Source organism: Ipomoea nil, unplaced genomic scaffold (assembly GCF_001879475.1).
Source record: "Ipomoea nil cultivar Tokyo-kokei standard unplaced genomic scaffold, Asagao_1.1 scaffold1418, whole genome shotgun sequence".
Classification (NCBI taxonomy): domain Eukaryota; kingdom Viridiplantae; phylum Streptophyta; class Magnoliopsida; order Solanales; family Convolvulaceae; genus Ipomoea; species Ipomoea nil.
In genome coordinates this window covers 216,302-288,390 of record NW_017617846.1, presented here as the reverse complement: position 1 = coordinate 288,390, position 72,089 = coordinate 216,302, and the positions used below count along the sequence as shown (strand labels likewise).

Here is a 72,089-nt window from a genome sequence, read left to right as displayed (position 1 = left end):
CAACCTCTTAAAATTCCTGATCAAGCTTGGCAAAGCATTTCCATGGACTTCATTGAGGGTTTACCTAGTTCACAAGGGAAGGATGTCATTATGGTAGTGGTTGACAGGTTTACTAAGTACAGTCATTTCTTGGCACTATCTCACCCTTACACTGCTGAAAAGATAGCCGATATGTTCATGTAAAACATCTATAAACTCCATGGAATTCCCCAAGACATTGTAAGTGATAGGGATAAAGTTTTTGTTAGTAAATTCTGGAAATCTGTGTTTAAACAACTGCAGGTGAGTTTGAGTATGTCTTCTGCTTACCACCCTTAGACTGATAGACAAATAGAAAGGGTGAATAGATTTGTGGAAACTTACCTCAGGTGCATGGTTTTCCTTAAACCTAAGACTTGGGTCAAGTGGCTACATCTGGCTGAACATTGGTACAATACCAACTTTCATACCTCTCTATATTGTTCCCCTTTCCAGGCTCTATATGGATACTCGCCCCCTTCACTAACTTTCAATGTGCTCACAGAAGGGGAGGGTAGTGAATGGTTCAAAGAGAGGGCAACAATGATGGCTGTACTCAAGGAAAACCTCCAGAAGGCCCAAGCTAGAATGAAACAACAGACTGACAAGCATAGAAGTGAGAGAAGTTTTGAAGTGGGGGATTGGGTCTACCTTAAAATACAGCCCTACAAACAAGTCTCTGTGGCTGTTATGACCAATGTCAAGCTCAGTTCTAGGTTCTATGGGCCCTATGAGGTCATTGAGAATGTGGGAAATGTAGCATACAAACTAATAACATGTTTGGTAGTATGGTGGAATGGGAATGGTTACTAATAGTAGTGCTTGAAAATGAATAAGGGAATGAAACCCTTATTCTATTTGGGTATGAGTTTTTCAATTGATGGGGTATTCGAAACCCATAGTGGTGTTCTAAAAACCTATCAACCAAACAACAACAATCACTTTCATACCCATTCCTATAGGCAAAACCCACCAACCAAACACACCCTAAGGCTTCCTGCTGAAACCCTTATCCATCCAGTTTTTCATGTTTCACAGTTGAAGAAGAGAATTGGTGAGAGGGTTAATCCACAAGTTGAATTGCCTACAACTGACTCCGAGGGCACCATTCTTACATACCTAGTAGCAACATTAAACAAGAGGCTAGTCAAATGAAACAATAGAGCTGTGGTCCAGATCCTAGTCCAATGGGCAAATTTGCCTAAGGAAGCTGCCACTTGGGAAGATTACAAGCACATAACTAGTCAGTTTCCTACTTATGATCCTTGGGGACAAGGATCCACTGAAGGGGAAGGCAATGTCACAACTAGGGCAACTAGAATCGAAGAGAATTATGCTTAAGGAGGAGGTGAGACAATCGCAGAAGGGAGTTGCCAAAGGTGATGAAATAGGAGTAAAAACGACATCGTGTGACTTGTGGCAGTTGGTGACCGTTGAACTTAATCAAACGCCGTCGTTTCAGCGTTGGCAGTTAGGGCTGTTCTATTAAGTCATTAGACGACGTCGTTTGAGAGTCTTGCTGAGCTACAACCTAGAGTACAAAAATGTTGAGACCACCTTCCTGCCAACATAACAAACTTGTCTTATATAAATTAGGTTTTTATGATCTTTTGAATTATGTATGATGTAATATCTTAACTCTCTTTCCGAAACCCTAAATTTTCTTCCCTTCGTTTCCTCTCTATTCTCTGTTTTCTTCCTCTATTTTTATGTCAAGAGTCCAAGTGTGTGACAATTTCCTTTGCAGGAGTTCTGGTTTCTAGAATCGTAGAGAGAGGGCAGATGGGATGGGGGCGGAGAGATCAGGTTAGGTTTAGTATTTATATGGTCGGGTCTTGGGTCGGGTTTGGGTTCCAATATTGGGCTTGGGTTTTGGGTTGTGGGTTGTGTATAGGGCTGCTAACGAACCGAACATAAACGAACGAAGGTTGTTCGTGTTCATTTCTTAAGAATTTAGGGTGTTTGTGTTCGTGTTCGTTTGTTAAGGTTTTTGAAAATCCTGTTCGTGTTCGTTTGTTAAGCGTTCATTAGTGTTTGTTAACGTTCGCGAACACGTTCACGAACGTGTTCGTTTACATTAACGAACATGTTCGCGAACGTGTTTGTCAACGTTCACGAACGTGTTCGTTAATGTTAACAAACACGTTCACGAACATGTTGGTTTACGTTCATGAACATTTAATAACCAAACACCTGCACATGTTCATGATTACAATTCGTTCGTGAACAAGAAATAATCTATGTTCATGTTCCCAAACATTATTAAACGAACACTAAATGATCTTGTTCACGAAATTATTAAACGAACACAAACGAGCTTGTTCACAAACATTATTAAATGAACACAGCTTGTTCACGAACATTATTAAACAAACACAAACGAGCTTGTTCACGATCTCTTAGCAAACGAGCATACAACTGTTCAAGTTCTGTTCGTTTATTAACCGAGCTCTAATTTTTTGTTTGTTAATGGTTCGTTTACCTTAACAAACGAACATAAATGAACGCTTACCAAACACGAACACGAGTAGTTTGCCGAAAGCTCTGTTCGTTAACACCCCTAATTGTGTATTGGGTTATATACATACATACATACATACATACATACATACATACATACATACATATATATATATATATATATATATATATATATATATATATATATTAGAATTGATAGGAATGGATTGGGCTGCTGATTTTTGTATAAGACACTTATTTTGTATATATTTTGTTTAAGAAAATAATTTTTAAGAATTATATTTTGGAAGTTTAATTTATGTTATTAGAATTTAATAAAAAATGTAATTGAATTGAGTTACATTTTCTATATATAATATATTTATTAAAAAATTAATTTGTATTTATTTGTATTATGTTAGAATAGTTTGATTTTATTCAAATTTATTATTCATTGTTCAAATTAAAATTATCATATTACACTTAATTATAATTAAAATAACTTTAATACACTTAATTATAATTAAAATAAATTTAAAGATAAGATAATGTATAATAAAATATAATTTGAAACTCTTTGAAATGAGTAATCGACTTCAAATATTGAATGAAATCATCAATATAAATTTTTATTTTAATTAAAAATATTTGAATTCATAATTTTTCATAGCAAATGAACATAATTATTAAATAACAAAAATTTAAAAATGAATAAAATGCTCATATTTCTTTTTTATATGTAAAATTTAATAACATTAGTTTCTAATAATATATATTGTTATTACATGTTCAAATTTATATTTTCCAATGCAATTATTTATTTATTAATCTTTTATTTGTGTTTATAATATATTTTTCAGAAAGAATTATTGTTGTCTTATTTTTATACCGTGCATCGCACGGGTGGAATACTAGTAATATATCCACTAAAAATAGAATTACTCTTAGAAAAAAAATACTCTTTGATATGAAACACTTAACATTACTTAATTGATCTTAATACGTCAGGTCAAAAAGAATATTTTTAATCTCGAAATACTTACAACACGTTTGGTTCACGGAACGAATTTTGAGGTAATAGGAATGTTATTCCATAAGGAATGGAATAGGCAAGGAATAGAATAGGAACTGTATTCTATTGTTTGGTTCGCGGAAGGAATAGACTTTAGGAATTATATTACAATGTTTGGTTGGTTTAAGGAATAGAAATGAAATATGTTTTAAAAGACATAAATACCCTTATAAAAATATGTGGTGGTGTCGATGGTGGCGGGGGCGACGGCGGTGGTGCCGGTGCTGGTGGTGGTGGTGGTGGCGGTGGCGGCGATGGTGGTGGCGGCGGTGGTGGTGGTGGTAGCGGCGGTGGTGGCGGTGCTAGCGGCGGTGGTGGCGGTGGTGGCGGTGCTGGTGGTGCTGGTGGTGTTGGTGGGGTGGTGGTGCTGGTAGCGGTGGCAGCGGTGGTGGTGGTAGTGGCGGTGGCAGTGGGGTGGTGGTACTGGTGGCGGCGGCGGTGGTAGCGATGGTAGTGGTGGTGGTGGTGGTGGTGGTGGCGGCGATGGTGGTGTTGGTGGGGTGGTGGTGCTGGTGGGGGTGGGGGTAGTGGGGTGGTGGTGGTGGTGGTGGTGCTGGTGCTGGTGCTGGTGATGGTGGTGAAATAGGAAATAAATTTAATTGGGGGGTAAAATAGGAAGTAGAAATTTTAGGCTATTCCTGAAAACTCAGTAATAGCCTAATACCGGGGGGGGGGGGGGGGGGGTGGCTGGTAATAGCTATTACCTTATCTGGGGGAATAGGGTATTACCGGGAATATTATTTCCGGTAATAGAAACGGTTACCAAACAAAGGAATAGGCCTATTACTGGGAATGCTATGTCATTCTCGGCCTATTCCGTGAACCAAACGGGCCATTATAGTATTTACTCTTTTTTATTTTTTGGATGACGATGAAACCTGTAGTTACTACTTAAGGGTGTTCATTAGGTAAATTGAATAAATTTTGCCTTGTGGTCTAGCCAACAAAGAACTCCAAGAAAGTAAACCAACCTAGGTTTCTTATAGTTCATAGGCTCACATCAAGAAGACAAATAAATGATTCCTACATGAAGTTAAACTTAAAACTTTAAATTATTAAGCTAACAATCTGATCAATTTGACTGAAATTGCTTAACACTTATTAAAATGTAGGATTAGAGGTTGGGCTTAATCTAACACCATCACCCTATAAACCTCAGTTGTACTCCAATTGATTTTTAATTCACATATTATCCTCCTATTTACGTAGCGTCAAACTGAATTAAGAATAGAATTATTCACAACTAAACTAGGTTATCCAGTTATCCCATTCTTGTACTTAGATTCCCCTAGTGTCCTGTTGCCATAAAGCTAAGATTCTTAGTGCAATGTGTGATGATTTTTTAAATATATTAGATATTATAACTTGAACTTAATTAATCTTAATTCTGGTCTAAGTACCGCTGAAGAAGGTAAATCACTAACGATCCATTCACTCTCCAAGTTCCCATCTTTGTTTGTACACCTATATACAAAGGATCTTCACTTTCTCTAATCAATCAATGTCTCTTAATAACTTTAAAATATATCGAACCAACTGAGCTACCCTAGCGGGACATTTTGTAATGATTTGATTACCCTTCAACGAGCAGATTATGATCAAAAAGCCCATTCCTTCCCTTTCCCTTTCCTTTAAACCCTTTGGTGGTTGGCCTTTTTCTCTGTACACTCATAATCTCACCAGCCTTTCACACACACACAAAAGTGAAATCTGCTTCTTCATTAATTCTCTCTTCTTTTTTTTTCTCCCAAGAATCCTAGGATTTGGGGCAAGCTAAGGTTGGAGTTTGATGTGGTTGTTGTTGATCCAGTGGATGAAAAGATGAAATCTTTGAGCAGCATAGGGCTAGCTTTGAGTGTGATCTTTGGGTGTCTTTTGATTGCTCTTCTTGGAGAGTTATACTACCTGTTATGGTGGAAGAAGAGGATCACAAGAAGAGGGATTGAAGATGGGCCAGGCAAGGAAATTTTCTACTTTTTCTGTGGGAAAAAACCATCTTCTTCTTCTTCTCCATCTTCTTCTGCAAATTCTGCACTGAAACCCCAGGAGATTTGTTCCAGTATCACCCTTGTCCATGAACCTCAACCTCAGCTGCAGAGCCATGGGGATTCATGGCAAGAAAGCATGGAGGCTGAGCTGTTGAGACTCTCTGGTCCACCAAGGTTTCTGTTCACAATCAAGGAAGAAACAAATGAGGATTTGGAGTCATCAGAGGATGGGAAATCTAAGAGCAGAAAAGGGTCAAGAACCAGAAGCCTAAGTGATGTTCTTGAAACTCCATTCTTGACCCCCATTGCTTCTCCTCCATACTTCACCCCACCCCTCACTCCCCTCCTCAACCCTTTCTTTGAATCCACCACAGATTTTGAGTTCTGCAGGCCTTCTCCCCCTCCAACTTTCAAGTTCTTGAGAGATGCTGAGGAGAAGCTTCACAGAAGAAGCAGAATCTTGGAGGAAGCCCAGAGATTAGTCAAGAAAAAGGAAGCTTCTTCATCTTCTGTCCCAGACAAAGAAGCCCACATTTCACCCTCACCATTCCTTTCTGCTCAGCCCTCACCATTTTCAGCTAGAGATGAGGAGAATAATGGTTCGTTCATTACACTTATCTTCCCAAGAACCAGAGAGGAACAACATGGTAATAATCTCAGTGTTTCACACTACCCTTCAAGCTCTTCCCAAGTTCTTCCTTTGGCTACTTCCCCTCCAGCTCCACATTCACCATTATCAACCCTCAGACCCCTCCACACCAGATGAATCATTCCTTTCATCAGATTAGTGAGGACTGAATTTCTTGATTAGCTCTTTTCTAGTTCTATTTGGATTTTTTTTACTATCTGAGGGGTACACCGGGAGGATTACAAAAGACCACAATGAAATAAATCAGACTAGATTGTCCATAACTAATCAGCTCAAATCAAGATGGTTGATATTCGAATTCGTGATTTTGTGATTACAAATTTGTATCTTTAGCTATCTTAACTGAGATTATCTCGATTTCTCTTGCTCTTGACCATGGAGCAAATGGGAATTTTGATCAGGTAGGTGGGGTCGGTTTTTGGGGGTGTGGGGGGGGGGGGGGTTCAGAGGGGACAACATTCTATGCAGACTGCTAACTCTGCTAATGATGTCTTCTAAGCCAGTGGGGAAAGTAATGTGATACTTTGTTCTTATTCAATTCCCATGTCTCCATGGCTGTGCTGTACACCTGTAATCATCCCTGTAGATGATCAGAGCACTCACTGCTGCTGACTCAGAAATTATATTCCACCAAAAAAAAAACACAAATTCCTAAATCACATGAATTACTGTATTTGTTTTTCTTGCTATGAATGTGAATTATTAGTTTAGTCCATTTTAGTGTTTTTCACTTTGCTCTACCAATCTTGCCTCTGTAAAATTTCCATCCATTTTTAACTTTTCATGAAATTGCCTTCTTTTGTAATGAAAGTTTTAACCTCTCATTATCCATCAAAGTACAAACATACCCTCCTTTTATGATATATCCTATTATGTAATCAATCAACTTATTGCGGAGCAGTTAATTCACGGACAACAAATGAATATAAAAAGTTTTTGAGAAAATTAGACTTTTGGTTCTTGAATTATTAGTCCTTTGGAAATTTGGTCCTTGTCTATCAATTTGTGCAACTCTAGTCTCTTAATTGTCTACAATGTTGCACATTCAATTCCTGACATAATTAACAAACAGCAACCAAATTCTCAAACGGAGAACAATTTTGGGATAAAAATATCATTTCTTGTTATGCAACGTTAGAATGTAATAAATATATAGGATGGTGGCATCCTTTGAGGTCCTATCTAATGCGAATATGATTAGTCTCGACTTGTAAAGTCCTTTTATACTTGACTAGATGAGAAACTTATTGTTAGACAAAAAAGAATGTGCCCGCACGGACTTAGCTCAATAGTTCAGTAGGCAGTATTTAGGAGAAGAGACCAATGTTCGAATTTCGGTGGCAATAGTGTGGGGATTATGTCCAAAGTGGGCAAATGCCTTGTGTGCACCGGCATTTGGCTTTATTTGCTAAGCAATTGGATCAGCGTGATTTACATCCTCCTAAATGCTCTATCGGGTCAAGGTTGGAAATTCAACCTTTTGGGAGAAGAAAAAAAAAGATGAAGGAAGTAATTTTAAGATGGAGAAATAGAAGTTTTCATAAAATGGTAATTGTAAACAGAGTAAAAAAATGGGGAAGAAAATTATTCTTTTGACCAATTTAGTTTGACTATGTTTTTGGGTGTGATAATTCTGCAATCCACATTAATGACCAAAGTATGTTGTATAATCAATGTATCAATTATATTATATCATTCATTGAAACATGTACCATCCAATTAACTAATAAAGATTCCCACTTTTCAATCTTTGAATGAAATATACATTAATCATTCAATTCGCTTCTGTAACATGTTTGGTAGTGTTTTACCACATAGTAAAATAGATTTGGGATGTGACAAGAATGAATGAGGTTTAAGTGTCCTATCACATGGCGTTTGATTGTAAGGATAGAATTAAGGAAAAAGGAATTGTAATTCAGTTAGTTGTAAGGATAGAATTAAGGGAAAAAGAATTGTAATTCAGTGGGAAAATAATAATGTGGAATAAATTAAGAATTCGAATTACATTGTTTGGTAGGGATGAATTGAATTATTAAGAATGCAAAGGGAGGAAGTGACATAAAGACTAAAATACCCTTTTATAATAATAATAATAATAATAATAGAAAAAAAAAGGGTCAAATTGTCCCCCTAACTCAATCGGACAGTGCAATTGGGTCCCCTAACTAAAAAAAGCTCAATTATTCAGATACCATAAACCTGTAAAATTGTTCAATTAAGTCCAAAGTGACTTTGTTTAATATGTTAAGTCTTCACATGGTTGACACGTGTCTTTTTATAATATTTTTATTTTTATTTTTTATAAATTTTATTTATTAAAATATAAATTATATATAAAAAATAAAAAAATAAAAATAAAAAAACACAGCCACCGGCGAGACCTACTTTGCTGACGTTCTTCTCCAGCGTACAGTGAGCTACAAAGCATCTATGGTAGATCAATCATTATTGTGTGGACCATGGTCCATACGATGAGAATGGAAGAGATAATTCATTCAGTTACAGAATTATGATTACATTAATACACTCATAGAGAGAGAGCTATCTAATAGGCTAGAGACTAGATCACTAACAGAATGTTACATAATTAAATACATATTAATAACATAGTCTAATACTCCCCCTCAAGCACAAGGTAGGTGTGGAACCACATTGAGCTTGTCGCGAAAAGCAGTGAACCGCGCTACTGGAAGCGGTTTGGTGAAGATATCTGCTAGACGATCTTTGGTAGACACAAAATGAACTTGGAACTCGCCAGCCGAAACTTTGTCCCGGACAAAGTGGTAGTCAACCTCAACATGTTTGGTGCGAGCATGGAATACCGAATTTGCACACAGATAGGTAGCACCCAGATTATCACACCACAGTGTGGGTGGAGTGACAGGCCCTAAGCCAAGGTCCGTAACAAAGACACAACCCAGGTAACCTCAGCACACACATCCGCGAATCCCTTGTATTCTGCCTCAGTCGAAGAGCGCGCAAAGGTGCGTTGTTTCTGAGAGACCCAGGAAACAAGATTTTTACCAAAAAACACTGCGTAACCACTAGTGGACTTGCGATCAACTGGACAGCCAGCCCAGTCAGAGTCGGAGTAGGCATGAATGTCCGAGGACACTGACGTAGTGATGCGTAGACCGTATTCCAGGGTACCCTTAATGTAGCGAAGAACCCGCTTTAGTAGGCCCAGTGTTCGTCAGTAGGTGAGTGCATGAACTGACAGAGTCGGTTGACGGAATAAGACATATCTGGCCGAGTGATGGTGAGGTACTGAAGAGCCCCGGCTAGACGGCGGTATTGTGTCGGATTGTCGAAGGAATCAGTGGACTGACACACAGGCTGAGTCAAAGAGGCTGGGGTGGCTAGCGCCTTACAGTCACTCATGCCAGCTCGGTGAAGAATATCCCGCATATAACGCCACTGTGATAGAATCATACCATCCGGTATAGGAATGGTTTCTATGCCAAGGAAGAACGTAGGTTTCCCCAGGTCTCGGATTTTGAAGGCCGTCGCCAGTTGCCGCAGCAAGGAATCGACCAAGGCCGTGTCACTTCCAAGCATGATAATGTCGTCCACATACACGAGCAAAATACCCGGGAATCGGCAGCTGAGTAGTGGAACAGATAAACATCTGTTTTTGAAGCAACAAAACCTGTGAGAATTAAGAAATCATGTAAACGCTTGAACCAGGCCCGGGGTGCCTGCTTCAGCCCATATAGAGAACGCTGTAAGTAACAGACGTGATCAGGGGGGTCAGGATCCTCATGGCCTGGTGGGTGCCGCATATAGACCGTTTCAGCCAGGTGCCCGTTTAAAAAGGCATTGTGGACATCCAACTGTCGGAGTGTCTACCCACGGGAAATAGCTAATGCAAGTAACAGCCGAACCGTGGTCGGTTTAACAATCGGGCTAAACGTCTCAAAGAAATCCTCGCCAGCCACTTGATTGTAGCCTTTGGCAACTAGCCGGGCTTTGTAGCGTTCCACCGTGCCGTCGGCGTTCCGCTTGGTGCGAAAAACCCATTTGCATCCCACTATGTTCATGCCAGGAGTAGCGGGAACTAGCGTCCGTGTGTTGTTGTGTAGTAACGCGTTGAACTCTTGGTCCATTGCGTCTCGCCATTGTGGATGCCCCACTGCCTGAGAGTAGCAAGTTGGGTCATCGGTGGATGTCGTGAGGGCCTGAAATTGCTCCCCAGTCTCCTGTATCATAAGCCGGAGCCGCATAACATGAGCCCGCTCCTGAGGTTGGGCTCGACGCCCCCGTCTTTTGACTATGGGTGCTTGAGCCGGAGCTGGTTCTACAGTAGGGCAAGGGATGGTGACCGAAGATTCAACTGTGTCACCGTGATGCAAAACAGGATTGGACCCCCATGGCAAGCTGGGTACGGATTCTCGTGTCCCGGACTGCACGGGGCTCCTATATGCAAAAAGGAAGTGACTTTCATCGAAGCGGACATGGCGACAGATGTAAGTTTTCCCGGTGTTTAGGTCCATGCAGCGGTAACCCCTAAAGGACGGTGGGTAACCTAAGAAGACACATGGACTCGACCGATACTCGATTTTATGACGGTTGTAGGGACGAAGGTACGGGAACAAAGACACCCGAATACACGTAAGTATGTGTAAGTGGGTGGAGACTGATATAACCGGTAGTAATGTGTATCAAACTGGAGTGAGGAGGATGGTAATCGGTTTATAAGATAAGTTGCTGTTTCAAATGCGTGATCCCAATGTCGTTGTAGGACAGACGCTTGGGCCATCATGACCAGACCGGTCTTGACAATATGCCGATGCCGACGTTCTACACGCCCGTTTTGTTCATGCGTATAGGCACATGATTGCCTGTGCACGATTCCCAATGAGGTAAACAGTTTATGTAACTTTTGGTATTCCCCCCCCCCCCCAGATCAGACTGAATGGACTTGATAGAACGCGAAAACGTACGTTCTACCGTCGCCCGAAAAACATCAAATATTTTGTATATATCGGTTTTGAGTCGTAGAGGATAATACCAACAATAGCGGGTACAATCATCTACGAAGAGTACAAAGTAACGTGAGCCATCCGCGGAAAGACCAGGCGTGGGACCCCAAATATCGGTGTAAACAAGGTCTAAAATATTATTGCTAGATTTAGCTACCCTATCTAACGGGAATCGAGAGGATTTCCCGAGTTGACATGACGAACATAAACAGGGGGTTACATTTTTATTGAATTCAACCGGGCTTTCCCGTAAGACACGTTTAAGGGCTTGTTCGTGAGGATGACCGAGACGCTGATGCCAGATCGTGGAAGAGGCACGAGCAGAGACGAATGCATGATGTGAGTTCGGAACTGACAACGAATACAATCCCCCCGAGCTTGGACCTTTAAGAAGAACCACCTGTGTGGTGGAGTCCTTCACAACAAAAAAACTAGGATGAAATTCAAAATAGTAGTTATTATCTTTTGTAAAACGATTTACAGATAATAAAGAGACTGACAACCCAGGAACATGTAAGACACTAGATAATTTTAATGGTTTAGTGACCGAAGGAATAACTGCATGACCCACACGCGAGATTGTCAAACCTGTGCCATTACCCACTCTTAGAACATCATCACCGTGATATTCTTCGACTTGCGAGACCACGCCGGAATCCGTTGTAGCGTGCGTGGAAGCGCCCGTGTCCGGCAGCCAAGACGTCACTGCCGGTGTCGTGCCTCCGTCTCCAGCGACTACCATATGCGATGAAGGTGTCGGCTCGGAGTATCTCCAGTAGCAGAAAGCGACGGAGTGACCTTGCGACCTGCAGATCTGACAACGCAGACCGCCGCTCCGACCACGTCCACCGCGGCCTCCTCGCTGGTTGCCGCTGCGACCTCCTCCGCCGCGGGACTGACCACGGCCGCCACTGCCCTAATGCCGTCCACCTCGGCCGGCATATAACGCTGAGAGAACACCACTCGCCGTCGCCGGTTGATAGGCCGGGAAGTCATCCGAATGGATAAACTGCTACGCCTGCAAATAATCCGCTAGTTGCGGGATCATCACCAGCGTACCGGTGACAGCCAGGGAGGCTGCCATAGACCGAAACTCCGGTCGCAACCCCCGGAAAACATAGAGGTTCTGCTCCGTTAACGTCAGTGGCCGCCCGGCAAGTGCTAGATCCTCGACCAGATGCTGGGCACGCCCGAGATACTCCGGTGTAGAGCTATCTCCCTGTCGAAGCGATTGAAACTACCCCATGAGGTTGAGGCAGCGAACCTGCGAGGAAGAGCCGAGCGCCGTCTCCGCCGCGAGCCACACCGAACGGGAAGTTGTTTGACCGAGCGTGAGATACATTACCTCCTCCGAGATTGATGATATGAGCAAGGATAGGATGGAAGCATCCTGCTCAATCCACGCTTCGTACGCTGGATTCGGGGTGACAGACGCGTCGTCAGATTGCTCGTCGGCTGGGAGTTCGATCACCGGAAATGGACATGGCCGTGAGCCATCAATGAAGCCGAGCAACCTCTGTCCACGTAAAAAGGGAATGATTTGTGTTCTCTAGTATAGGTAGTTCCGATGGGTGAGTTTTAGTGACACAAAGTGGTGCGCACTAGGAAGGGAATTTGGGGTGGTGTTTGGGGAGGATGGTGGTGGTCGTGAGTGTACGTTCGGAACTCTGAGACATTGTCGAACGCAAGGATCAAATGAGATGAAGAGAGAGAAACGGGAAAACAATCGTCAGATTCCTACTGGCTAACTGATACCAGATGAGAATGGAAGAGATAATTCATTCAGTTACAGAATTATGATCACATTAATACACTCATAGAGAGAGAGCTATCTAATAGGCTAGAGACTAGATCACTAACAGAATGTTACATAATTAAATACATATTAATAACATAGTCTAGTACATACAAGTTGTGTGGACCATATTTTGTATACTATAAAATAATGTACATTCAGTACAAAAATAATGTATATTCAGCACAAAAATAATGTACCTTGTATTCAGAGGATGTACATTATTTTTGTACTGAATGTACATTATATTGTATAATATACATTCAGTAAAAAAATAATGTACATTTAGTATATTAAAAATGTACTTTTTGTTATGATCCACATAACACTGTGGGGACCAGGGTTGCAAAAATCCCGCCTAGGCACCGAGTAATCGACGCCTAGGCGCTAGGCGCCCCTAGGCCGTGGCGATTTCTCCCCTAGGCTCCCGCCTAGGAGCCCGGCTGCCTAGGCGCCCGCCTAGCGCCTAATTCCGCCGCCTAGCGCCTAACTCGGCCGATTACGCCGAGTTAACTCGTCAATTTCTGTCGATTTAGCCGAGTTAACCCGGCCGACTTAACCGATTACACCGAGTTAACTCGTCAATTTCTGTCGAGTTAGCTGAGTTAACCCGGCCGACTCGACCTTGCTAATTTTTTTCATTTATATGACACACACACACACACACACACACACACACACACACACACACACACACACACACACACACATATATATATATATATATATATATATATATATATATATATATATATCTATGTATGTATGTATGTATGTATGTATGTATAATATGACATATATGCACCTATGTATATATGTATGTTTTTTTTTAAAGCATGTATATATGTATGTATGTATGCATAATATGACATATATGCACCTACACACGTGCACTGTTTTTCATTTTTTCAGTTAGCCGCCTAGGCGGTCTAGGAGCTAGGCGCTACTCTACCGCCCGACTAGCGCCTAGCGCCTATTGCAACCATGGTGGGGACCATAGTCCACACAATAATTTGCCATGGTAGACGGGGTGGCTGGGACGAACTTGAACAGCTGATTCGGCGACCTCTTCTCGCCCCAGCGTTAATGGCCAGTTCTAGGCTTCTGGCGAACAACGGCGATGGATGGATCAAATCCCCGACGAACTGCCTCCAGCGTAGATGGCGACTAGTTCTCCGACCAGCAACATCAACTCCTACTAACGACCTCCCTCCCCGGCAGCTAAGCAGCAACGGCGAGCCACCAGCGGCAACAGATCGGCGGACTCCTCTCTCGTTCGTCGACCTACAGTACCCTCCGACGTAACAACTTCTTCCGACGAAGCTCTGTGGCAGTTGTTGGTGATCAGTGGCGTAGTAAGTGCTGGAGAAGAACACCGGCATAGGTGGTATCGCTTGTGTGTTTTTTGTTTTTTATTTTATATATAATATACTCCCTCAGTCCCGAAATGGATGTCTTATTTGCTTTTGGCACGGAGTTTAAGACAAACAAAAAAAGTGGACTCTCTTTCCAAATATGCCCTTGTTTATTTTTTGAACCTTCTTTTTTGCCATTGTCTTTTCAAACTTACACAGCCTGCTGCGTACTATTTATTTAATAATGATAATAGTAATAGTAATAGTAATAGTAATAGTAATAGTAATAGTAATAGTAATAGTAATAGTAATAGTAATAGTAATAGTAATAGTAATAGTAATAGTAATAGTAATAGTAATAGTAATAGTAATAATACATGAACTCAATACTTCTAAAATTTACCAAATCTGCATTCAACTATAAAAATATATTAAAAAAAAAAAAAAAAAAAAACAGAAATTGTGAAGCTTACAGATTTGATCTAAAAGACTACTGTCATTGATCTATAGATGTCGACCGCCCATCCATTCAGAGAGTAATAAAATTTTGTCCAGAGCATATGTAGATGGCCACTATTAAAACCCATTAATTGCAAAAAGAAAAGAAGAAGAAGATGATGATGGAGGATGGGGATTTTGAAGAGTAAAATTCCTAAATAGAAGTGAGTAGAAGAAAGAAGAAAAATGTACAGAGTATTTGTTCTTCTTTTAACTAGGTAGTTGGCACATCTTTTGAGGTTTGATAGGTGTGGGCAGTAAATTGTGTGTAGTTGTGGTTAAAATTTAAAAGGGTAATGTTGTAAAAATACAAATATAATGATACTATTTTTGGAATGTGGACAACATTTTGGGACGGACAGAAAAGGAAAGTAAGACATGTAAAATAGGATGGAGGGAGTTTATTTTAATAAATAATAAATAAAATTTAATAAAAAAACAAAAATAATAAATAATTTAAAAAGACACGTATCAACCATGTGAAAATTTAACCTGTTAAACAAGTTACTTTGGACTTAATTGATCAATTTAACATGTTTAAGGGATCTGAATTGAGCTTTTTTTAGTTAGGGAACCAATTATATTGAACTATCCGGTCGACTTAGGGGACCAATTTGACTCTTTTTCCATAATAATAATAATAATAACTAAGGGCAAAAATGTCATTTTCATATCTATCTTTTTCCTTTCTATGGTATGTCGAATTGGAATTCATACGAGGAGGCATGAATTCCAATTCAACAAAATTTCATAGAATGGCAATTCCCTCCAACCAAACACTGTAATTTGGGTGTAGTCCAGATCCACCCGGTTCACTCCGAGAGGCACAAAAGCTGGCCCAAGGGAATCATCAACTTGTGGAAATCGAACCCGGGTTATCCCGAAATTCTCCCCCACAAATAGAGCTCATTTGCCACTTAGCTACCTTGTTGGGTTAAAATTCTATTGTTATTGCATTTCAATTACACCTAACCAAACACTCCATGAATGACTATTTTACGACAATTATGCCCTTGGCTTGTTAGTTAAATTATGGTTGACTCAAATATATTTTAATTATCAACTTTTAAAGATATATTATTTTAATTATTACTAGGCATCTATTACTAGACTAGAAGTGAAAATATTACTATAAAACAACGAGGAGTGAAATAAACTCTTTTGACTAGTTAGTCAAGTCTGAAACTCCCTATTGATCCTGAGCGAGCTAAACTTATAGAGGGGGAGATAAATATCATAATATGCTTTTATATTTTTATAAATTGGTGCAAAGTGTGTATATGCACAACGGAAGTCTTTTACTTGAATTGCAATGTTTGAAAATAAATAAGTGAAACAACACATCGAGTTTGATTCAATTTGAAAGCGGTTAAAGTTGTTTGGTATTGATTGCACAAATATAAGTACTGCAAGTAAGTGCATACAAATAAAGTAAAGATAAAAAATTTATAGTAATCCATTGATGAGGTAATGTGAGCCTAATTGTACATGTTTTTTGTGTTAGTTTAAATCTATTTGTGCGCTTAAGTTCATTAAATTGATACTTTAAATGTATGTTTCCCTGTTTTCTCATTAAGATATGGTTCTACTATACACTTGTTTTGAATGTTTTACGGTGTTTGTTAGTATTTTGGAACCATTGTAGATCAATTGCAAAGGCAAGGGGAAGTCATGGGACAAGTTTGGAGCCAAAATAGACTAAAGATGCTAAAACAGAGGATTTGACGCGTCGAGTTGGGAACTCGACGTGTCTAATATTTTCAGTGGCATTACTGTTCGAGATCAGCAAGACTCGACGCGTCGAGAATTTATAGCAACGTTTTGGAAATTCAGCGCCTTGACTCGACGCGTCGAGAAGTTCCAGAATGCGGTCGGAGAATTCAGAGTGAAGACTCGACGCGTCGAGAAGTCGGGCTGGGTCAGGTCTGTTTTGCACGAAAAATTTATATTTTGCCCCCGTTTGGCTTCCACTATAAAAAGCCCATCTTCCCTCAACCTTAGGGCATTAAGCTGCGTTTTGGAGACAAGAAAAGAGGAGATTAAGAGCTACAAGTTGCCTTGGGAAGAAAGAAGAAAAGCTAGGAAGGTTTGGGAAAATCTCTTGGTCTATTCTTTTACTCTCTTAGTTACTTGTAAACTCTCTTACATTATTGGAATGAATTCTAGTGTAACCATGTGTGGCTAAGTTTTCTTAGCGATTCTTGGGTGAAAGTGTTTATGAACCTATGTGCCTAGTTCTCAGATTCTTTAATATATTGACATTTGGGTTTTATAACTTGTGTTGCAATTGTGTTTTGTATTGTTGAAGCTAGTAGTTAATGACCAAAATTACTCGTTTCATAGCTATCTTTATGTCTTAACGGGAGTTAGGGTATAATTAAGAGCGCACACAATTGCACTTAACTGTTGCACCTTGGGAGATGGCTATTAGTTGAGAATTTATTATGAATGCTTGTTCTTACATTGTCGAGTGTTTATATCACGGGAGTGAATATTCACTTGTATTGTTTTTGGTTGGAGATTACGGGAGTAAATCTTTCCCTTGTTTGCATTCTCACTCCTTTAGACCCTGATTTAATATTGTTATTTAAATTGGCACTAGGTGATTAAACACTTGAATCCCAAAAATCTCATTATCTTTCTATTGTTTTCACAAACCCGGCTACTTTGCTCTTTAAATTAGTTTTATAATTAATCAAGAGTAAATATCCAAAATGGTCCCTCGACTATAGCTAAATTCACAAATTGGTCATCGACTTTCAATTTCAACCAATTAAGTCCTTAACTTTGCAATTTTGACACGATTTGGTCCTCCATCTATTTGACCGTTTGTTGACCGCGATCTTTGAGGATATATATGTAGTTTCACGTGCAAAGCTCAAGAGAACGCTCTTGGAGGTGACATCGTTGTTTTGGAGAGGGAAGTGCTTCTCCGCTTGCTACTTGGGGATCACGAGCCGATTCAGCTTAGAGAACGCTCTTGGAGGTGACAGCGCCGTTTTGGATGGGGGAAGTGCTTCTCCGCCTGCTGCTTGGGGATCCCGAGCCAGTTCAGCTTGCCTATATCGCTTGGAGTCACGGCTTTCTCGAAGAGCGACTTCAGGGACTTCGGCGATCTATCTATCAAAAGCTATAATCTCTCCGGCATGGGGTGCAGTGCCGGCAGTGGATTCAAATGTAACAGTGCGGTCTATAAATGCAACCGGAACCTTAAAAAATCGACGATGGACCATGAAATTACATATATATCCTAAAAAAGCACAGTCAACAAACGGTCAAATAAACAAAGGATCAAATTGTGTTAAAATTGCAAAGTTAAGGACTTAATTGGTTGAAATTAAAAATCAAGGACCAATTTGTGAATTTAGCTATAGTCGATGGACCATTTTGGGTATTTACTCATTAATCATGCATCCATGATTTTTTTAAAGACAAAATGTTAAATTTTAATATGTAAACAAACTAATTTAAATTTTATAAAGATATCTTTTTTAGTCTTTTTACATTTATCAGTTTATCAAAAAACTAATTTTACCACACTTTCAATCATAACAGCTAGCTTAACAAATCTTCAATTTTCAGTTCCAAGCTTATAGCTTTTCAGCTTCCAGCTCCTTTTCAGCTCTCAACTTTTCAGCTAGGTTTGCCAAAGAGAGCCATTAGATACTTAGAATTTTTATTAACTAAAGATGAGGTCAGCTGCAAATTCATTAGTGTCCATAAAAATAAAAAGTTTCCATTTTAAATTGTGTATATATAGTCAGTGCGGTCAAACTACTATAACAGAAATTCTAACTTATAAATTTGATTATTGACAATGTTCACTCCGTTGAGCCTATTGAGCAAATGTTCTCTCCGTTGAGCCTATTGAGCAAAGTCTTTTTAGTGTGATTTTTCTCCTTTTTTTTTTTTTTTTTTTTTTTTTTTTTTTTTCCTTTTTTTGGGTTCATAAGTTATTATACATGATTATAACTTACTTTACGTATACTCTCAAATAGTGATTATGAATTTATCTTATCACTTACAAAAAAAAGTTTCAAACTTTTCAATCTTTGAGTGAAATATACATTAATCATTATATAAACTTTTAAAATATCGTGTGTACTATTTCACCCACTAGTAAAAAAAAAAAAAAAAAAGATATGGCCGAAGATACTTTTTTTTTTTATTATAAGGAAGGGGGATATCTTACATATAAATACTATTGCCTCAACTAAGGTTCGAACCTTACACCTTCCACTTAGGAGAGCAATCTGATACCAGTGGACTACAAGCCACTTGGTTGGCTAAAGATACTTAAATGTACTACGAATGGTTGTACCATTTGTGCTAGGTAGTTATGGCCTTGGGTTATTATTACTAGATCAAAAGCGAAAATGTCATTATAGATGGTCTAAAAGTGAAACAAACTCTTTTAACTTGTTAAAATAATTTCTCACAACAATGTCACAGGTGCTTGGGAGGGGGTGGCAAGATAGTCCTGCAGCAAGATGTCCATATACCCGAGGGAGAACACGTAAGGTCGTAACACCTTTGGTCCCGAGTGCCCACAAGCTTAGTCAGGAAATTTGCTGCCTTTTTATGCTCTCTAAAAATTAAACATGTTCAATAATCCTCACATTCCAATCTCTCTCTACCCATTTATGACACTTTCCAATGATGTCCCGAACTGGTCCCGAGAATTCAGCCAACCTTAACCCAGTTCACCACCTTCCCTGAGTCACAACTTTTAACACGTAGATAAATTATTAAAAGTGCGAGAAATTTTCTATTTTACTAGAAAACATGAAAAAAGAAAGACCCTATTTGGTAACATATATAGCTTATCAGTCAATTTTAATCTATTTGATCACTATTAGTTATTTGACTTGATTAAATAATCAATGGTCCTATTTGATAACATAATTATATTATCAGTCAATTTTGACTTATTTGACAACTATTAGCCGTTTGATTTGGTTAAACAATCAATATGAGTGTTTGATTAATTAGCTTTTTGTAACTGCTCATTGTTCCAAAATGCTAAAATTTTAAAAACTGTTCAAAGCATCTTTTTCATCAGTTTTTTGAAAAAGTCATTTGACATGTAATCAACTATCAGCTAACCGGTAATTTACCAAACAATTTTCAACAATCAACTAATATTATCAACTAGTTAAGCCTACTAACCCAATCAGCTAACAGCTATTTATCAAACGCCCTCAATATGAGTGTTTGATTAATTAATTTTTTGTAACAGCTTATTGCTCTAAAATACTAAAATTCCAAAAAAATTGTTCAAAGCAATTTTTTCAATCATTTTTTTTGAGAAATTCATTTTACATGTTACCAAACAATTTTCTACAATCAGCTAACAACTATTTACCAAATACCCAAAAAAACAAATCTTGCTAGTAATTTTATGGTTCCGTGTTAAAATGAGTTAATACCCAAAATCATCCTCGACTATAGTGGTTTTTCTCAATTTCGTCCTAAATGACTTTGGTGACCTAATATCGTCCCAGACTTTTGTGTTTCGCTCAATTTAGTCCCAGACTTTTGTGTTTTTGCTCAATTTAGTCATTCATTTGTTATTCTGTCCATTTGGTGTTAAATAAATAGACAATTCAGTAATTTTAATATTGGCATCTCTTTACTCATAGACATGTGAACTGCGAAATCCTTTTTTTTTTTTTTACGAATTACTCTCAAAATTACTCCTAAAACTGCGAATATAAAATTTGATTTGCAGGTCCGGGAGTAATTCTGGGTGTAATTCGTACAAGAAAGAGGAATTTCGCACTTCACAAGTTGAAAGTAAAGAGAGATCAATATTGACATTACTGAATTGTCCCTTTATTTAACACCAATTTGACGGAATAACAAATGGAGGACTAAATTGAGCGAAACACAAAAGTCTGGGACGATATTAGGTCACCAAAGTCGTTTAGGACGAAATTGAGAAAAATCACTATAGTGGAGGACGATTTTGGGTATTAACTTGTGTTAAAATTATAATCTTGACTTGTTGCTCACTTGCTTGAGCAGTCGGGACGAAAAGTTAGGATGTCAATTTTCACCGAAAAATTTTTTTTAATTTGTGTCAGGCAATAATGATGCTGCTGGCATATATAGCTAAAGTCATAGCTAGTTTTTGGTTGTATTCAGTAATTTATTAGCATTATATTGTAAGAGTTGCAAGAAGAAAAGAAAGGCACAACAGAACAAGAGAGACTACAAGTAAGAAGTTGAATATGGAAAGGAATTTTTGATGTGATTTCTGGCGTTTAGAGGAAGGTAAAAACACTCACCCGTGATCCATTATCACATCTCCTCCACTTGCATTCTGCTGCAGGCCGACAACCATTATGGCAAGTGGTAAATTACATGGTAATTGCTTAATTTTGAAATAATAATGCCCTTTAGTTATATTTTTTAAATTTTGGTATTAAAAATTTCAAATTGAGATTAATTGTGACATTATTTGTGATTGAATTGTTGCTACTATTAGTTCAATTACAGTAATTCATGTCACAATTGAAAGTTATATTAATGCCTTTTAGTTTTTTCTCAATTTTGGCGTTATATTCACAATTAAATTGTTATTCAATTTTGAGCAAATATTAAGTATTGAATTTGCTACTTGAATTTTAATTTAATTTTAATGTGCATATTAAATTGCTTGAATTATTGCAATTTATTTAGTATTTATGAGTTAATAATATATTAATTTGCAAAAATCCAAACATGCTTTGTATATTTTTCAAATTATTTTATTATAATTGTACATTTAGAAAAGCATATATTAAGGTTGGATATAGCATATTATTAACTCATAGATTTTATGTTAAATATCGTTTAATTTTGGATCCTTAGGTTAATTTTGGACATTATAACCTATTAAGAGAGCTTGTTTGGTTTCTCATTTAATTTTGAGCATATTTTAGTCCTAATTTTTTACTTGGGACTTTAAAACCTATTTTGAACAAGCTATTTAGGACCTATCTTGGTCAGTATGGATCCTACTATTATTTGATTGATATTTTAATAATAATTGTAGCACATTCTTTTTATTTTTGATTATAACATGTTTATTTAGTTTCAATTATTACTAACTACCGTATTTTGTTAACGGTATTTATTGTTGGTGATAATATAATGTTTGGATCTATTTCCATATTAGAACATTTATCATTCATGTTATAATTAACTTGGGACATTAAGGTTTATGGGCCTGACTTAAGCAATTTTGTGCTATAATTATTATCATTGTCTGATTTTGAGTCATTAAGTATCTAAGGATTACAATTACCATTTGATGAGGTCATTAAGACTTATAATTATTATTTTGGCCATTAAGAATTATAACTATTATTTAAGTTAATTATGGTTTTTAATATATTAATAGTTTTAAGGGCCTTAACAATAATATTCTTTTTTCTTAATGGTAAGCAATGTACATAATTATGTTGCCTTTACATTATTGATAATTTGGTTATACCTTAATTTTAGTCTCCGACTCATTACAGTCTTGATTAATTATTATGTGGTAAATTGAGATTAGTATTTAGCATCCCTTAATTATAATTTTACATTTATTGTAATTATTATCAATTTACATTATTAATTAATGTTATTAAGTTTAGGAGCTAATCTCATTTATTACCTTTCATAATAATTATTAATTCATGGTAATCTACTATATTTGGTACATTGGTAAGATGACCCATGTCACTTCATTTTTTTTACCAATAAACTGTTGCGTACCATTGGGCGATTCAACTAAACTCTCCCTGAAGATGGGAGATTTTGGAGGCTTTCTTCGCTATCGCTGTTAGTGCTATCGATAGATGCAGTTTAAATCATTAAGGTACGCAAATCATTAATTACAGTTTATTATTATTGGTAACTACTGTTATAGCTGTTAACCATTTTGAACTAGTCACATTTTATCCTTAAGAATATGGAAACATTAAGATATGTATTACCATGTTTGTCATTATTAAAATGTTCAAATAGTGATTATAATGCTCCTTATTACTATTAATATTTTAATTAATGATAAAATTATTTTTTATGGTATTAAGACAAGAATTGTTTCCAAATTGATTTATGTGACATTTATTTTCGGACTTAAAGTTTTATTACATTTTAAAGTTACATCCAAAAATGTTTTAAAGGTTAACAGTTTTAACTATTGTTTTCCATATTTAGTCTCCAAATTAGATAATAATATTATTATGGCTATTTATTGTTTTTTGGTTTATTTGCAATTTTATGCCATTAATAATACTATTAATTGAATTTTGGAGAGTGATTTTTTTTAATCAATTCAGAATTTTGGAAAAAAACATATTTTCTAGGCAAATGACTATTGTCATTATTGTACATCTATCACATAATTTATTTAGCATTTGAATTATGATTTTAGATGTCATTGCCCACATTTAGTTAAGTATGGGTAATTGAATACACATTTGGTGTTTTTCATACTCTTTAAATTGTTTTATGCATTCAATCACATTAAGTGCATAATATTAAGTTTAATTATGTCATTAGAATTTGTGAGATTTTTATTTACGAATAAACATATACTATGACTTGATATTTGTGAATTTAGCCTGTTTCTCACAAAGTTGATTTTATGCAATTAAAACTTTTCCATGTGGGCTTATAGTTTTTAACCTTTCAAAGTATATATCTATTATATTATTATTCAAATTTTGGGTTTCTTTTGGTTAGAAGTCATACTTGTTTTGAATATTAATTGTATACTTGAGGTTATTGCTCATATTAAAATTGTTTTCATTTATGCAATTTATTTAGAATATATGGGTTTAATGTTTGATTTTATGCATACTTGTCCACCGCATAATATTATGTTTTTTTTTTAAATTATGCAATTTTACTATGCCTTTAGAAATGCATACTTTAGGATGGAATTATATTAGTTCCTTATTAAGTTGGACCTATGCATAAAACTTTAGTTGCGGTAGTGCCTGAATTTAAGCACGTTTTAGTCTGTTAATTTAGTTCATCAATTTAAAGCCTTATCCATAGGTGAATCTACAATCTTATAGATCTCCCAAACGGTTTTACTTCAAACATGAGAACACATGACTTAGGGAAGTTTCTTGGGGAGGAATACTAGTTCTATGGCCCTGGCTTAAAAGCCTTGTTGCTACTAGTCCCCTTGCGACGCTACTCTGTCTAAGGAGTTGGTATTTAACCGAGCTTCGTCTCGACCAACTTTCCTGGGAGTATACCTAATAATTGTCTATCATGTGTTGGTTTAATTTGTTTGTTAGGCTTTAAATTCCCCTTTTGCCAAGTGATTACAATTTCTAGATTAATTAAAGAGTAGCCACAGCATCTTTAATTTACTAAAAATTGTCTAAAGTTCAAATCACATAAAGATGGCAATGATAAATGCCTAGTGATCCTATAATTTTAATTAGTTGGGGAGTAGCCACAGCATCCTTAATCAGTTAAAATTATATATTGAGTTGTTGGGTCACATAAAATTTGATTAATGTCTAGTGATCTTATAATTCTAATTAGTTGGGGAGTAACCACAGCATCCTTAATCAGTTAAAATTATATATTGAGTTGTTAGGGTCACATAAAGTTTTAGACATATCAATTGTGATTAATTGTATGTAATATGATGGAATTTAGCCCACAGGCAATTTCGTTATATTTGTATGATTAATTAGGATGAAATACTGAACTATGATCATAATTTAGCCCACAGGCAATTATGTATCGGAATTTAGTTTAGTAGGTTTATCAGTGATGATAAGGAATAAAGATTCACCTCTATCATGAAGCTTAATTTTATGATGTAAACTTTAGGTCATATATCTTAATTTGCCCACAGGGATTAAGATAAGGAACATGATCTCTTAAGTGTTTTTTGGTCATAATGGTTGTAATGAATCTAATTGAATTAAAACTTCAGCCCACATGCAAGTTTTATGTTACTTGATTCTTCAACCCATTTGATAATTGTATGGTTGTAATGAATCTAATTGAATTAAAACTTTAGCCCACAGGCAAGTTTTATGTCACTTGATTCTTCAACTCATTTGCTAATTGTTTCATCATAAAATTTCAGTTGGATCTTATTGAGTAAAACTTTAGCCCACAGGCAAGTTTTATGTCACTAGATTCTTCTGGCCATTTAGTAATTGAGATAAAATACTATCATAAGTGTTTAATTGAATTTAATAGAATTAAAACTTTAGCTCACAGGCAAGTTTTATGTCAAATAAATTCATCAACCCATTAGATAATAACTTTATCCCAATTTCTTAGAATTTATAAATTTAGTTCAATTATAATTCTAAGTTTCATGGTTTGCATTGGCAAAACATGTATTTAGTCACTTCCCAAAATTTAGATACACCTTTTATTAATTATTTTCACGAAGCTTACTTGGTTATTTGGACTAACTATAGTAAGTTACGTGGTATGATATACCTCTTTTGGATTCCAATAATAAAATATATCTTCTGAGCCGAATTCCAACTTGGTTTTGGAAGGCGTATTTTATTATTTTAGTATGTCCAACTATGGTGGAGAATCATGTCCTCATTAATCATTCATTTAGTTGGACTATAATTGGAACCAAATATTGATTATTTAGTGTGCCCAACTAATGGTGGAGAATTATATCTTCATTATTTAGTTGGTCAAATCAATTATGAGTGTTATATCATTAATTTGGCTAAAGAATATCTTAATCAGTGGGAGTGATCATTTAGGAAAGATCATTAAGATACTCCACTAAAGTTGATGAATTTAGTTGTTTTCATACATTCCAAATTGGATTGTGCGTCTAGCAATAAGTGCAAAAGTTTCCACAAGTATTAATTTAGTCTTTTGTTCTTATAATTCATAAGTTCATTTCATTGAACGTTTGGTTGTACAATATATTTATGAAAATGTTGTAACAATATTAATGAATTTATTAGATCGAAAGCATTTAACTTGTGGTGCACTGCCAATTAATAAATTCTTTAGCGATTGATAGAGTCTTTAGTTTCTTCAAAATTGATCCTGGGCCATTTTTGGTTTGTAAGGCTCAAAACAATTTTGTAAGACATAATAAGACTCGTAATGTTCAATTAATTTCGAGGTGGACCTTGAGATTATTTGGGAAGTTGGTGTATGTTTAAGATTCCAAATTATTGACTTAGACCTTATGGTTTATGTCATTGGAATGTTTCTGTGACTTGACTATCTTTTGGGCTATCTTAATGAGTGGGAGTGACAGACGTGTCAACTCCAAGCTCTTAGCCGTTAGAGGTAGTGTTTATGTTAACTTATAAACAAGTCATAGAATATAGTTAGCATTATGCTAATATTAAGAGATCTCTACTTAAGGCATGCTTCTAAGATTTTGGAGATCATACAGTGAATTTGGATGGTTTCTTCCTTCAGTTGTGCACATAATATATTTTGAGAAACATCCATTAAGGGACTAAGAATAAACGTAGGGTTTGTTCATAAAGAACCTAAGTTAGAGAATTTAAATGCATGTGATCATAGTAGATACTACTCACTTGATTAGTAGATGACGTATTACTATAGTTCTTGTATTTTGTTCTTTAATGAAGGTTGTGCCGGTACTTGCACCAAGTGGGAGAATGTAAGTATTTTCCCTAAATACAATATATTATAATATATTGTATTATTGAGTGGCTGTGGTGCAAGTAGGAGATTGAGTCAATTAGTGACTTAATCTGTTATGCAACTCAGGATATTCAGTTAAGCTTTAACTGAATATCAGCCTATGTTGATGGCATGTAGGCTTCTAAGCAAAACAGTCCTCCCACAGCTCCCGAGTTCAGGACACGCACCATCACGTATTCGGGAGAGAAGTGGTAGACAAAACGACACTAACCTTTATTCTGCAGGTTTACCATCTCGTGGCAATACCAACGACTATGGCTGGGGATATTTGGGCGATCTTAAAGCTTCCGCTGTAACGAGGCAGGTTACTCGTTTACTACAGTTTGTGTTAGTCTTAATATTATTATCTAACAATATATATATATATATATATATATATATATATATATATATATATATATATATATATATATATATATATATATATATATATATATATATATATGCATCTTGAAGAATCATTTGGTCTGTTGGCAATACTTTTATAAAGGTTTTTCTTGGTGGTGGTGGGTAATGGAGATCGAGGATCAATGGTTGCCTGCTTGGGAATGCCATGCCCTTAGCTTGTTCACGTGCTGCAATTTATTATTAGTGAACGAGCTAGTGGAGTTGTTTATAAATGATTTGGTGTGGGGTCGAGTGTGTACATCTCGATAGACCAAACGATCTATGGCTACAAACTCAGTTAAAAAAAAAAAAAAAAAAAAAAAAAACATTGTCGCTGCCGCCTCTGACCAGCGACACCACCTCCTCTTCTCGCACCATATCCGATATTGTCTATCCAACCGCATTCCCGATAAATACCCTACAAACATATGTTCTGGAAGACGTACTCAACTTGTTCCCTTTCTCCGTGGTCAAAATCTCAGTGGATACGTTGATGGCACGTTACCGTATGTTTGACTTCATTTATTAAGGCCCTGAATGAGTGTTCCGTTGAAGCTGATCCTATTGCCGAAAATTTGGTTCGTCAGGATTCTTTTATTTTGTTCATGCTCCTATCGTCTTTGTCCGATGAAATTTTGTATGTTGCAGTAGGACATGCCATGTCCCCGGCCATATGGCAAACTTTTGAAGTCACCTTTGGGTCTTTTTCTCTGACACGATATCTGAGTCTCCATAATCCAATCATTATTGTGTGGACCATAATCCACACAAGTTGTATATATGTACCAATTTTGTATACTGTAAAATAATGTACCTTCAGTACAAAAATAATGTACATTGTATTAAGGGGATGTACATTATTTTTGTACTGAGTGTACATTATATTGTATAATGTACATATACAGTACAAAAATAATGTACATTTAATATATTAAAAATGTATTTTTTGTTATGGTCCATATAGGTCCACACAATAATTTGCCTCCATAATCAACAACCTTTGCGCTAGGGGATTCCACTACAAGTGAGTATCTTGTTGGCAAAGCTAGGACTTAATTGAACTTCTTGCAGAAGCTGGCCGACCAATTAGTTTGGATGAACAGAATCTCTATATATTCAAAGGCCTCCGCCCTAAGTACCCGCTAATGCGCGATGATCTCCTCATTGATCACTAAATAACCTGTAACAATTGATCAACTCAATGACTACCATTTTGTTCGTGACAAAATAGCATCAAATGAATTACAAGTAAATGTACTACATATCCACAAAAAGACCAATAGTCAAACCTCTTCACCAAGCCACTAATCACATCAACTTTAAATGATAGATGCAAGCTCGATAGGAATTAGGCTTTAACCCTTTAGCTTACCTTCCCGCTACTTTCTTTATCTCGCTTGCCCTTAGTCCGTCTAGTGCCTTTCGGTTGGGGACCAGCTCAATATTTGAGAACCTTAAGTTTGAGATGACATATTAGGACTCTATATTTTAGACATACGACACACTAGATTTCATTTTCTTCTCAGTGTATTATTGAGAATATATCATTTACCTCCTATCATGATTAAAACTCTTTGTATCTTATATATATATATATATATATATATATATATATATATATATATATATATTAATGTACTTTAAATATAATAGATTGATCAATAATAAGATCATTCATAAAACTATTGTTCTCCATCACATATGCCAATGTGCATGAGACCCATCACTTCATATATCAAGAAAGCATAGGAGTATATATTAAGATCCAATAAATTATATATATCAAATGAACACACAATCAAAATTAAACTTTACTAAATATATAACTTTTGTTAAAAGGAAAAATAGAATGGAGAAAAAAAGGGGAATCTCATATTCATTCTTTATACATTTTGTATAATGGTACATTATATATAGGGTACAAGATAATCTATACAATAAATTTCAGAAACCGTTTCAACCGTTACAAGAATAAATACTAATAATGTCCATTAATAATATATATTTGTAACACTCCTCTTGGACATTATTTGTCCACAACCTTGCCTCGTTAAAAACTTGCTAGGAAAACCCTGTGGAAAAAACCTAAACAAGAAAAGAGTACAAGGTATATCGATACAATAAATTACAGAAACCATTTCAACCGTTACAAAAATAAATACTAATAATGTCCATTAATAATATATATTTGTAACAACTTTTATAATTGTTTTTATTTTATCTATATTTGAGAAAATTATAATTAAAATCATCTTTTATAAAAAAGTTCAAATTTATGTCATCAAATTATGAGATATTTGGTGTTAGATTGTTAATGCATGATCATATGTGAGAAACAATATCAATAGAATATACTCCCTCCGTCCCGAATTAGATGTCTCATTTACTTTTTGCACGTTTTTTAATGAATTAAAGTAAATGTTATGCACTTTCCAATTATGCCCCTCACTTTTTCACTTTTGGAAATAAAAACAATAAAGAAAGCAAAAGCTAGAAGGGTAATTTGAAAAAAAGTGGAATGATAGTGATGTTCAATTTTGGAAAGTGGACAACATTTTGGGACAAACTAAAAAGGAAAGTAAGACACATAAAATGGGACAGAGGGAGTAGCATATAAGGCTAGCCCAATTAGACCGAATACACCACTAGTAGAAGCTAAAGAGCGGAAGTGACCCATGCCTAATCGTTATACCATGCTCCAGGTCCACAGTGCATTGTGGATCATGGTCCTAAGTGACGTAATTTTAGATTTTAATTTTGATAGAGACTGTTTCTTGTTCAGTTTACGTTATATATTTTATTTTTACTGTAAAGTATGTGTATGTGTGTTGTTTTATGCGTTTATATGTCTCATGTTATGTAATTATGTACCTTAAGCGTATGGATTATGTACCTGAACTAAAGTAAATATAAACCATGTGTATGTATCTTGTGTTATACGTTTATGTGTCTCATGTTATGCAATTATGTACCTTAAGCGTATGGATTATATCTGTATCTTAAATAGATTAGTAACTGTGTAACACACAACATATTGTGTGTCTTATTTTAAGAATTTGTGTTTTGTATTATGAAATTATGTGCCTAGACATATATTATCTACATAAATCAGATTTGAGAATAAGTAAATATATAACATGTATGTGTCTTGTGGTGTGAGTTTTTGTGTCTCGTGTTATGAAATCATGTACCTTAAGTGTATTGATTCTGTACTTATAATAAATTAACATTTGTGTTAAAACATGAGAAATATGAAACTACAAAATTTGTTAAAACTTAAATATCAAAATGATGTCATTTTGATCCAAGAGTTCATAATACTATGTAGAACTTGGTCCACGATATACATTGCCACCCATGCCTTTGGCTCATACTAAGCACCAATCAATCATGTGCATGCCAAACAAGGATTATGACTTGCATTTATTGCGTTTCGAGGATTATACAATTAACTGTGAGTTAATACTCAAAATGACCTTGATTATAGTGGTTTTTTTCAATTTCGTCCTAAAAAGCTTTGGTGACCTAATGTAGTCCCAGACTTTTGTGTTTTTGTTCAATTTAATCCTTCGTTTGTTATTCCATCAAATTGGTGTTATAAAAACAAAAAAAGATAATTCATTAATCTCAATATTCGCTTCTCTTTACTCTCAACCCTGCGAAGTGCGAAATCTCTTTTTCTTTTACGAATTACTCAAAGACCTACGAATCAAATTTTATATTCGTAAGTTTGAGAGTAATTCGTCAAAGAAAGAGATATTTCGCACTATGCATATCTAGGGGTAAAGAGATGCTAATATTGAAATTACTGAATTACCACTCTATTTAACATCAAATGGACGGAATAACAAACGAATGACTAAATTGAACAAAAATACAAAAGTCTAAGACTGTATTAAATCACCAAAATTGTTTAAGATTAAATTGACCATTATAGTCGATGACGATTTTTAATATTAACTCACCAATTACTATAAGGGAAGATTTGTACTTGATAATTGTATCATAAGCCCTAATGCTTAAATTCAACTCATTGTACGTAACTTGTAATAATTATAGCATAAATATTCCATAATTTATAAAAGGGAGGAATAATGTTCAAATTGGCTAGTGAACGTAACCTGAAAATGCAATTAGGCCACTGAACGAAAAAAAAAAATACAATTAGGTCACTGAACACTCCAAAAACGTGCAATTAGGTCACTGAACACTCTAAATGTATGCAATTTCACCGGATAGCAAGTTACCTGCTTACGTGGCCGCTGAGTTGGCATTTTTAATAAATTTTAATAATAAATTTAAAAATAAATAAATAAATAAAACGCCGGCCATCCCGTCGTTTTTTTTTTTTTTTTTTAAATTTGTTTTTAAATTTTATTATTAAAAATTATTAAAAATGTCAACTCAGCTGCCACGTAAGCAGGTAACATGCTAAAAGTGATGGTAACCTGCTATCAGGTGAAATTGCATACATTTGGAGTGTTCAGTGATCTAATTGTACCTTTTTTTTTTTCGTTCAGTGGCCTAATTGCATTTTCCGGTTACATTTAGTGGCCAATTTGAACCTTATTCATCTGGGTTGTTACTCTCATCAAGAGTAGGAATGGTAATGGGGCGAGGCAGGTGCGGGGATATATTCCCCGCCCTCGCACCCGCATTCCCAACCTACTCTCTGCTCCTATGTGGATAATAAAATTTTTACCTCATTTTCGCGGCAATTTATACCATACACCCCGGCGTATGACTCTACGTGCGCCCAGCTTCAATACGACACCGTATGACATTGGTAAGTAACCGTTTTTTTTTTTTATTTTTCCGTTGCCGCCGTTAAGTTTTAAGAAAAGGGAAGTAAGCGAGGGTTTCTAAAGTGATGGTTTCGAACATGTTTGTTGGATTTGTTGAATTAGAAACCAACACTGTAGGGACGACCATCTTAATCGAGCTGATCTTTGCGATTTGCTCTATATTTCGCAATTATTGGATTTAAGACATGGATGAATCGATTGCGCAGCAGCATGTGGCGGAGACAGAGCAATTAACTGATCCGGTTGGAGTGGCAGATACAGAGAATGTTAATCCAGGTTTTTATATTTGATTTCTCAGATTATTTTGTATTTTTTCGCTGTGTGATGAATATTATTGAATTTGCATGGGATACTGATTCGTTGAATTATATGAGAATTGGTATAGGAATTGGTGTTTTTGATTGTGTTTGTATTGGATGTGAGTATGGTCTGACTAGAAGGTATTAATTTAGGGATGTTTTATGTGCATTATATGGTTTGATTTGTGCATTTTTTTTATGCAATTGTGTAGATTTTATGATTCAATGACATAGTAAGATGGACTAAAAAGATATTTTATATATTTATGATTATATATATTGTGGTATGTGTTTATGTGTATTATAGTTACGGATTATGTACATTAATCGTAGGGGTACTTAAATTGTATGTGGTTTGCAGCTGATCAGGATTTGGTAGGGATGTCAGCGTGTTCGCTTGATGAAGCATATGACATGTATAATGACTATGCTTTTAGAGTAGGTTTTAGTGTGAGGAGGGGTAAGCAAAGATATACTTTGCTACAAAAACAATGAAGACGAAGATGTTTCATTGTTCGAAGGATGGATTTAAAAGGATTACAGGAAAATGGTGTTATTCTAAAATTGATGGTCGTACAGGTTGCGATGCATTTGTCCAATTCGATTTAGATGAGAATGGGATGTGGATTGCTTCGAAGCATGAGAAGTTGCATAATCACGAATTGGTTCCACCAAGCAAGAGTTACCTTCTAAGGTCACATAGGATGGTGTCTAGGAATCATATTTCTTATCTTACTGATTTGAAGAGTAGTGGTGTGTCTGTTGCAGATGGTGTAAGATTCCTTAAAACACAATCAGGGGGATCACCACTTGTTGGTTTTACGTGTAGGGATGCATATAACTCTTTATGTACCGATGCATTGAACAAATTGGATGGGACTGACTCAAACACACTGATTGAAATATTCAAACGAAGGTAGTCAAGTGAAAAGGATTTTTACTTTGATTTTGAGGTGGATTTGGAGTCAAGGTTTTGTAGTTTTTTTTGGAGGGATGGACGAATGAGGAGAGATTATGAATTGTTTGGGGACTTGTTAGTTCACGATACAACATATCGTACTAACAAATATGACATGATTTGTGGACCTTTTGTTGGCATGAATCACCATTGCATGAATGTCATGTTTGGATGCGGTTTTTTGATGAATGAGAAGACTGAGTCATTTGTATGGTTGTTTAAGTCATTTTTGAGATCTATGGATTACAAAAGTCCACAAAGTATAATGACTGATCAATGTGCTGCATGGCTGTTGCAATTGTTCAAGTTTTCCCAAGTTCACGGCATCGGCTATGTATATGGCATATTAGTGAGAACTCAAAGAAGCACATTAAAGGGTTAAGAAATCAAAAAGATTTCTTAGATATATTCAATTGTTTGCTGAAGTATACGGATACAGAGGCAGAGTTTGAATTTTACTGGACAAGGTATGTGTCTGATTTATGCTTCGTTATTTTTTTTTTATATTATTAGTTTATATTGGCTTATCATAGAATGATTATTTTTAGATTATATATTCCAGAATACAGAATTATTTTTTTGGATCAAGTTTATGTGTATTACTTTGATAGTTTATGTGTATTCACGTATAAGATTATGTACAATAGTAGGTTCTGTATGTGATATCCCGATATGTTTGTAGGTTTACTTTAATATATATATATATATATATATATATATATATATATATATATATATATATATATATATATACATATATACATATATACATATATATATATAGATATGTATATATATATATATATATATATATATATATATGTATATATATATATATATGTATATATATATATATGTATATATATATATATGTATATATATATATATATGTATATATATATATATATATATATATATATATATATATATATATATGGCATGTTATTTCAGGATGGTTACAACATAGAAATGTCACAATAATCATTGGATTGAAAAGCTTTATGGTGTAGAGAAAAATGGTGCCCTGCATTTAATAAAGATTATTTTTCGGGTGGGATTTTATCTTCTCAAAGGAGTGAGACCACAAACCACTCTATTTCTAGAAGGTTGTGTAAGACTTCTGGACTGTGTGATTTTTATAGCTCATTTGTTGGGGTTATATCAGAGTGGAGAAGTAGAGAGAATGGGGAAGATGTTCGATGTTCACAAGGTGTACCTACAATGGTGATGGATAATGTTAAGATTCTGTTGCATGCTAGGGAAATTTATACAATTGAGATATACTATTTGTTTGAAGAACAATTTTTGAAAGGTGGATCATGCTATCAAGAGTGTGTGATGTTGAAAGATGGTGTGTACAAATATCATGTTTGGAGGTTTGATGTTGATATTATTAGGCATGAAGTGAACTTTAACAATAGACAAATGGACATTGGATGTAGTTGCAAGTTGTTCACTGAATTGGGGATTTTGTGTTGTCATTGTTTACGCATTCTAAATGTGCATTGTGTTTCTGAAGTTCCTGAGAAATGTATTTTGAAGAGGTGGACTAAAAAAGTCGTTGAAGATGATAATTTTGATATAATGTCTAAAGTTGATAGTGATAATGTTGCATCTTCTGTTTGGCTATTAGAAATCATTAGGAAATTTCAGAGGCTTGCTGTTTACAGTCAAGAAAATATCGAAGGACGGAAGATTTGTGAAGAAGCAATTGCAGATGCAAAGAGAAGACTTGAAGCTGAATGTGATGGTAGTTATAAAGGATCCATCAACTAGGCGGATGAAAGGGTTGCGAAATAGGAGGGTGAGCAGTGTTATTTCAAAGATATATAACGAAGCAAGGGGACAGAAGCATCTTGCACATATGGTTGCTTCCAAAATAAAATCTGCTGTTCAGTCTCAAGTTGAGGATGATATTTCAAATATTGCTGGTAATGGATATCTTGTGCATCCAAGTTCTGGAGGTTCTAATTTTTGTCATGTTAGCACAATAACAACTATGGAGGATAATCAAAGCATATGTTAGTGTTAATCATCGTAGTTATATGTATTGGGTACAGAAGGATGTTGAATCATATAACTCAGCAGTAATAAAATAGACCTTTATTATGATGTGTGTTGTTTTACAAGTTTATGTGTATTCATTATATAGTTTATGTGTATTACTTCAAATGATTATGTACATTTTTATTTGTGTTCATTACTTTTATATATTTATGTACATTTTTTTTTTAGATTTGCAGTTATCAGTATAGGGAAATGATATGCTTGGTCCTATGTGTATTCTTTGCATGGATTATATTCAGTAGGGTGTTAGATTGTATAAATTAGCAGAAACAAAGATATTTCTCAGACTTTTTTTTATTAGTATGTGCACTGTTTTAAAATTTTATGTGTATTCATTATATAGTTTATGTGTATTACTTCATATGATTATGTACATTTTTATTTGTGTTCATTACTTTTATATATTTATATACATTTTTTTTAGATTTGCAGTTATCAGTACAGGGAAATGATATGCTTGGTCTTATGTGTATTCTTTGAATGGATTACATTCAGTAGGGTGTTGGATTGCATAACTTAGCAGAAACAAAGATATTTATCAGATCTTTTTTATTAGTATGTGTACTGTTTGAAACGTTTATGTGTATTCGTTATATGGTTTATGTGTATTACTTTATATGATTATGTACATTTTTTTAATAGTTTATAGTTTGTGTAGTCTTTGCATTGATTATGCACAAAACTATATTGCAATATGAATAATATAAAATATGAGTGAACATGAGCTTGGATTACCAAAAGGGTTTTATACATATTTCTGCTAATAGTCAATCAACTGAAACTTCCAAAATTGAACCAAAGTACAAGTAATGAAGTAAATATGAGCTTGGATTAGCAGAATTGATTTTTTACAGATTCTTGTTAATAGTTTCATTTTAATTTCTTGTAAATGTCTCTTGCTGATTGCCTGACTGTTTCCATGTATTCATTGTTTTTCCACATGAGTATGTTTGCTGGATACTTGGCTCTAAGTGACGTAATGAAAGCAGCCTACAATTAAAAAAAAAAAGATAGATGTTAAAATAAGAAGAAACAAGAGATAACATGTGTAATGTAGAACAATGTTGATTATTACTTACATCCTCATCTCCCCCCGTGAAACCAGTGTCCCACTTGTCTACTTCAGTCCCTTTGTAAGTCTCCATGTGGCGCATGCAATATACGCCACAATCTGTCGTGTTCTCGTCATCCTGCCATGGCATTTGAATGCACTCCACTTCAATAATCTTGACTTTCCTAGCAAGGGAGTTTTTCTTTGTTTGAGGTATCTGTAGAAAGCTGTTTTCTGCAGAATATAGTAATTGTAGTGTTTAATTAATTTGAGTAATGTAGATATTAAACTATAGGCTATAGATATTAAATATTAGTATTAGTATATCTTACCAATTTGGCTGGGCAGTTCTCATATCTGTTTTTACTTGGTATTCCTTCAGGCAATAGTTTGTTGTCAATGATATGAAGTTTTGATTTGGGGATGTTAAAGTACATTAAGTAGTAGTGATTGTGCCTCAAGAGTGTAAAGAAAACCTGAAATGAATAATTAAAAGGGATTTAACAAATTGTGTCAAATACAGAAGTAAATTCAATAATCTTAGAATTCACATACTTAGGTATATAGATTTTTTTTTTTTACTTACAAGACTTGCATCAGTTATGTCAATAGCAGTCCCCCTCAACTGGTAGTCAATATTTGTACAGAAGTCACCAACATTCATATTCCTAGCTTTTATCTCAACATTTTCAAGCGTCATCTGTAAAGAAGAGGTTGGGTGTCATATAGTACATTGTTTAAAAAAATGTTTAGTTCAAGACGTGTACTTACGTAAGCAGCCTCTGAGAAGAATATCCTCTTTGGCTGATCAAATGCTCTTTTCATATCAATCATGGTCAATCTGTGTGCCCAAATCTGCAGAATATTGGTAGCTAGTTGCCCACTTGCCAGTGTTGCAAAGTCCTCTCTTGTTGCAAACAGATCATGGGCAGAAAACAACATTTCACTAGAAATAAACAAAACAAATTGATATTACGTTTTGAAATCTTAAAATAATGCACAGGTATGGAATTAAAGTTCATAATGTAAAGTACTCTACTGTTGCATAATGTAAATGTATAATGTACATAATGTTATGAAGTAATACACATAATGTATAACCAGGATACACATAATTTTGAGTATAAGAATAGCGTTTATCTATGATGAGGTATAGCAATTGAAAACATTTATTATAACAAGTTATAGAAGAAATACATACAAAGAAGGGTATTATTCTTCATTTGGTGGCAGGAACGTATAGTCCGAGATCAGTTTTTCCCTGGCTGAAACATTTTTGAGCTTTGAAATGTTGCTTGTCCAGTACGGGGATCGACAGGCCAGAGGGAGCTTCTTGAATTTTCGGTGTGGCCTTTTCCAGACATTGACATCTTCAACCTCATCTTCAGACTCAGCCATGATGCTTTGTAGAGATAGAAAAGTAATTATTAACATGTTTTAACTTTTAAGCAGTAGGCATAATAGCATGATTAAACTAACTAATAAGGCTAAAAATGTACATAATATTATAGCAGAATACACATAAAATATTAAAGCAATATACATAACCACAATTGGTTCATGATTGATGAGATATTAAACTGAACTATAAATTTGTACATAATTACTAGATTAAATACACATAATGATATTGTTAAGTGATAAGTGAGTTTTACCTATCAAATTCAAGTTGGTCTGGAGTTTGTTGTTCCGGGGCTAGTAGTGATTGTGTTGACCCATCAGCTATGTCATCAACCAACTTCTCCAAGATTGTTGCAATTGGGGTCATTGGTGTTGTATTTTCGTCCATTGCTTGTGGTGGTGGTGTGTTGGGTGCTGCTGATGGTGTTGCTGCTGATGTTGGTGCAAATGCTGCTTGTGGTTTTGATGTTGGTGCGTGTGGAGGTGGTGTTGTTTCGGGTGGAGTTGCATTTGTTGTTGCTTCTTCAGGTATGTTTGGTGTAGTAGCATCAGGGCCAGTTGGCGTTAGCAGATGAAATGTGGGTGCAGGGATGTCAGTAGTCGACATGTTCTTTAATGTAGCCATGAATGCTGCTTCAAGTTCAGCAACGGCATCCAAGAAACTTGGCTGGTTGTATATATCATCATCACGTAGTAGGCTCTATGGTGGGGTTGGATTCGGGTTTGGCGTGAGGTTTGCATTGGTGGATAAGTTGCTGAATACATTCTTTATAATATCAATGACAGGGTGTTTGCCCCAACCCCTGCCATGACCTCACCAAACTCCATAATGCTTGTGGTCATTTTCTTCAAGGCTTTGGTGACCTTTTCAACTTCTTGACCTAGTGGCAGTTCCTGAGGTGGTGGCGGCTGTGCAACTGGGATGTATTCAACAACTTTCCCCCTTCCAAAGCCGCCTATGTTTCTATCAACCTTGACCCTTTCTCTCAAATCGCTTGAAGTCCATGAAGTGATTGTAGGAATCCTCTTTCTGACTATCTCTCCTCTAACCTACACCTTGTCTAGGTATGATAGCTTCAAATAGAGAAACAAAACAAAAAGAAAAAAAAAAAAAAAGATAAACCACTCAAAATTAATATCAGTTCAGGATGACATAGTAGACTACACATAACTTCATTAAAAATTGTACATAATTATAAACTATAATATACATAATATATATCCAAAATACACAAAGTTGTAGGACAACATACAAAGTCCATACCATTAGGAAAGTGGCAGGCCCATTGAAGGCTGCCTCACGCTTGCTTCTCCATGATGAGGTGGTGTCAACAAGAGATCTTATTGTGTAAGCACACCAGTTGAAGTCTTTGATTTTGCTGACATCTTGCAGTGAATAGAGGAGCTTGTAGTTGCAAAACATATTCTTGAAACCTTTTATCAGTGTAGAAACAGTGTAGATTATAAAGTCACGCTTGAACATGTCGCCATGGTCACGCCTCTTAATGATCCCATTCAGCATCTGGCTCGTTTTTGGTGCGCCTGTCTTTTATACCCCCACCGTTCTCTCTAAAGTGCAACCAAGTGTTTGAACTGTGGGTCTTTGCTCGTTACTTCACCCTCTATAACAGTCTGTTGGCCTTTGGGGATACCAAGTGTTGAATGTACATCATCATTTCCTAGAAGGAGATCTTCCTCTTCCATATGGATCGAGCATCTACCAACATCAAATCGCTCAAGAAGGTATCTCAGAAGTTCACCATCATATGAAGAAAGTGTTGCACTTAAAAGGGATCCAAACCCTATATCTCGAACAACTTGGTGCTGTTTCGGGCTCAAACTGCTCACAAGTGCACAGAGCTGTTTTGGGGAGATTCTTACAGCCAAGTAATCACTGTGTTTTGTTTTTTTCTTCTTTACTTTTTCCTCATTTCTTATCCTCTTTGGGGTTTTTTTTTTATGTTGGGCAGTTGTACAGGTGTGGGTTGTCTTTTGTTTTTTGGCAGCAGGCTGCTTGGGGTCATCATTGGTATCTGTTTTGATTTCAGCATTTGCTGGTTCAGAATCTGTTTCAGCACCTTTTGATGCAGTAGCAGTATTTTTCCTTCGTTTACCCTCTTTGGCAATTTCTCGTAGCGTAGGATCAGTAGTGATTGGAGGTGTTAATGTAGGTGCAATATTTTTATTTCTTGGAGATCTCCTGGGATTAGTGGTTGTGGTTGACATTTCTGTAATAACATAATACACGTAAACACAAGTCTAAGTAATATGTAACACTAATATATAACACCAGACAGACAATAGATTGGGATTGAGAATTTTTACAGGGGTGCAAATACATAATGTACATAATTCTATGATGTAATACACATAATATATAACCAGGATACACATAATTTTGAGTATAAGAATAGTGGTTATCTATGATGAGGTATAGCAACTGAAAACATTAATGTACATAATCTTATATAAGAATAAACACAAGTCTAAGTAATATGTAACCCTAGTTTACACTGCTGTAATAACATAATACACATAAACACAGTTCTAAGTAATAGGTAACACTAATATTAACACCAGACAGACAATAGATTGGGATTGAGGAGTTTACAGGGGTGCAAATGTATAATGTACATAATGTTATGAAGTAATACACATAATATATAACCAGGATACACATAATTTTGAGTATAAGAATAGTGGTTATCTATGATGAGGTATAGCAACTGAAAACACTAATGTACATAATCTTATATCAGAATAAACACAACTCTAAGTAATATGTAACCCTAGTTGACATTGCTGTAATAACATAATACACATAAACATAGTTCTAAGTAATAGGTAACACTAATATTAACACCAGACAGACAATAGATTGGGATTGAGAAGTTTACAGGGATGCAAATGTATAATGTACATAATGTTATGAAGTAATACACATAATATATAACCAGGATACACATAATTTTGAGTATAAGAATAGCGGTTATCTATGATGAGGTATAGCAACTGAAAACACTAATGTACATAATCTTATATCAGAATAAACACAAGTCTAAGTAATATGTAGCCCTAGTTGACATTGCTGTATTAACATAATGTAGTACTATCATGAATGTCTGGATTTCATGCTCATAGTGTTATGCAATCCTAGTTATGCTCACCTTTCTTCGCGCTGGTGTATTGCTCTTGCAGAGGAATGTGATGAAGGATTCAGACTTTGCGGGTTTTGCTGTCTTTCGCGGAAAATAATGCTATGTGGTTTTGATTTTTTGAATGCTTGAGAGTGGTAATGGAGACTTTGTGAAGAAGAAAGGCCTGATATATATTTAATAAAAAAAAATAGGTGATTGGACGGACGGAGAGGCTTACGTCCCGTTAAATGCCACTAACGGCGAAATTTGAAAACGACATCGTTTCACAGATAGGCACATAGTCCTACGTGCAACATGGTGTATGGTATAACGATTGCATTTTCGCCATCGCGGGAATTTTGTGCGTGCGTGTAATACCCAGCCCGCAACTCTAATTATTAATAGGAATAAGGTCCAAATTGGCCACTGAGCGTAACATGAAAGTGCAATTAGGCCATTGACCAGAAAAAAAAATGCAATTAGACCACTGAACACTCCAAATGTATGCAATTTTACATGATAGCAGGTTACCATCTATTTCATCAGGTTGCCTGCTTAAGTGGATGGTGAGTTGGCATTTTACAATAATTTTTAATAATCAACTTTAAAAATAAAAAAATAAAAAATAAAAATAAAAACGCGGGTGAAATGGATAATTTTTAATAATTAATTTTAAAATAATAAAAAAAAACGCGAGGTGAAATGGATAATTTTTAATAATTAACTTTAAAAATAAAAAATAAAAAAACGTTAGGGTGAAATTGATAATTTTTAATAATTGATTTTATTATATTTTATTTTATTTTATTTTTTATTTTTAAAATTTATTATTAAAAATTATTTAAAAGTGCCAACTCACTATCATTGTAAGCAAGTAACCTGATGAAATGAATGGTAACCTGCTATCAGGTGAAATTGCAAACATTTGGAGTGTTCAGTGGCCTAATTGTACTCTTTTTTTTGTTTAGTGGTCTAATTGCACTTTCAGGTTACGTTCAGACACTTCAGTGGCCAAATTGAACCTTATTCCTTATTAATATTACACTTAAATCTAATAAAAATTTTATACTACAATTTTAATTATCACATTGATTCCTTTTATAAGTTTGAACATTAATCTAAATATAAATAAACTTTAATAAGAGCCAATGATGTTAGTCCTTAATTGAAACTAAAATTGTGTTGGTAGTATAAATTGTATTAAGGGTCCGTTTGGAAAGCAGGAAAATAACTTCTGGAAAATGGGTCATTTTCCTTTCCTGTGTTTGGCTGCACAATGGAAAACTATCTTTTGGTGTTTGGTTCATTTTCCAGAAAATGATGGAAAACTGTCTTTTGGTGTTTGGTTCATTTTCCAGAAAATGAACAGAATGGTATACTTAAACAGTTTAATTATTATATACCAAAAAATATATTTTTATTGTTGTTTGTAGAATATAACAATTTTTATATAAAGTAATTAATTAATTTGATTGCAAATCAATAAAAAGATAATATATAAAATTTCAGTGCGGTGTAACATAATCCAATGTTCTGTAGCTAAACTCCATTTTTACTCCCAACCGAAACCACTCCAAAATCTTCCGTCTTCCGCTGTCCACGGCTGCCGCAGAGCACCGAAAGCTCTTCCTAGTGAATCAAACTGTAACACCCCGTGTTACGGCCTTCAATCGCGAATTAATTATTTAATTAATTCTGTTAATAATAATTAAAAAGTATTTAATTTGATTAGGATTCCCTTTAATTAATTAATATGGTCCACCATGGATTGTGGACCCTTTCCTAAACTAGAGTTTTAAGCCCATTAGAAATAAAGAGGGTAAACCTTTTACTAGTCAAATTCTAATTAGGAATCCTAGACCTATATATCTATTAGGAATAAAGAAAGTAGGCCTATATTATTCAGATTATGATTAGGATTCCTGATTCTATAAATAGGGGATTAGAAAGCAATTAGAAACCTTACCACCCATAGTTATACTACACGAAAATATTCCCGGGAGATTCCCCACCATCGAGCCTAGGGAGATTAAGCGGATGGAAATTTTAGGGAAGAACCTTAATAGCCAAGGGGGGATTAATTAAGGCTAAGAGGTAACCCATGTCTCAACAAAACCTATTTTTCGCTATAATCTCCTTCCTTGACCTCCTTCTATATGCTTGTGTCTTGATTAATACCTCTATGCTGTTTGTGATATATTCTTGATGATTGATAAGATGATTTGTGTGTATTCTTGATAATCTTGATGATGAAAAGAGGTTCTTGATATTGATGTAATGATTCTTGACAAGTCTTGATATTTCTTGATGTTAAAGATAAATTGTGATTTTGATGATTTGGGAGGGATTAGAGCCCTAGGATGGATTGGGAATTTGTATTCTAATGTTCTTGATATATATTGGGTGGGAATTCGCATGTTCGGGTGTTGTTTATGTTTAGAAGTCGTGATAGGATGAGTTATACATGATTCTTGCCTTTGATCCATTAATTGACTACGTGGTGTCGTTAATTGCGTTTAAAAGTGTCTAAGCATGGTTTCGGGTTCCACAAAGGATCCCGGGACGAGTTTGTGATGAAAGAGTCAGTGGGGGGTAGGTGGGGGTAGGGTACCCGCCACCTACCCGCTGCCCGAAGATCACCACCGGGCAGTGGCAGGCGCCGGGCAGACGTCCGCCCGCCGGCAACCCGCTGCCGGGCAGTGATCTCCGGCGGGCAGCCGGTGGGTGACCGTCCACCCACCGGCTACCCGCTGGTTCGTTACCCACCCCGGGTCCTCGGCTTCCCCGTTTGATGTTCCCCATTCCCCGTGGTGTCCCAACGGACCTCGTTTGTCGTGCTTGAGTCTAGTTTGATGTTTCGGGTGCCGTTCGTAGGATAAAAGAGTTTTAGGAATTGCATGCTAGTTGAATCGGTAACCTGTTGACCTAGGTGGAAGTCGTATGAACCCCTTAGGACTATTCTTAGTATGTGAATGATCACACGTAAGCTTAATTATATGTCTCCCCCTTCCCAATGTGCTATTATGTGCTATTGTGTGTTATGTGATGCATGATTCCCCAACTTAGTTGCGATCAAGTTGGCTATACGGGCAGTTGAATGAGCTGAGAACCATCCCAACTGTTAACCAGGCCGGTTAAGATCGGTCAGGTATATAAATAATATATAGGGCTGCGGTCCACTATACGGGCAGTTGAATGGGTTGAGAACCATCCCAACTGTTAACCAGGCTGGTTGAGATCGGTCAGGTATATAAAGATTATATAGGACTACAGGTCCACATGGGCCTCTGTGATATGACCCACCGACCTGGACGCGTCAGGCGGTGTGTAGGGCCAATAAGCCGAGGAAGGCTGTAGTCCACCGACCTGAGTAATCAGGCGGTGTGTAGGGCTACGGCTGGCTGCGATCCACCGAGTGATGGGACAGCGGTGTGTAGGGCCGTAGTCTCCGAGGATCTTCGCCCACCGACTGAGTCCCTCAGCGGTGTGTAGGGCTTGATCCGCTACGGTCCACCGACTGTACGCATCAACAGTGTGTAGGGTTGTAAGTCCCCCCTTGTAAAGGGGATCACGGTCCACCGACTGTGCGCGTCAGCGGTGTGTCGGATTGTGGTCCGACGTTGAGTTCGTCAGCGGTCCTCTATAGGTTGGTTGCGATCAACTCCCTTCATGCCGCGGTATGAGGTAGGGTGCTGCGGGGCCGTGTTAATGCTATACGCATTAACTCTCATGTTCGGGGCATGCGATTGGTCCCGTGGCGCCAGCTCAGTGTGATTGAGTGTCACAAATGATGATTGAATGATGATTGAATGATGATTGAATGATGACATGATTGATGTGGAAATAGACTGTTACCTTAGTTGCGTATTCTTTATGATGATTCTCCTTAACTATTATTATTAAGTGTGTGTTTACCCTATTTGCTGAGTCCGTTCCTGTTTTAAAACTAGTGTCTCTTAAGTATATATCTTCCTGCTTCAAAATGATTTTCGTATATCTATATATATCTATCTATAATGTATTTCAACGCGTTGGAGTGGGTTACCAGCATCTCTCGCTGAACAGATATATTTGGCTTTCAAGCACAGATGAGTAGACCCCGGAGCGCGCTAGAGATCCGAAGCGTAGATTAGTTAGTTTTCCTTTCGGTCTGCGTGTCATGACTATGTATTGACATTGCTTGAGGATATTTAGTTAGTTTAGCTTGTGCATCTGAGTTCTCCAGCTCAGATGTGGCATATCACTCCGCACTCTTATGGTTTTGGGATTTAATGAGAATTTACCTTTATTATATAAGTTTCAAAAGTTTCAAAATTTCAGGGTGTTACACAAACCGCATCGGAAACCAGTCGGAAACCAAATTCCGCATCGGAAACTAGTGAATGGTTTCCGATGCGGAAAACCAGAGCCACTGGTTTCCGCATCGAATGGTTTCCGATGCGAAAAACCAGAGACTCTGGTTTTCCGCATCGTAAACCATTCACTGGTTTCCGATGCGAAAACTAGAGCCACTGGTTTCCCCAGCCGGAAATCAGTTTGGTTTCCGGCTGGGGAAACCACTGAAGAAGAACATTTTTCGGCTGTGGGTTTTCCTCCCCACAATCGGAAAATAATTTTGGAGAAAAAAGCTGAATGTTGAAGGAAGAGGTGAAGTTGGGAGAAAGAGCTGGGAAGGTTTTGCTGCGTGTATGTTTAGATTGGAAGATGGAAAATGACTTCCCCTCAAAAAAAGGGGAAGTCATTTTCCTGAAAAAGGGGCTCATTTTCCATTGACCAAAAGACTATTTTTCATTGACTTTTAGTTTTCCTTGTTTCCAAATACTAGAACCCTGGGTTTCCAAACACACCCTAAGTGTTTGCTCATTAAGTTATTTGTGTTGTTCCTTTTCAATCTTTATAAACAAAAAACTAAGACAAATAATTGAGTATAACTAGACGTAATCATGGTTTGATTTAGGTTCCGAACTATCGGTTCACGATTATAGAAAATGACAAATCGAAATTGACGGTTCGAGTTTGAACTTTTTAAAAAAAGAAAAATTCTATTTTTAATTTTTAAAATACTCTGAAGACAACAATTAATTTTTTTTTTTGAAATTTTTTATATAATGGTTATATCAAATATTTAAACTTTACACTTAGACTAAAAAATAATACTTTTTGACTTAGAACTTAATTTTTTCAATATTAAGTTGCTTACGTATCTTATCGAAATTTTAATAAGAACCAAAATCCATGTAATTCTCTTACATTGTTCTTTGTGTATTTTGTAAAAGTCATTGACTTCCTCTTCGATAACATTTTTTGTTCGACTTAAAACCGAAAACACCCGGTCCCGATTAAAAATCGACGATTCTAATTCCCAAATTTATCAAATTGGAATCAAAATCTTTTGAGTTTTGGTTCCAATTCGATTTGAACTAGACGGTTCAAATCAAACCGTAGTCATCTCTAAGGGTGTGTTTGGAAACATGAAAAATGTCTTATGAAAAATATTTTTCAAAAAATGAGTCATATTACAGAAAATATTTTTCTTTCCAATGTTTGGTTGCATTTCAGAAAACTGTTTTACTGTGTTTGGATTATTTTCCAAATAATGAGCATAGTTGTATTTAAAAAAATCATTATATATATATATATATATATATATATATATATATATATAAAAGCAATGGTTTCATTAAAAAAAAAAAACAAAACAACTGATTTCCGAAGCCAGAAACTAGATAATTGGATTTCTAACAGAAACTAGTAAATAATTTTCGTTGGAAACCATTTAATCTAGTTTCCGTTGGGAACTAGAAATTGAGAACAAGAAAAAAGTTGTTTTGTGTTTTTCAGAAAATGACTTTTCAACCAAAAAAAAGAGGAAGTCATTTTTAAAAAAAAAAAACTTATTTTCCCTTTGAACGAAAATCAATTTTCATTGACCACCATTTTCTCCTTTTATCAAATACTAGAAATCCAAAAAATAATTGAAATCATTTTCTCCAGTTTTCAAACACCGCCTAAATATAACTACAAATATACAAGTACCCTGATAACCCGAACCCGAGTCCGGAGCTGAAAACCCCAGCAAAACCCTGATCTGAAACCCTTCTGTAGCAAGGAGGAGAAAGTGAGAGACTTTCCTTTCTTCACTTTTCTGGCGCTTTGGTGTTTCTCCTCCTTTAATCCTCCATTTCAACAAACACCTGCTGTGCAACTTTGTAAAGCGGGCCAAGAATGGGGAAAGTAACCAAATCGTCTGTTCTGACTTTAGCTGAGAAATGCAAGGTTAAGACGTCTTTTAAGGTTCATTCTTTCCCTATTTTGTTTTACCTTGTGAGAATTCTAACTTTAATTTGTGTGTTTTTGCAGAAAATATTAGCATCAAATTGGCAAGGTAACCTTAACACCATTAAAGCTGATGCTAAGGGAAGGTAATTAGAATGTATCTGATGTATAACTGATATTAATTTTGTATTTTTCATGTTATGGGATAAATTTGAGCTATGAAGCAATACTCATTTAACTTCATATATATGTTGTTTAAATTTTTTTCAGCAAACAGGATATACACAGTTCTAAAGTTAAGTATTTTGTCAAGAAAGGGAAACCGTACATATGGGTACCTGAGAAGGACTTGCATAATGTGGTATGTTTTCTGTCTTCTTGTGGAATAGACTGTATTGACTGTGAAAGTGTGGATATACAAAACTACTTGCTTTAACCACTTGTCACCCTTAGTACTCAATGTCGAAGCAATTCTGGGCTGTTTCATGTGAATTCATTTGTTAGGTATAGTGTACTTGGTATCACGTACTGCAGACTTAGTTTGCCACTTTGAATGTGTTGGATCTGTAACTGAGATTTCCTTATTAATTAACCTATTCTAGTGGAAAAATTAGTTTAGTAATCTAGACAACGATCTAACTGAAAAGGGCATCTTTTAAAAAATTGCCAATGTGTAAAATTTTGGTTTTGGACCCAAGTTGGTGTGAAGGGGAAGCAACTATGTATACGTGATATGATACGCTGCATATAAGGAGAAAAAAATGTATTCATCCATATGCTCCTGCTAGGCTGCTACTACTAAATGATTTAGCCTGCTATGTCCTCTGATAAATAGCATGCCTTCATAGTTTTGACACTTGGCATTTCTCTCTTTGCAAGTGTGCTTCATGTTAACAATCTTAGATTTCAATAAGAAGTTTACTTCTGACAATTAGACTTATCTCTATGAGTTGCTTAGCTTAGGTATGGAGTCGTCCTTTGAGGGGCATAACTTTTTCCTTTTTAATAAGAAGAGCATAACTTTTACATAAAATGAGGGGATGCTATGAGGTCAAAGGGTAATGTAGTGGAGTTTATCATATCTGACTTCTCAAAATTCTGGTTCCTTAGACATGCAACTTTAAAAGGCTGCTCAAAGATGTCTTGATAATGACCTCAAAAAGATCCGTCCCTACCAGTTTTCACTTCTGCTGTTTGTTATCCCAAATGATTTATTGTTTTCTGCATTTCTACACTCCAAACTGCCAAATTGGTATTTATGTCACTTTCTGCTCTGTATTAGAGAGTAATCTATACAGCAAGAACCCACAAATTAATGCTAATTCAGGATAACAATTATATGAAATGACTTGTGGATGATATCAATTAAAAATTTATGATACGAATCATATTAATCCAGTTTGTTTGTTTTTTTTTTTTTTTTTTTTTTTTCACAAGTTTGCACATACCTGAGGAAGTTGAGTTTCTTTTTTGTGCAGAACACAATCATTGATGAGCGTGGTTCTTTCTCAGTAACGGCTCCTTTCCCTGGCCCACTTGCTAATCTGTTTATGTCGATAAAAAGGGTCTCTTTCCTTGAATAGCTGATTTTTATAACATTTTGTTGGCTTATTTCCTGATCTATAATGTGTGGATGTGCAATTTCTTGGTGAAATTTTATTTCAAACTAAGAAAAACTCTTTGTCATATATACAGCTGCCAACTCGGGTTGCTCTGATGGGTGATGTCGTGCCTCTTAAAGATAAAAAGGTTGTACACAATATCTCTCACTTAATAGATTAGTTAACCGCTTCGTTGTGAACTGTGTAATTTGGCAGTACTGCTTTAATTTCTTTTTTCTTTTCTAGAAATCAATTGTTCGTGGACTCTTTATTACTCTAAATTTCATTTTCAATAATTACTATTTTAAAAAGTCATTCCTGGTTTACCCATGGCTAATAGTTTTCCCTCCTGCATGCAAATACGATTTGCTAAGCAGAGGATAACCTATCTTTTAATCCTGTAGAATGTGATAAGCACGTTCTATTGAATCAAGGAGACATTGGACAAATTATCTTGCTATGGGAAGAGGTACTAATGTACTATTATCTTACTCTGTCTTCTTCTTGACTGCAGGCTGAATTGGCTGCAGATACCCTTAGGGAGATTACATCATCGGAGCATAAAACAGTAAAGGATTCAAGTTATTCAGTTTCTGCTATATTGAGTACATCTTGTCTCAGTTATACCTCCCGTAGTGACAACCTCCAGGAGTTACTAGATGAGAATAACAAATATAGTGTGTACAAATTTAATATAAGGTATCAAGTTCTCAGTTCTGCCTTGTTATAGCACAAATTTAATATAAGGTATCAAGGGAATAATCATTTTTTTAGACTCCCCTTACTTCCTAGTGGCTCTGGAACTAAATCTGGCCTGGCAGCTTAATTATAACTTCTGGGGAGAGCTCATAAAATATTGAAATAAAATATAACCATGAGCTAATTAATACATAAGCTTATGTGCTCTGCAGTTCTTGCATGTATATTGACAGCAATGGAGGTAACCATGAAGTGGCTCTAGAGGATATTGAAGCATCAAAGACAGATCCTTTATGTAAGCTCCTAGCTCCTGTAGTGGTTATGCATAAATAATTGTTAAGAAGCAGAACAGTGTTTTTGCTTGGCATTTTCACTTTACATGATATGTTTGTTATCTTCAGCGCCTTTCTGTACAAGCCTGATTGATGGAATTAATCGAAGTGAGATGAGGCGCAGAGCTTTAATCCTCTTCTGTATGACGCACTTGAATGAAAATGCCAAGGTAATTCTGCCAATGAGTTATAAGTTTGATTGCAATTGCACTCTTTTTTTTGGGTTTCCTGTTGGCATAGTAGTGGACAGATATGTGCGAATTATGTCTTGTCTTCATTGTTAGGTTAAATTGCTTCCTATAGAGCCATGTATGAATGCATAGAGAGAGAAAATATTCTTATTTCTTAGCTTGAAGTTGAGTTGGATGTAAATTTTCCATCTCACACTTGTCACTTCCCTTTCTCCTCTATCCTGTCTGTCAAACCAGGGATGCCATGAAATACATAATGAAGTGAATCCATGCATAAGTTAAGTTATCTGTGATTTTTTTTGTGAAGGATGCCTTTCTGCTTTCAATAGACCGAAGGGGATTTGATGTGCTGGGAAAAGTTCTCGGTCCAGTGCAGGGTGATGGGTCTCGTGAGTACCGGTGGAAGGAGTTCAGAATTGCACTCAAGAAAGAGGCAGCCGATGTAGAAACATTCTGTCATCAGCTAGTTGAAATGGAAGAGGAAGCACTCAAGAGCGTGTCTAGTTTTACCGGCCTATGATCAATACTTTTGCATGGCACACGAGTCGCAGATGAAAGTAAGATGCAACAAAGTTAAAATAGACTCTAATTGAAGTTGGGAAATATTTGTACATTATAAATCTGGTTGCTATAGGAAAGAAATGCGTATTTTATGCAATGGATTATTTTTTTGGTGTAAACCACGAGGTATTTCGGGTCTATCTCCGTCTATCTCACCCAACTAATCCTCGTTCGCTCGGCATGAGAGCTGGTCTGAGAGAGAATTGTTACTTGTAAAAATTGAACCCGAGTTATCTCAAGAATCATCACACAGATGTTCATTTGTCACGTGAGCTACTCCTTTAGGTCATTTAATATTTTTGTTTCCGAAGTAGTGTATTCACTATTGCTTGACTTGAAAAATAAGGTAGAGTATTAAATGCAGTATTCTCAGGGATGTTGTGGTTGGAGGGTAAAATGAACAGTTTTCTTGTTGCATACACATAATGGAACAAAATGCAGCTGTTACAAGACTCAACTGAAAAAGGCAGACATTATTTGATATTTGCGTGACTTCCTGGCATTCATTATTTAAGTGTTTGAACAATGAATACCAATTTCAAACAGCCATTTTAGAAGTCAGAAAATTGTTTCAATGCAAAGACAACTACAAAGAAACTAGGCAAAAAATGGCAAAGACTCAAAATGTCCGAACCTAGAACAGAACGAACACCAGCATTAATCAACTTCTTCGATCTTGGGACCTGCGCCGCCTGCAGCAGCAGCAGCAGCTGCTGCAGCTCCCGGAGGTACATCAGCAGCATTCATGCCAGGAGGCATATTAGCACCACCAACTCCCTGGTACATCTTGGCGATAATGGGGTTGCAAATGCCCTCCAGCTCCTTCATCTTATCATCAAACTCATCCACTTCTGCCAGTTGATTCCCATCCAACCACTGGATGGTCTGGTCGATAGCGTTTTCAATTTTCATCTTATCGGCATCACTGAGCTTGGAGCTGATCTTTTCGTCTTTGATTGTGTTTCTCATATTGTACGCGTAGTTCTCCAAGCTATTCTTGGCTTCCACCTTTTTCTTGTGATCCTCGTCCTCAGCTTTGTACTTCTCAGCTTCCTGAACCATCTTCTCGATTTCGTCCTTGGACAGCCTTCCCTTGTCATTTGTGATGGTGATCTTATTCTTCTGCCCAGTTGTTTTATCCTCCGCTGACACATTCAGGATGCCATTGGCATCGATATCAAAACAGACAGTGATCTGAGGGACACCTCTCGGGGCGGGAGGAATGCCAGAGAGTTCAAATTTACCCAGCAAGTTGTTATCTCTGGTCCTTGTTCTCTCTCCCTCAAACACTTGGATTAACACTCCGGGCTGGTTGTCAGAGTAGGTTGAGAACACCTGTTCCTTCTTTGTGGGTATGGTAGTATTCCTTGGAATGAGAACAGTCATAACACCTCCTGCAGTCTCCAGACCCAGGGAAAGTGGGGTAACATCCAAAAGCAGAAGGTCTTGAACCTTCTCATTCCCCTCACCACTCAAGATTGCTGCTTGTACAGCCGCACCATAAGCAACAGCCTCATCGGGGTTAATGCTCTTGCAGAGGTCCTTGCCATTGAAGAAGTCTTGCAACAATTGCTGGACCTTGGGAATCCTAGTTGATCCACCCACTAGGACAATGTCATGTACAGTGCTCTTATCCATTTTGGCATCTCTCAAACACTTCTCAACAGGCTCCATGCATTTCCTGAACAGATCCATGTTCAACTCCTCAAAACGGGCACGGGTGATGGTAGAGTAAAAATCAATGCCCTCGTAAAGAGAATCAATTTCAATAGTTGTCTGGGCAGTAGATGAGAGAGTCCTCTTAGCCCTTTCACAAGAAGTTCTTAGCCTTCTAAGGGCTCTAGGATTTCCAGTTATGTCCTTCTTGTGCTTCCTCTTGAACTCTTGACTAAAATGGTTCACCATTCTGTTATCAAAGTCCTCTCCACCAAGGTGAGTGTCACCAGCAGTGGCCTTCACCTCAAAGATACCTTCCTCAATGGTGAGAAGTGAGACATCAAAAGTACCCCCACCGAGATCAAAGATAAGCACGTTCTTCTCACCCACACTGCTTGCCTTGTTGTCAAGGCCATAGGCAATGGCAGCAGCAGTGGGCTCGTTGATGATACGCATAACATTGAGGCCAGCAATTGTGCCGGCATCCTTGGTAGCTTGACGCTGAGAGTCATTGAAGTATGCTGGGACAGTAACAACAGCATTCTTCACTGTTGTCCCAAGGAAGGCCTCTGCTATCTCCTTCATTTTGATAAGAACCATGGAGGAGATCTCCTCAGCCGCGAACTGCTTCTCCTCACTCTTGTAGTTGACCACAATCATAGGCTTCTCACCAGGTCCAGCAACAACCTTGAAAGGCCAGAGTTTCATGTCACTCTGGACTGATGGATCACTGATTCTCCTGCCAATCAACCGCTTTGCATCTATCATAAAAAACACACACTCACCACGTTATTTCTTTCTATAAAAACAATAGATGGGAAAAGTTATCATATATTCCCTGCATTACAAGATGAAAGCAACAAAATCCTTCATCCAATACCCAATACATCCACGAACAAGCCTATTTAATTAGAGTCAGTCTACAAACTTGGTCTATACAAGACCATTAACAGATAAAATATACATACAAACGTTCACCCGGGCAGTGAGACTTGCGCGACGAAATTAAATATTTGGCGACAGTTTATTACAGACATACAGCATACTCTGAATTTTTTAGTTAGTGTATGAATCCATCAAATCTTCAACCTTGTACGTAAAACTCAGAACAAAAAAGAGGCAAATATTCATTTTCCAGGGCAGACAACCAAGGCAATTTACAGAATTACAGTAATGAAGGAATTTGGGGCGAGATCGTACCAATTAAGGACTTTAAAAAGCTTAAGCATCCACTTATTAGTGACAAAATCATAAACGAACCAATTAAGGACTTTAAAAAGCTTAAGCATCCACTTATGACAAAATCATAAACGTTCACCCTGGCCGTAGGACTTGCGCGACGAAATTAAATATTTGGCGACAGTTTATTACAGCATACTTAAATACTCCGTGTTTCTTTAGTTAGTGTATGAATCCATCAAATCTTCATCGTTGTACGTAAAACTCGAGAAAACACGCAAATATTCATTTTCCAGGGCAAAAAACCAGGGAAATTTACAGTAAGGAAGGAATATGGTGCGAGATCGTACCGAAAACGGTGTTCGTCGGGTTCATGGCGACCTGGTTCTTAGCAGCGTCGCCGATGAGACGCTCGGAATCAGTGAAACCCACGTAAGACGGAGTGGTCCGGTTGCCCTGGTCATTAGCGATGATCTCCACACGGTCATGTTGCCAAATGCCAACGCACGAGTACGTCGTCCCGAGGTCGATTCCGATCGCCGATCCATCACCTTTTCCGGCCATTGTGATCGCTCTGATTGAGAAATTTTTCACAGAAGAGATCTGGAGAAGTTAGGAATGGGAACTTGAAGTCGAGAAGAGGTCGGAGTGAGAAGAGAGAGTCTCCAGCTTTTCTGTTGAGAAGAGAGGAGAACGGTACGGAGCTGAGTGGCGCCAATTTTTTTGTATTCAGTTGGGGACGGTTTCAAACTTCCAGAATCTTCTGGAGACCCAAAGGGTCATATGGTAACTTGGTGACCTGAAATTACAAAAACAAACAAAAATAACTATAATTCTAAATTCTCTGATAATTAAAAAGTAAATTATTTTCCTCTCAAAAAAAAAAGTAAATTATTTTTGATAATTTTTTTTTTAGTATTATTGACCTGTTGCAATTTACAAATGTAGTATTTGTTCATAACTCCTTTCACAATCTACCGAAGCACAAAGAATGAGAAAAAAGAATTTAAAAAATACAATTGAACGCACACAAAGGTGCCTAGTTCACACGCGTATTAGGAGATTGGAGTGGTTGCCAGCCTGGCGACTGCTCCAATTCTCATCCATTTTAAGATTATTTTTGTATAAATTAATTTGATGTTGGAATTCATAAAAAATTTATACAAAATTTCACAAGTAGATATACCCTTACAAACAATTCAATAAGAATTTAGGTATTGTTAATCGTGTTTAAATGTGTTGACAAAGCATAAATCGTGATTAATAAACATTAATTTTAACGATTTTTCATTGTCAATATTAATTCAATATATTATATTATTTTTCATGGCTTCAGTAGGTTCAAATTGAAAAAGTAATTATGAATAGATACTACGTTGTAACAGAGTCAACAGTATTAAAAAATAATAATAATTCTTCTTTATTATTCATTCAAATTTGTTTGAGTTTTATTCTTGATCCTTCATTCAAATTTTCTTGAATTTTTGTACTAGCCCTTAAAAGATTTTTTTTTTTTTTTTTTTTTTTTAAACTCTACATGATAAAGGGTAAAGTAGTAGTTTCATACATCTCTTCCTCTCTTCATTTGCATTACGTTTCAACCCCAAACTTATATTTGTTGCATATAATGTTAATAATGACTTTTTATTGTATTAATTAATATGAAAATAAGTTATAAATCAGCTAAGTAATTTGTAGATAATAAAATGACAGAACTATAATATTGGTCAAGTTGTAAGCCACATTTACCAAGCATGAAACTTGTATTTATATCAATTGAGTCACAATGACTCACTTTGTCGCGTAATTTCAACTAATAAAAATTTAGTTCATAACAAGTACAAATTGTATAGTTCCAAAAGAAATCATTAAGTAAATTGAGCATCTTACCTTGATCAAGTTCATTGTACATAATGTTTTTAGTATGATTTATGAGTTATAATGATATGTCTGCTGTCCTAATATTGTTAAATAAAAATTCCCTACTTTTTATGCTTAATTTTATAAAATTAATTAACAAATTTTTTTTTAATAAAAATTATATAAAATACTCCGTAATAGTGGTACATGGATTTGTATATATACTTCAATATATAAGAGCAATGATACCCCCGACTTGCGACTCGATTCTGTACATCCATACTGCATCTTCATCCGAGGGCTCAGATTTCATCTCACATTCTAGAATCCGGCTTCACGTTCCCCCACAACCTTATACATACACGCACAAACCCGTAGAGAGAGAGAAGAAGAAGAAGAAGAGCACCAAAGCTCCCATCATCATCATCATCATCATCATCATCATCATCATCCTCTGTTTCTCCACTCCATTCCCGCTCTCTCTCTCTTTCTCTTTCTCTCTTCGATCTCGAGGTTTCCCAAAGGTATCTCATTTTCAATCCGTGGATCAATTCATCGATCTCTTTGTTTATTTGAATTCTGTTTTTCATTGAAAAAGATTGTTCTTTGGTGGAAGAATTGTATGATTGTAGAACGTTTTGAAAATTTGGGAGCGTTTTTCATTTTTGTTTTTTAAGGTAGATTCGTGGGTTATGTTTTTTCTTGATGCAATTTTATATTGATTTGGTAGTGTTTTGAATTGTACGAGATTAGGCTGAATCGGTGGACTGTTGCATTTTACTTGAATGCTACAATTTGATATTATTCCGCTTTCTTCTCTTTTATTCTCAATGAAATGATTGTGGAGCAATGTGAAGATGATTCTTTTATTACTTGGGTGTTTGTAGATTGAATGATTTGAAATTGGAACATTGCTAATAATTATGACAGATTGAGTTGTTTTATTCAATCGGTAATCGGTGATGATTAGATCAGACTGAGATTCCATTCTCCATGACAGATTGGATTGTTCATTTCAGTGCTCTCTTATACTTGTTTGATGTGCTACATTCTCTTGAATCTTTGCTTATCATGTTGCAATGCATTAGTTTCTATAGATTAATGCATTGTAATTGATCATTTATGGGCAAGAAGATCACTCTGATCCACCCCCTGACAATAATGATATAAGGAATATTTTTTTGGTTACAAGGATAACCCACTCGAGGATGTGCATTGGGTAAATAATCAGCCTAGTTTGCCGTCTGCTCAAACCAAGAAGGCCAATAGGCTACTCCCACTATGGAGTGGAACATAGAACCTTGGTTGGGGTTGCCTGCCCCCATATGAGGGATTTTTTTGATAATAATAGAGAGTAGAGAGATAGATGTTGGAGATGAATGGCTATCTATCTTTGTGTAATTATTATTATAAGTTTGATTTTTGCTGCAGGAGGTAGCATAAGATGGCAGATGGGGAGGATGTTCAACCACTTGTCTGTGACAATGGGACAGGAATGGTTAAGGTACCATTTTGTGTTGGTTCGGCTATTACAAAGTTGAGATAAAAGTGTAGTCATGGTTTTTGATCGGGTTTTTTATTCATTTTAATGACTAGGCTGGGTTTGCTGGAGATGATGCTCCACGAGCTGTTTTCCCTAGCATTGTTGGGCGCCCCCGTCACACTGGTGTCATGGTGGGTATGGGTCAAAAAGATGCATATGTGGGAGATGAAGCTCAGTCGAAGCGAGGTATCTTAACCTTGAAATACCCAATTGAGCACGGTATTGTTAACAACTGGGATGATATGGAGAAGATATGGCATCACACATTCTATAACGAGCTTCGTGTTGCCCCTGAGGAGCACCCTGTCCTCCTTACTGAAGCACCTCTCAACCCTAAGGCTAATCGTGAAAAAATGACTCAAATCATGTTTGAGACATTCAACACCCCAGCTATGTATGTTGCTATCCAAGCCGTTCTCTCTCTGTATGCTAGTGGGCGTACCACTGGTATTGTGTTGGACTCTGGTGACGGTGTGAGTCACACTGTCCCCATCTATGAAGGTTATGCCCTTCCACACGCCATCCTTCGTCTTGACTTGGCTGGCCGTGACCTCACCGACAATTTGATGAAGATACTCACGGAGCGTGGTTACTCCTTCACCACTTCAGCCGAGCGTGAAATTGTGCGAGACATGAAAGAAAAGCTTTCGTACATAGCTCTTGATTACGAGCAGGAGCTTGAGACTTCAAAGACTAGCTCTTCTGTGGAGAAGAGCTATGAGCTTCCTGATGGGCAGGTGATCACCATCGGTAATGAGCGTTTCCGTTGCCCTGAAGTCCTTTTCCAACCTTCAATGATCGGGATGGAAGCTGCAGGGATCCACGAGACCACATACAACTCTATCATGAAATGTGACGTGGATATTAGGAAGGACCTCTACGGGAACATTGTACTCAGCGGTGGCACTACCATGTTTGGGGGGATTGCTGATAGAATGAGCAAGGAAATCACAGCGTTGGCTCCTAGCAGCATGAAGATCAAGGTCGTCGCACCACCCGAGAGGAAATATAGTGTTTGGATCGGAGGCTCTATCTTAGCCTCACTCAGCACCTTCCAACAGGTCTCTCGCTCCTCACTATCACTATCACTAATCTCAATTCTTTCTTTCTTTCTGCCTCACACTATTTATTTCAATTTCATTTTCTTTCTTCATTACAGATGTGGATTGCCAAGGCAGAGTACGATGAATCTGGTCCATCAATTGTGCACCGAAAGTGCTTCTAGTTTTCTCCAAGACCATCGCCTGCTGCTGGAGACCAAATTTCTTCACTTCTTTCCTACTGGGTCAGGAGTTGACCTTGCAACCTTAAATTTTTTCTTTTAATTTTTTGTGTACTTGTTCTGTCTGGTCGTTCTATGTATGGACGGTGAGAAGGCTGAGAGTTTACTGTTCCAATTCTTATATTTTTGTTGGTTTAGAAGTTTTATCCATTCCTCGAATCCCCCTTTTTAGCTTTTTTTTCTTTTATAAATGCTTTACAATGGCTTTGTTCTACTTATTATTCATTCATAAATTAATGAGAATTTCCTTCGATTATTGTTCATGAGATAATTTTTGGGTTTCTGCTGTTAACTGTGATGTGGCAGTGAGTTTACCAAATATTGTTGCAGATTTAGAGATTATTCGTCATTGTGAGAACAGTTGGTTATACCATAGATCAGGTCCACCTTGCAAGGTGACCTGAGTTCAAAATACACAATTTACATATTAAATATTCAAAATACATAATTTATATACTAAATACAAATATTCATAATTTAATGTTTACAATTTACCTTTTACAAAATTGTGATCATTTAGTATGTAATTTGTGTATCTTGAACTTGAATTTACACAATAATTTGCATTTTGAGAAGGCTTAGGCTATTTTATCTTTGAAATACTCTTTTATTTTCAAAAGTCGATTTTGTCTCCATACTATTAAATTTACAATTTTTCACTATCTTTTATGCATCACTGTTATATTCTTTCACTTTCAAAAGCGGTTTATTTTTAATAAAGTACAGATGATGGTAAATGGCAGTAAAAGCAGGTTGCAAGCTTACAACTCATTGTGACATTAAAACAAAAGAAAAATATTTTTGTTGTTGTTGTTTTTTTTGTTTTTTTTTGTTTTTGTTTTTGTTTTTTATTTTTTTGTTTTGTTTTGTTTTGTTTTTTTTTTTTTTCCAAATAGAACTAGAACCCATTTAGACTTTATTATCCAATCTTGCATGTAGTGGCGGACCCAGGAATTTTTTGCAGCGAGGGCAAAATATTAGTAAAATTGATAATTAGAAAAAAAATGAAACACTTAAAAAGTATATCCATAAATAATGTTGGATATAAGAAAATTATAAAACACATCAAAACATTATAAAAATATTCATAACAAAATATGAATATAATCAATTTGATAAAATAATTTGAATAAAAGATCCATTATAAATTACACATCTCATTTTTTTTTTTGGGTAAACATCTCATCTCATTATTAACATATAAATGAAGATTATATTATTGTGTTGAAACAATATGTACTATTAATAATAGTGAAAAGGTAGTGTTAATAGTGGAATAATAAGAAAAGAAAAATATTCATAACAAAATATGAACATAATCAATTTGATAAAATAATTTAAATAAAAGATTCATTATAAATTACACATCTCATCATTAATATATAAATGAAGATTATATTATTGTGTTGAAGCAATATGTACTATTAATAATAGTGAAAATGTGAAAAGGTAGTGTTAATAAGAAAAAGAAATGCTGGCAATAGATAGAGGAGAATCGAACCCTGGCCTGCATTTTGTCCACCCATGCACTCATCCAACTAGGCCAAGCTACACTTTGTTAAAAATTCTCTATTTTATAATACTAATACTAAAACTTGTACTATATATACACATACATACAAAGGTTATATAAGGGGTAGGGGTGGGGTGAGTGGGGGCAGCTGACCCCACTGCCCCCACTGCCCCCACTGTAGGTCCGCCTCTGCTTGCATGCATCAACCTTATGAAGAGTTTTGACTTTCGTAACATGTACTTACATCAGTAGGTCAATCAGATTGTTCATATCTTAATTAAAGTGGTTGTCTCTCAATTTGACACAAATTCTTGGGATCAAGTCCCTCCCGATTTTATTTTGCCTTTACCCTCTTCATATTAATAATATTCATCTTTTGTTTGTCAAAAAAAAAAAATAAAAAATATCAAGAATTAAACTAATTTTTTCAAATTTAATCTTCAACAAATAATTTCATCACGTTTTTTAAAACTCATCAAAGGATTGTATATTTCATGCTATCTCTATATAATTGTGTATATTTTACCCTAAGAAACTAGTATATACGTATACCAGTTGATTCATACTAATACAATTTCGGTAAAGAACGTATAGCTCAATTGGTTCAAGCCCCACGGTGGGCGCTTTTAATTTTTACAACTTTTTAACCTTCTTACCGTCCACTCAACCTCAACCTCGGAAATTACACAATACCCTCATCTGAGCTTAGTTACGATTAATGAATGGGGCAAAATCACAAGGATTTGAAATAATTCAGAGTGATTTTTTTCTCATGACAATTAAAAATCAAAATAACTACAATGGAAGAATTGAGGGATCACAATCATACTTTTACAAAAGAGGAAATTTTAATTTTGATCATATGACTATATGGGTCTTGTTAATTTCAGTCATTGACTTTTAAAAGTGTCAATTTAGTACTTTAACTATGCAATTTTTGTCAATTTTAGTTACTGCGGCCAAATTTCGCCGGAAAAGTTTTAATAAGTAAAATAATGAGAGTATTTTGGTCGTTTCACGCCTCTTTTCTTCTTCTCCGGCGAGTCCATATTTTTCTCTCCCGTTTCCAGCGTTCTTTCTCCCTCTAAACCCTATCTTTAATATCATCAAGCCTCTTTTCCGCATCATCTTAGTTCATTGCATTCACCAGAAATGGGAGAGGAAGGGTTGGACTCGCCTGGGAAGAAGAAAATAGACGTGAAATGATCAAAATACCCTCAATATTTTAACAATTAAAATTTTCTGACGAAATTTGGTCGGAGTGACCAAAATTGACAAAACTTACATAGTTAAGGTACTAGATTGACACTTTTAAAAGTCAAGAACTGAAATTAACAAGACCCCTATAGTCATATGACCAAAACTGAAATTTTCTCTTTTACAAAATCTGGGGTGTATTTGGTTTATGAATTTAGCTATCAGGAATGAGAATTAAAGTAATTGTTATTGTTTGGTTGACAGGTTTCTAGAACACTACTATGATATTTGATTATCCCATTAATTATAAAACTCGGGTGTGCTTGGTTCAACGGTTTAGCTATCAGGAATGAGAATCAAAGTGATTGTTATTGTTTGGTTGACAGGTTTCTAGAACACTACTATGAGATTTGATTAACCCCTCAATTAGAAAATCCATTCCCTAATAAAATAAGGGTTTCATTCCATTATTCCCCTCCTAATTGGTAATTTAATTTTTAAGTTTGGATTAGTGCTTTTAGATTTTTTTTTTGTTCATATTGGTGCTTTGGATATCTTTATATTAGAATAAATTGTCTTGATTTTTGTTTTTGTATTTTTAAAATCTTTATTTTCATTATAGGATCTAGACCTGACAATTCGTGTATACGGTGTTGGAAAAAGAATAGCTTAAAATGGCATAAATGACATATTAAGTGGCTATTTTGTGGTACAATTATCAGTGGGGTCCACTTCCTATTTGGGTCGGGTCAAAGTGGATTCGGATTCTTCGTAGTAAGACGAAGAGATTGATATATTGTACTAGAAGAGATCGAAAAGGCTTGATTCAAGCCCGAGCTCGCGTGCGCAGGCACCTGCGGGCTAAGTTATGCCAAACTTCGGTATCATTTTCCAATCGATATAGTCACTTGGTTTGGCCGAAACCGAGAGCACCACTCTCGTGCTACAGAGAGACGAGTGTACTCTCGAAAGTTCAGAAGATTAAACTCATCTGTTACTGGAATTAACACTGTTTTAATTCCAATTTTAAAACTGAGTTTAATCCTACTTAGTGGGTGGCTGTTACAGGTGTTACACAATTGGTTTTAATACCAATTTAATGGCCATGTTGAATGCTATCACTCCAACATCCCTATATAAAGAGAGGTAGAGCAGTAGCATTGTACACAGTAGAGAAACAAAGGAATTCCAGTAGCTTTATCCTCTCAAAACTCTGCTTCTACTATCTTCTTTAGCCAATCTGTGTTCCAGCGTTGCTTTGTTTGCCGGGTTCTTTGTTTAGGTGCTTAAACAAAGAATCGTAGCACGTTTTATCCTAGGAAACCTAGGCTACAACGCTCCTAGCACTTGTGGGAGGTAGCAAATAAGGTTTTAAGGAAAAGAACTTTGTGTTCGAACTCGTGCTAACCTTTACCCAGTTTTTCCACCTCTTTTCCTTCCTAGATTTTCTGTTTTCCCATACAATAATAATTTTTCTGTAGAATTATTATTTTGGGACTTTTCAACCATATTACCCAACAATCTTAAAACCTTATTCTCGTTTCCCGTTGGTTGTTATCTCTAATTTCCTAGAAGAAATGGAGAACCTTGGTGTGCCTATCGTTAATCCAGGGGAGGAGAATGTTGTTGAGAACAACAGTGGTGGGAATGGCAACAATGTTGCTAATTCCCAAGCTACACCAGTGAACGTTGGTTCACAAGATGGTGGAAGCACTGAGGGATATATGCCCATGACTTGGGTACCTTCGGTACCGAGTGGTTCGGCCGAAAGACCGAAAAAGTTCACCGGTAGTGGATCGAACTTGAAGAGGTGGCAAAAAAAGATGTTGTTCTACCTGGAAACTCTCGGCATGGCGAGATTCTTGATCGAGAAGGTTCCCGAACTAAGGGAACAGGATGCCCAATTCGTAATGGCAGCTGGCTATTGGAAGGATTTGGACTTCCTATGCCAAAACTACATCTTGAACGGATTATGTGATGCGTTATACGATGTATATCGCAAGATTGGCATAGCGAAAGCGCTGTGGGAAGCCTTGGATCATAAATACCAAAGTGAGGATGCCGGCGCAAAGAAATTTGTGGTTGGCCGATTCCTTGACTTCAAAATGGTTGATTCTAAGACCGTGCTAAGTCAGGTTGAAGATTTACAACTAATCTTTGATGAAATTCGTGACGAGGGCATGACGTTGAGTGAAGCCTTCCTAGTGGGATCTGTTATCCACTTGCTGCCTCCAGGGTGGAAGGACTTCAAGAACTACCTTAAGCATAAGCGAAAGGAAATGAACCTGAAGGACCTGATCCAGCGACTCAGAATTGAGGAGGGAAACAGGATGAATGTTGGGAGAAATCCTGTCACTGTTGGCGCTAAGGCCAATGTTGTGGAGCATGCTAAAAGCTCCAAGAAGAATAAGAAGGACAAGCGAAAGCTAGGTCCAAGTGGAGGCATTACCAAGAACAAGTTTCATGGAAAATGCTTCAATTGTGGCAAGTCTAGCCACAAGTCTTCTGAATTCAAAGTTCCAAAGAAGAAGAACAAGAAGTCTGAAGCCAGTATGGTTGAAGAAAGCAGTTAGAAGGAGGTCGAGATTAGCCTTTCGGCTATGGTGACCGAGGTGAACCTCGTGGACTCTAACCCACGAGAATGGTTCATCGATACTGGTGCAACAAGGCATTTGTGTTGCAACCGAGAGATGTTCAACACCTTTGAGACCATTGAGGGCGAGAAGGTTTGGATGGGAAACTCTGCTCAGTTTGCTGTGGAAGGCGTGGGCAAGGTGGTTCTGAAGATGACTTCCGGGAAGGAACTGACGTTGAACAACGTACTGTATGTTCCAGAGCTGAGGAAGAATCTGGTGTCTGGCTCTCTGTTGAACAAGCATGGCTTTCGCATGGTGTTCGAGTCAGACAAGGTGGTTTTGTCTAAGTTGGGAATGTTTGTAGGCAAGGGTTATGTAACTGATGGGCTTTTTAAGCTCAATGTAATGCCTATTATCATGAATAAGAGCAAAGTTACTTCCGTTTACTTGCTTGAGTCTTTCAATTTGTGGCATGGTAGACTAGGTCATGTTAATTTTAATTCTATGCGTAGATTAATTAACATGAATCATATTCCTAATTTTCAAATTAATACAAATAACAAGTGTGAAATTTGTGTTGAGGTAAAACTAACAAAAGTACCTTTCAAATCGGTTGAAAGGGAAACTGAACCACTAGAATTAATCCATAGTGATTTGTGCGATTTTAGATCGATACAAACGAAAGGTGGTAATAAATATTTTATCACGTTTATCGACGATAGCACACGTTATTGCTATGTGTATTTGCTTTTAAGCAAAGACGAAGCCTTGGAAAAATTCATTCTTTATAAGAATGAAGTTGAAAACCAACTTAATCGTAAGATTAAGAAAGTTAAAAGCGATAGAGGTGGTGAGTACGAAGCACCTATTGGTGACTTCTGTGCGAGTGTAGGTATACTACACGAGTGTACGACACCTTACTCACCTCAATCGAACTGTGTTGCCGAACGAAAGAATCGTACATTGAAAGATATGATGAATGCGATGCTTAAAAGTTCGGGCCTACCTCAAGATGCTTGGGGTGAGGCTATTTTGACAAGTAATTACCTTTTAAATAAGGTACCTCACAAGAAGCTCGATAAGACTCCTTATGAGCTGTGAAACGGTAGGAAACCTTTCTACCAGTATAGTGTGGGGGTGTCTTGCCAAAGTTTTGGTGCCAACACCTAAGAAAGTAAAGATAGGTCCCAAGACGGTGGACTGTATCTTTATTGGCTATGCACATAACAGTAGTGCTTATCGATTCTTAGTACACGAGTCCCATAATCCGGACGTACACAAGAACACGATAATAGAATCAAGGAATGCATCTTTCTTTGAAAATGTATTTCCTTGTAGGTCCAGCGAGGGACCAAGTACGTCAAAACGAATGTTTGACGAAGCTATGGATAATGATAGTGGGGAATCCGAGAGAGAGCCCGAGCTCGAGCCGAGACGCAGTAAGCGGGCGAGAGTTGAAAAATCATTTGGTCCTGATTTTCTAACTTACTTGTTGGAGTACAATTCGAGTACTCTAACTTGTTTATTAGAAAATGAACCCGATTTTCTATCTTGTTTGATAGAGAACGAGCCTCGAACGTATGTAGAAGCCGTGACTTCTACGGAAGGACCAATGTGGAAAGGGGCTATTAAAACTGAAGTGGATTCTATTTTACAGAATCACACTTGGGAACTTGTTGATCTTCCTCCGGGTAGTAAACCCTTAGGATCCAAGTGGGTCTTTAAAAGGAAGATGAAACCCGATGGTTCCATCGAGAAGTATAAGGCTAGGCTTGTAATCAAGGGTTACAGGCAACGCGAGGGCCTTGATTACTTCGACACGCATTCTCCCGTGACGAGAATAAACTCCATTCGAATGATACTTGCCATAGCCGTGTTGCGGAATCTGGAAGTTCATCAAATTGACGTTAAAACCGCTTTCCTAAATGGCGAATTAGATGAGGAAATCTATATGGAACAACCTGAAGAGTTCGTGGTTCCGGGCTAAGAAAGGAAAGTGTGTAAGTTGGTTAAATCGCTATATGGTTTAAAACAAGCGCCTAAGCAATGGCACGAGAAGTTTGACCATGCGATGTTGACTAATGGATATAAAATAAACGAAAGTGACAAATGTGTCTACGTTAAGGAAATGATAGACGACTATGTTATTCTTTGTTTATACGTAGATGATGTGCTCATCGTTGGTAATAACGATCGGATGATCAACTCTACCAAAAACATGTTAAATGTGAGATTTGACATGAAGGATATGGGTTTGGCTGATTTAATCCTCGGGATTAGAATCATTAGAAGACCTGATGGTCTTGTGTTGAGCCAATCACATTATATTGATAAAATCCTTGAAAAATTTAACAAGGATAATCAACAAAAGACTAGGACGCCATTAGATCGAAGCGTTCATCTAACCAAGAACCACGGGGAGTGTATTTCTCAAGTAGAATATGCTCGGGTTATTGGTAGTTTGATGTATCTAATGAGCTGTACTAGGCCGAATATTGTCTTTGCGGTAAGTAAACTCATTAGATATACGAGTAACCCCGGTGCCATGCACTGGACAGCAATAGTGAAGGTTCTGAGATACTTAAGGTATACTTGTGACCTTGGACTGCACTATGGGAGATATCCTGTTGTACTTGAAGGGTATAGCGACGTTAGCTGGATATCTGATATTAAGGACTCCAAGTCCACGAGTGGCTACGTGTTTACACTAGCCGGTGCAGCCGTTGCATGGAAATCCTCTAAACAGACCGTGATAGCTAGATCCATGATGGAATCTGAGCTAATAGCCTTGGACAAATATTGTGAAGAGGCTGAATGGCTACGCCATTTTTTAGAGGATATTCCTAATTGGGAAAGACCTATACCTCCAATGTGTGTGGATTGTGATAGTCAAGCCACAATTGGAAGAGTACAGAATCATATGTATAATGGTAAGTCTAGACATGTGTGTCGTAGACATAATACCATTAGACAACTTCTCACAACTGGTGTTGTTTCGATTGACTACGTAAACTCAAAAGACAACATAGCGGATCCGCTAACCAAAGGGTTATGTAGAGTAGCGGTGGAGAAGTTGAGACGAGGAATGAGTCTAAAGCCCTTGGTATAAAGTTCTATAGTGGACACCCAACCTAGCTGGCACCTAGGTTCAATGGGACAACTAAATTATGGAACGGAGCGTGTCACTGTGGGGGTCTCGGATTCCCTACCAGTCCTTGTTAGAAACAGTGGCTCCCGCACAAGGTTAGCATGTTAAATGCTTTAGTGATTCGAATGTCGGTTGACATGTGTGAGTATGCGGGATACTCGGAGAAGAATCACCTATGTGAGAGAGAAGTGAGGGTCGCTTCAAAGGAGAATTGACGGGCACAATTCTTCACAAACTCTTGCAGAACCAGGAATGGTGACCCACGACCAAAATGGGCACAATCATGAGAACAAAGCATGGTTGGGAGGTTCCTGTGTGAGATATATCATCATCTACACAAACGGCAGTCGGTTCAAAGACATCGCGTTCTACCGTACAGTCAGTAGAGTAAATGTATCTTCACGAGGGAAGGTTCAAAGGGTGTGACCCTACCTATCCTATGCAGGGATCGACCGTTGAACACAGTTGTTTCCGATTTTAAAACTACCCTGAAAATCAATTTTCATTCATGTGGGTGATTGTTGGAAAAAATAGCTTAAAATGACATATTAAGTGGCTATTTTGTGGTACAATTATCAGTGGGGTCCACTTCCTATTTGGGTCGGGTCAAAGTGGATTCGGATTCTTCGTAGTAAGACGAAGAGATTGATATATTGTCCGCTCAAAACAGATAATGGGTGAATGAGATATTAATTCTCAAAGTAGACCCATTTGAGTTGGGAAATGAAGGGAACAAAGTGAGCTTTGTCCCACATGGTTTGGAAAGAAGATTTGACCCCTTATATACAAGAGCTCTTTTGAAGCTTATAGAATTGTACAGCATAGAGGCTCTCTCGCGCGCGCGCGGTGCAAATCAAAATCCAACTAGAAGAGATCGAAAAGGCTTGGTTCAAGCCCGAGCTCGCGTGCGCCGGCACCTGCGGGCACGAATGTCGTCCGGAAATTGGCTGGCCTTGCGGGCTAAGTTATGCCAAACTTCGGTATTATTTTCCAATCGATATAGTCACTTGGTTCGGCCGAAACCGAGAGCACCACTCTCGTGCTACACAGAGCAGAGAGGTTGTGGTGCACTGAGAGCACAACTCTCGTGCAACAGTGCACTCTCGGGTTGCACCACAGCACGAGAGATGTACTCTCGTGTTGCTTGGTTCGTGTGCTCTCGTGTGAACCTGCACCCCAACGGTCAGAAACCCGAAAGTTCAGAAGATTAAACTCATCTGTTACTGGAATTAACACTGTTTTAATTCCAATTTTAAAACTGAGTTTAATCCTACTTAGTGGGTGGCTGTTACAGGTGTTACACAATTGGTTTTAACACCAATTTAATGACCATGTTGAATGCTATCACTCCAACATCCCTATATAAAGAGAGGTAGAGCAGTAGCATTGTACACAGTATAGAAACAAAGGAATTCCAGTAGCTTTATCCTCTCAAAACTCTACTTCTACTCTCTTCTTTAGCCAATCTGCGTTCCAGCTTTGCTTTGTTTGCCGGATTCTTTGTTTAGGTGCTTAAACAAAGAATCGTAGCACGTTTTATCCTGGGAAACCTAGGCTACAACGCTCCTAGCACTTGTGGGAGGTAGCAAATAAGGTTTTAAGGAAAAGAACTTTGTGTTCGAACTCGTGCTAACCTTTACCCAGTTTTTCCACCTCTTTTCCTTCCTAGATTTTCTATTTTCCCATACAATAATAATTTTTCGGTAGAATTATTATTTTGGGACTTTTCAACCATATTACCCAACATACGTGTCCGTTAAAGGGTCGACACGATAACGACACGAACACGATAAGGCTAAACACGGACACGACATGTTATGGTTAACGGGTTTAAATTTGTAACATGAACACGAACACGATTTGTTAACGGGTTAAACGGGTTGACACAATAGACATGTTTTGTTAACAGGTTTCAAGTCGTGTCGACACGATATGACACGAAACCCGTTTAATCCCGCTATTTCTATTAATATATTTAAAAAGCTAAAATTTAAAGTTAAGTTCTATAAAAAAGAAATAAAACCTACAGTTCAATGCATCAAACAAACTAAAAGTATTCAATTCATAACATTCATAACATGATAAAATAACATCCAAAAATCATAATTAAAGGAGTCCATACAAGTTTTCAGAATAAAATTGAACACAATCAAAGTTCAAATTTCAAATTGTTGAACATCAATAATTGGTGTAGGATCTTGGCATATAATGTAATAAATTCATCCTTAGTCATGTACATAATATCTTTTGTAATCTCAACAATGGTTCTTACATAAATGACAATGATTCTTAGCGGGTTATAAACAAGTTTGGTAAACGGGTTCGTGTTAACGGGTTAACACGATAATATTAATGGGTTAAACGGGTTCTTAATAGGTTTAACGGGTTAACCCGTTAAGACACGAAACATAACGAGTCCTTAACGGGTCAACCCGTTAACGACCCGGGACACGTTAAGGCTAAACACTAACCCGTTATTTTTGTGTCCGGTTTCATGTCGTGTTAACGGGTCGTATCCATAATTGCTAGGTATTAGGATCATACATAACCAAACAACAATATTGGTAATTATTCTAATTCCACCCTACTACCAAACATGCAAAATACCTCCACCAAAATCCATTACCATTACCAAATATTTGATTCTCATTCCGATTCCAATTCTCATGTGCGAACCAAACACACCCCTAATATTATCTAATAATAATATTAATAACCACTGCAAATTTATTCAAAAATGTGGACAAAATAACTATTTTATGGAACAACTCACAAAATGATCTCTCATTTTCTCTCTATATTTTTTAATATTATATTTGCAAACATAATTACAAAGGTTAGTTGCTTCTAATATAGCACTAATTTTGTTTTAAGGCAATTACTTTATCAAAAGAAGAAGTATTGCCCAACTCTTAAGGCAAGAAGAAGATTGTGCAGGAAATAAGGTCGGAAAAACCTAATATTTTTTAATATTATATTTGCAAACATAATTACAAAGGTTAGTTGCTTCTAATATAGCACTAATTTTGTTTCAAGGTAATTACTTTATCAAAACAAGAAGTATTGCCCAACTCTTAAGGCAAAAGGAAGATTGTGTAGGAAACAAGGTTGGAAAAACCTAATAATAATCCTACGAAAAAGGATTATTATTTTATGAAAATTATGGGAAGGGCGAACGAAGGGATGATTTGGGTTGGTGGTTAGCACGAATCCAGCGAAACACTCTCCTTGAGAGTTGTAGCCTGAAGGAGAATTGACGGTTATGCTCTACACATAACTTTACCTGCAAGGCACAAGTCTAGCCTTTTCAACCTCATTTTGAAATTTGATTTGCACTCCTTTGCGCGCGAAAGAGAACCTCTATGCTATACAATTCAATAAGCCTTAGAAAGACTCTTGTATAAATAGTGGTGCAAACCCACTTCCCAAACCAATGTGGGACAAAGCTTCTTCTTTTTCCTTTCATTTTTCCAACTCAAATGGGTCTACTTTGAGAATCAATTTCTCATTCACCCATTAGCGTACAACATATCAATCTCTTTGTTTACAACGAAGAATCCAAATCCACTTTGACCCAACCTAAATTGAAAGTGAACCCCACTAATAATTATACCACAAAATAGCCACTTATTATGCCATTTTAAGCTATTTTTTCCATATTACTCTATTTCTTCTATTAAATTTACCTTATAATGTTCATCTCTCGAAGTCGATCTATATTCTTTTGGTACCAAACTAAATACTAGGCTTGTGCCTATTTCTAAAAACCTACATTTATTGGTATCAATAATTTCGTCAAAGACTAAACTGATTTTTTCAAATTTAGTTTTTTAGCAAATAATTTTGTCACATTTTTTTAAAAATCATCAAAATCATGAACTAAACTTAATGTTAATCTTTTGTGTTCAATGTTGACTTTTCTGTAATCTTGCCGTGTCTCTTGCATTGCACAAAAATGTCTCTTGCATTGCACAAAAAGGATGGAATAGAGAAGTAATAAAATATCAACATTAATTGATTATTTGGTTGAATTACAAAATTACATATTTCATGCTATCTCAATATCTCAATGCAACTGACATTTAGTAAACAAAGCCCAGTCATGTAATATATATGTTGTATTAATGAATGCAAATCTTCCACTTGTGTTGTGAACTTGAAATTAATACATAGTCCTATTCTATAATGTTTTGGTTGTTGGATTGTTTTGATCTCCATTCTTTTCCTTTCCTCTCAACAATTTTGTAATTAGGCAAATCTCAAATACACTGCTGGAAATTAGCATTTTGCCAACCTCATTTTTGACCACCTAAGAATTTGGTCGCAAAAAGTGACTTTTTTCTATTTTTTCGACGGAGTGTTACAGTGGTCGGAAATTGCGACCACATTAAAAACGTGGTCGGAAATATCCGACCACCTAGCAGTGGTGGTCGGAAATCTCTCTCCTTTTTTTTTGTTTTTTTTTTTTGTTTTTGTTTTTTGTTTTTTGTTTTTTGTTTTGTTTTGTTTTGTTTTTTTTTTTGTTTTTTGTTTTTTGTTTTTTGTTTTTTGTTTTTTTTTTTTTTTTTTTTTTTTTTTTTTTTTTTTTTTTTTTTTGTGGATCAATGGTATGATGGCCACACGATTTATCTTTTGAATATTGATTATTTCACTCATATTTTTTTTTTTCAATTTCAACCGACCACCATGCATAGAGTTTACTACTAGATACCATCTCATCATTCTTGCTATGAAAAATAAGATTGTGTCGCCCTTTCCATATAGATACATGAAATCATTTTCTAACTCCAACTCTTTAAAACATTTATTCTTGTTAGGACTCTATAGTCCTAGTTCTATTGAGTTTCATAATCCTACATAATATATTGCATATCATTGCGTATTATACTCTATTATTTTTATCATAGAATTTTGTATCTAACAGTATTCCGCGAACAAAATGTTCCTAACAATATTATTTTTATCACAGAATTCTGTATCTAATAGTATTCCACGAACCGATGTCGTATATATTTTAAAATTTTCATAATTAACAGGCGACGTCGAGTTTGTGCAAAAAATCGACGCCGTATGTTTATTTACAATATTTTAAAAAAAAATATACAACATCGATTTTTAATAACTGACGTTGTATCATTTATTTATTAGGTTTGCCAGAATGGCGTCAATAAAAAACCAACGTCGTATGAGAATCAATCTCGAGGTGAGAATATGTGGACAAATTCAAGCATCGATATGCAAGATCTGATGGATAGGAAATCAAGTAAAAAAAAGGAGTGGAGTCATTTTTATAAATATTAGAAATTTTTGAAATTTGTAATAGTTATGAAAATGACCATATTTTTTCTTTAATTTCAATAGTTGCACTACAAGAAATATGCACATAAACAACACTAGAAAGACACTAGTTTTTAACAAAAATGTTGTCTTTTGTATAAAAGACAACAGTTTGGTCCAAAACCGTTGTCTTTGACGCAACACTTTTATAAAAGACAACGGTTTTTACTTAACCGTTGTTATAAGTGTGTTGTTTTTGTGCATTGTGAAAAGACAACACTACAAAGACAACAGTTTTTTAAAATCGTTGTCTTTGAGCACTTTTCTTTAAAGACAACGGTTTTATTTAACCGTTGACAACGGTTTTATTTAACCGTTGTCTTTAAGTGCACTTGAAAAACCGTTGTCTTTGAGCACTTTTTTTTTTAGACAACGGTTTTATTTAACCGTTGTCGTTGGTGTGTTGTCTTTAAGCGCACTTGAATACACAACACTTCAAAGACAACAGTTTTTTAAATCCATTGTCTTTGCACGCTATTTTTTTTAAAGGACAACGATGTTATTTAACCGTTGTCGTTGGTGTATTGTCTTTAAGCG

General features: G+C 36.3%; 4 protein-coding genes and 1 long non-coding RNA gene across 5 annotated transcripts; 4 read left to right on the top strand and 1 right to left on the bottom strand.

Annotated features, from left to right (window-relative positions):
• Nucleotides 1-5,218: 5,218 nt before the first annotated feature.
• LOC109187179 lies at nt 5,219-6,860 on the top strand. Its single transcript, XM_019337300.1, has 2 exons — nt 5,219-5,975; nt 6,006-6,860. Exons 1-2 carry the CDS (start codon nt 5,372-5,374, stop codon nt 6,302-6,304), a joined length of 903 nt encoding a protein of 300 aa, XP_019192845.1. The 5' UTR covers nt 5,219-5,371; the 3' UTR covers nt 6,305-6,860.
• Nucleotides 6,861-15,640: 8,780 nt separating this feature from the next.
• LOC109187180 lies at nt 15,641-34,557 on the top strand. The gene is made up of 3 exons (XR_002055237.1): nt 15,641-15,748; nt 33,535-33,541; nt 34,547-34,557. It is a non-coding gene; the product is annotated as an uncharacterized LOC109187180 (long non-coding RNA).
• Nucleotides 34,558-46,629: 12,072 nt separating this feature from the next.
• LOC109187178 lies at nt 46,630-50,358 on the top strand. The gene is made up of 9 exons (XM_019337299.1): nt 46,630-46,877; nt 46,962-47,023; nt 47,148-47,238; nt 48,356-48,442; nt 48,573-48,626; nt 48,993-49,177; nt 49,390-49,472; nt 49,579-49,679; nt 50,008-50,358. Exons 1-9 carry the CDS (start codon nt 46,827-46,829, stop codon nt 50,218-50,220), a joined length of 927 nt encoding a protein of 308 aa, XP_019192844.1. The 5' UTR covers nt 46,630-46,826; the 3' UTR covers nt 50,221-50,358.
• Nucleotides 50,359-50,665: 307 nt separating this feature from the next.
• On the bottom strand, nt 50,666-53,788 carry LOC109187175 (heat shock cognate 70 kDa protein 2-like). Its single transcript, XM_019337297.1, has 2 exons — nt 53,447-53,788; nt 50,666-52,678 (listed from the first exon to the last, which is right to left on the bottom strand). Exons 1-2 carry the CDS (start codon nt 53,658-53,660, stop codon nt 50,919-50,921), a joined length of 1,974 nt encoding a protein of 657 aa, XP_019192842.1. The 5' UTR covers nt 53,661-53,788; the 3' UTR covers nt 50,666-50,918.
• A 1,429-nt stretch (nt 53,789-55,217) lies between these two features.
• On the top strand, nt 55,218-58,034 carry LOC109187177 (actin-97). The gene is made up of 4 exons (XM_019337298.1): nt 55,218-55,480; nt 56,388-56,460; nt 56,553-57,560; nt 57,659-58,034. Exons 2-4 carry the CDS (start codon nt 56,401-56,403, stop codon nt 57,722-57,724), a joined length of 1,134 nt encoding a protein of 377 aa, XP_019192843.1. The 5' UTR covers nt 55,218-55,480; nt 56,388-56,400; the 3' UTR covers nt 57,725-58,034.
• Nucleotides 58,035-72,089: the final 14,055 nt, after the last annotated feature.

What these genes read in the sequence shown, in the direction of transcription:
- LOC109187179 (XM_019337300.1), top strand. Translation starts at nt 5,372, where the DNA reads ATGAAATCTTTGAGCAGCATAGGGCTAGCTTTGAGTGTGATCTTTGGG. An exon ending in CTTGAGAGATGCTGAGGAGA is followed by an intron (nt 5,976 to 6,005) that starts AGCTTCACAGAA and finishes GAATCTTGGAGG; the next exon opens with AAGCCCAGAGATTAGTCAAG.
- LOC109187178 (XM_019337299.1), top strand. Translation starts at nt 46,827, where the DNA reads ATGGGGAAAGTAACCAAATCGTCTGTTCTGACTTTAGCTGAGAAATGC. An exon ending in AAAGCTGATGCTAAGGGAAG is followed by an intron (nt 47,024 to 47,147) that starts GTAATTAGAATG and finishes AATTTTTTTCAG; the next exon opens with CAAACAGGATATACACAGTT. An exon ending in ATCAAAGACAGATCCTTTAT is followed by an intron (nt 49,473 to 49,578) that starts GTAAGCTCCTAG and finishes TGTTATCTTCAG; the next exon opens with CGCCTTTCTGTACAAGCCTG.
- LOC109187175 (XM_019337297.1), bottom strand. Translation starts at nt 53,660, where the DNA reads ATGGCCGGAAAAGGTGATGGATCGGCGATCGGAATCGACCTCGGGACG. An exon ending in CCCGACGAACACCGTTTTCG is followed by an intron (nt 52,679 to 53,446) that starts GTACGATCTCGC and finishes TTTTTATGATAG; the next exon opens with ATGCAAAGCGGTTGATTGGC.
- LOC109187177 (XM_019337298.1), top strand. Translation starts at nt 56,401, where the DNA reads ATGGCAGATGGGGAGGATGTTCAACCACTTGTCTGTGACAATGGGACA. An exon ending in ATGGGACAGGAATGGTTAAG is followed by an intron (nt 56,461 to 56,552) that starts GTACCATTTTGT and finishes TTTAATGACTAG; the next exon opens with GCTGGGTTTGCTGGAGATGA. An exon ending in CACTCAGCACCTTCCAACAG is followed by an intron (nt 57,561 to 57,658) that starts GTCTCTCGCTCC and finishes TCTTCATTACAG; the next exon opens with ATGTGGATTGCCAAGGCAGA.